We start from the raw sequence: 72,089 nt of genomic DNA on the forward strand, positions 1-72,089 counted from the left end.
AAAGTTTGTAAACCCAGTTTTGAATACCTTGAGGGGTGTACTTTCTTAGATGGAGTCACTTTTTTGAAATTTCTATTCTAGGGGTGCAACAGGGGGCTTCAAATGGGACATGGTATAAACAAAACCAGTCCTGCAAAATCTGCCTTCCAAAACCCATATGGTGTTCCCCTCCTTCTATGTGCTACCGTTCGGCCAAACAGTAGTTTACGACCACATATGGGGTGTTTTTGCAAACTACAGAATCAGGGCAACCCATTTTGAGTGTTGTTTGGCAGTTAACCCTTGTTTTACTCCTGGAAAAAATTGATTATATTGGAAAATTTTCCAAAAAATAGAAATTTCTAAATTGTTTCTCCATCTGCCATTAACTCTTGTGGAACACCTAAAGGGTTAACAAAGTTTGTAAACCCAGTTTTGAATACCTTGAGGGGTGTACTTTCTTAGATGGAGTCACTTTTTTGAAATTTCTATTCTAGGGGTGCAACAGGGGGCTTCAAATGGGACATGGTATAAACAAAACCAGTCCATGCAAAATCTGCCTTCCAAAACCCATATGGTGTTCCCCTCCTTCTATGTGCTCCCGTTCGGCCAAATAGTAGTTTACGACCACATATGGGGTGTTTCTGTAAACTACAGAATCAGGGCAACCCATTTTGAGTGTTGTTTGGCAGTTAACCCTTGTTTTACTCCTGGAAAAAATTGATTATATTGGAAAATTTTCCAAAAAATAGAAATTTCAAAATTGTTTCTCCATCTGCCATTAACTCTTGTGGAACACCTAAAGGGTTAACAAAGTTTGTAAACCCAGTTTTGAATACCTTGAGGGGTGTACTTTCTTAGATGGAGTCACTTTTTTGAAATTTCTATTCTAGGGGTGCAACAGGGGGCTTCAAATGGGACATGGTATAAACAAAACCAGTCCTGCAAAATCTGCCTTCCAAAACCCATATGGTGTTCCCCTCCTTCTATGTGCTACCAGTTCGGCCAAACAGTAGTTTACGACCACATATGGGGTGTTTCTGCAAACTACAGAATCAGGGCAACCCATTTTGAGTGTTGTTTGGCAGTTAACCCTTGTTTTACTCCTGGAAAAAATTGATTATATTGGAAAATTTTCCAAAAAATAGAAATTTCAAAATTGTTTCTCCATCTGCCATCAACTCTTGTGGAAGACCTAAAGGGTTAATAAAGTTTGAAAAAACAGTTTTGAATACCTTGAGGGGTGTAGTTTCTAGAATGGGGTCATTTTTGGGAGGTTTCTATTATCTAAGCCTCACAATATGACTTCAAACCTGAACTGGTCCATAAAAAGTGGGATTTTGAAGATTTCTCAAAAATTTCAAAATTTGCTTCTAAACTTCTAAGCCTTGTAACATCCCCAAAAAATAAAATATCATTCCCAAAATGCTACAAACATGAAGTAGACATATGGGGAATGTAAAGTCATCACAATTTTTGGGGGTATTACTATGTATTACAGAAGTAGAGAAACTGAAACTTTGAAATTTGCTAATTTTTCAAAATTTTTGGTAAAAAATGTATTTTTTTATGCAAAAAAATTAACTTTTTTGACCCAATTTTAGCAGTGTCATGAAGTACAATATGTGACGAAAAAACAATCTCAGAACGGCCTGGGTAAGTCGAAGCGTTTTAAAGTTATGAGCACTTAAAGTGACACTGGTCAGGTTTGCAAAAAATGGCCTGGTCCTGAAGGTGAAAATGAGCCTGGTCCTTAAGGGGTTAAAGGGAATCTGTACCAGGAGATTTGCTGTTGAACCAGGTACAATGCCTCGTCAGGCTAGCTCAAGTGAATGTAATTGTACCTTTCAGTTAGAGTTCTGTTGCTTTATTTTGGAGAAAAATTACATGCATATGAGCAGTTAATGGCACCAAGGGCAACCCTTGCTCCTCCTGCTTCCTCGGCTAACCCCTCCCTCTCTTTAATTGACAGGGCCAGGTTCCTACATAGTGATCTCTCTTCCTGGTCCTCGGCTGTGCAGTGGCTGTGCACAGCGTGAGGGCGCTCTGTGACCTCACACTGTGCGCGCCAGTTTTACAGCACAGCCGACGGAGGAGGAAGACAGAGCGCAGGCAGTGAGAAGTGGCAGCGTCCAGGAGCAGGAGAGGTAAGTGGTTTATTTATTTTGTGATCTGAGGCTGAGGGCTGCTGAAACATGGCTAGGGGCTGCTGAAACCTGGTTGGGGACTGCTGAAACATGGCTGGGGGCTGATTAAACATGGCTGGGGGCTGCTGAAACATGGCTGAGAACTGATCAAACATTGTTGTGGGCTGTTGAAACATGGTTGGGGGCTGCTGAAACATGGCTGGGGGCTGCTGAATCATGGTTGGGGGCTGATCAAACATGGCTGGGGGCTGATCAAACATGAATAGGGGCAAAGAAATATGGCTGGGGTTATGAGATATGGTAGGGGGTGATATGAGGCATGGGGTCTAATCTGAAGTCTGAATGGGGGGGTCTTATTAACATTGGAGTCTGATCTGAGGTCTGATTGAGGGTCTTAATAACATTGGGGGTCTGACTGGGGCCGTGAGCTGAAGTCTGATTAATATTGGGGGTCTGAATGCTGATCTGATGTCTAATGAAAAATGTTTTTTTTTCTTATTGTCCTCCTCTAAAACCTGGGGCAGTGTGTCTTATAGGGCGAAAAATACGGTAAGAAAAAGGTATCATTACATTCAGCTGCGCTAGCTCAACAAGAATTATGTCTGGTTTACCAGTACATTTCCCCCTTTAGGAGCAGGTTCACTTGTGATGATGCACCCGGCCTGCAGGATGTCAATCGGGCCAGGGGGGCGAACCTTGCCAGCATGACTTCTTTGACTTAGCAGCTATACTCCTGTGACTTTATACCAGCACTGGCATGCAACGATTAAAATCTGGTTTCTTCATGATGCAAAAAAAATACAAAGACATCATTGGGAACCTTTCATCACCATGGACTGCCTCCCTGTCATGAGATCACAGCATGCCAAAGTCGTAACCTCTTTATGACCCATAATAGTGCATCAGTGAGGTGCAGGAGGTAAATGGAGCAGGGTCATCAGCTTATTTCACTTCACGCGGGGGTGAGGCTGTAAAATACAGCTGGCACCTAGTTGCAATGACCAGGATCGAAGATAACTCTGATCCCGGTCATTTAACTCCTTGGATGCTGGGGGTATGGCCTGCACGCTGATGGCGCCGGCCGCATAACTTGCCAGCTCCGCTCCAGGCATCTGAAGCAGCTCACAGAAGGTACAAGTGTCTCCTGCTATGGGTAAGCTGCGTAAGAGACAAGCGCTGAAAAAACTCACAAGACCAGAGACTGGCAGCCCCGGCGGCTCTGACTCTGTGGCGCCGGCTCATCTACCTGCGGTCTCTCTCGCTTCATCTCCGGGGAATTTGTCGGGTACAGACCAGCTTATGTCCTCGGGATCTCCCTCCATCCCGCTGACTGAAGGCGCCATGCGCTCCATGATGGACTCCCTACGCTCCTCCCTCAAAGATGACATTATGGGTCTCCTGAGGGAATTTAGGCGTGAACTGCAGAGCCTAAGCAAACGTACCTCGCATATGGAAGGAAATATGGCGGAGTTTGACACATCTCACAACGCTATTATTGATGCTCATGAGGCACTTGAAGATCTGGCAGCTGTTAAAAGCAAGATGCAAGATATGGAAGACTGCCACAGGCGGAATAATGATATACCTCCCCCACTTAGTATGCTCTGCTTTCTGGAAGTGATACCCCACCGAGCAGACATCTTGTTGTACCCAACCATCTACCTTACACTATGTTGGTCCCTGATCGCTGCGTTTTTGTGCATCGTGATCATTTTGTCGACCCTGCTAGTTATGGTTTTTTCCTTTTTTATGTTCCACTTTTTCTGCAAGTGTTATTAGGCCTAAAAATTCAGAACATTTATCTGTCTACTGTATACGCATGCTTACATCAGTTTGTATACAAACCGGATTCCAAAAAAGTTGGGACACTATACAAATCGTGAATAAAAACCCAATGCAATGATGTGGAGGTGCCAACTTCTAATATTTTATTCAGAATAGAACATAAATCACGGAACAAAAGTTTAAACTGAGAAAATGTACCATTTTAAGGGAAAAATATGTTGAATCAGAATTTCATGGTGTCAACAAATCCCCAAAAAGTTGGGACAAGGCCATTTTCACCACTGTGTGGCATCTCCCCTTCTTCTTACAACACTCAACAGACGTCTGGGGACCGAGGAGACCAGTTTCTCAAGTTTAGAAATAGGAATGCTCTCCCATTCTTGTCTAATACAGGCCTCTAACTGTTCAATCGTCTTGGGCCTTCTTTGTTGCACCTTCCTCTTTATGATGCAGCCAAATGTTCTCTATAGGTGAAAGATCTGGACTGCAGACTGGCCATTTCAGTACCCGGATCCTTCTCCTACGCAGCCATGATGTTGTGATTGATGCAGAATGTGGTCTGGCATTATCTTGTTGAAAAATGCAGGGTCTTCCCTGAAAGAGATGACGTCTGGATGGGAGCATATGTTGTTCTAGAACCTGAATATATTTTTCTGCATTGATGGTGCCTTTCCAGACATGCAAGCTGCCCATGCCACACGCACTCATGCAACCCCATACCATCAGAGATGCAGGCTTCTGAACTGAGCGTTGATAACAACTTGGGTTGTCCTTGTCCTCTTTGGTCCGGATGACATGGCAGTCCCAGATTTCCAAAAAGAACTTCGAATCGTGACTCGTCTGACCACAGAACAGTCTTCCATTTTGCCACACTCCATTTTAAATGATCCCTGGCCCAGTGAAAACGCCTGAGCTTGTGGATCTTGCTTAGAAATGGCTTCTTCTTTGCACTGTAGAGTTTCAGCTGGCAACGGCGGATGGCACGGTGGATTGTGTTCACTGACAATGGTTTCTGGAAGTATTCCTGAGCCCATTCTGTGATTTCCTTTACAGTAGCATTCCTGTTTGTGGTGCAGTGTCGTTTAAGGGCCCGGAGATCACGGGCATCCAGTATGGTTTTACGGCCTTGACCCTTACGCACAGAGATTGTTCCAGATTCTCTGAATCTTCGGATGATGTTATGCACAGTTGATGATGATAGATGCAAAGTCTTTGCAATTTTTCGCTGGGTAACACCTTTCTGATATTGCTCCACTATCTTTCTGCGCAACATTGTGGGAATTGGTGATCCTCTACCCATCTTGGCTTCTGAGAGACACTGCCACTCTGAGAAGCTCTTTTTATACCCAATCATGTTGCCAATTGACCTAATTAGTGTTAATTGGTCTTCCAGCTCTTCGTTATGCTCAAATTTACTTTTTCCAGCCTCTTATTGCTACTTGTCCCAACTTTTTGGGGATTTGTTGACACCGTGAAAATTTGAATCAACGTATTTTTCCTTTAAAATGATACATTTACTCGGATTAAACGTTTGATCTGTCATCTATGTTCCATTACAAATAAAATATTGACATTTGCCATCTCCACATCATTGCATTCAGTTTTTATTCACAATTTGTATAGTGTCCCAACTTTTTTGGAATCCGGTTTGTATAATATGCTCTCTTTTCTCTCAATATGGGGTTAAAAATGTATTCCAATAATGTGACAGGTTTGAACTCGACGTTCAGACGGTCTCAGCTGTGGTCTGACTTGCTGAGGTCTAGATGCGATGCGGCCCTGATTCAGGAGTCCCACCTGTTAGAAACTGACCAGCATAGGTGTGCACACCACCGATTTCCATACATTTTCCACTCTCCAACTGTTAAAAAGCAGAAATCTGGGATGTTTATATGTGTTAGGTCCTCAGTAGCATTTACTCCTCAGCAATGTCTTACAGATTCTGCAGGACATTATGTTATCTTATTGTGCTTAATTGAGAGGGCTCAATATACTATTGTCTCACCCAATGTCCTCCACAAACTCTTTAGGAAAATTCAGAAGGTGAATAGTGGGTGGAGATTTCAATATCCCTGTTAATGCAGATTTAGATTGGCACGCAAGTGCAAACTCCCACCGTGAAGACTTACCTAACTCCTTACATGACATATTGAGATATCAACATGGCGGTGAACGAGATTATATGCCTATCTCATTATCCCATTTTTCACAATTCCGCATAGACTACTTTTTAGTCTCTAGGGAAATCTTGCATAAGGTGGTCAGGTCGGACATTGGGTGTGCAAGTTGGTCTGACCATGCGCATGTCTCACTTGAAATTGACAATGGTCTTCCTAAACAGTTGCCGTCACAGTGGAGGCTTAATCCATATCTGCTTAAGAGGGCAGAGAGTGGAGGAGTATTGTACCCGTCTACGTGAGTTTTTTTAGCTTTAATGACATCCCGAAGGTCTCTATCTCCACCTTGTGGCTCGCACAAGGCGTACATGAGAGGAATCCTGCTGAAATCAGCCGCATGCCTTAAGAAAAACAGGGAACAAGAATTGTCAAAGAATATCAGAAAACTTGAAGCAGCCAATACCATATACAAGTCTTGCCCAACCCCATCTCACTTAGCAGAACTTCAGCGGTTGCGACTACACTTAAAGTCCCTTCTTCTGTATAAACATGAAAGAGTGCTAAGTCGACTCAAGACATCCTTTTATCATATGGATGATAGAGCAGGAGCGCTACTTGCGCGCAGACTCAAGCGTAGGACAGCAGAATCCAGAATAGAGAAACTAAATTACAATGGTCTACTGATCACCCACCCACAAGAGATAGCAAACATGTTCGCCTCCTATTATGCTAGCTTAAATAATCTCTGTGATGATGTCACTACCCCCCAACCAACTCAAGAGGGCATTAGAGCTTTCCTGGACTCACTAACTCTCCCCTCCTTAACTAGTGAACAATTATCATTGTTGAAAGCCCCAATAACTGAAGGTGAGATCCTTTTAGCACTCAAAGCCACACTGTTAAGCAAAGCCCCAGGCCCAGACGGCTTCATTTCCAACTATTATAAAACCTTCCATATACAATTATAGCCCCTCATTTGGCTGCTCTGTATAACAGCTTTCTTACCTCAGGTATAATTCCCTTGGAAATGTTAATGGCCACTGTTATCACACTTCCAAAACCAGGTAAACCCCCTGTTGAACCTGCAAACTTTCGTTCTATATCACTACTGAATACGGATTTAAAACTATATGCCAAAATTCTGGCCTCTCGTATTAATGCTTTTCTACCCCTGTTAGTAGACCTTGACCAGGCTGGTTTTGTCCCTGGTAGACAGTGTAGAGATGGTACTAGGCGCATGGTCAACCTTATTCAATTAGCAGATAGATCCAGGAATCCCACAGTGTTCACTTCTCTAGATGCTGAAAAAGCATTTGACAAGGTGCACTGGGTTCTGGATCAGGTCCTTTGAAAGTTTGGCTTTTGTGGTCCCATATTTTAAGCTATTATGGGTTTATACACCAAACCCTCTGCTAGAGTGTTGGCCTCAGGCTATCTCTCAGACTCCTTCCAAATCACAAATAGCCCTCGGCAGGGCTGCCCACTGTCACCTCAGATTTTTGCACTGGTTATGGAGCTCTTAGCGGTAATGATTAGGAATTGTCCACAGATTACATGAATTTCAGCAGGGGATCTCTCTCATGTTGTTGGCCTCTATGCTGATGATGTAATCATTGTCCTGACTGACCCAGAGAAGTCTTTAGATGCCGTGATGTGCATTCTTAATACATATTCACACTGCTCATATTATAAGCTAAATGTTAGGAAGACCAAGGTCTTAGTATTCTATGTGTCAGACGATGCCAGAGGCCGAATACAACAGAAACACTCATTCCAATGGGCTGAATCTTCTATCACCTATCTAGGGGTATAACTAGCTCATTCTATAGAGGAGACCATATCTATAAACCTGAATAAGGCTGAATTAAAACGGGATTATGCTAAAATGTCTCAATTACATTTATCTTGGATAGGCCGCATTAATGCGGCTAAAATGTTATCCCTCCCCAAAATACTTTATTATTTTAGATGTCTCCCACTCCAATTATATAAAGGGTCGATTGCACGACTTCCGACTGATCTGTTGAGGTTTATATGGGGTGATAAATGCCCCAGAGTAGCAAAAACAGCTCTGCACCTCCCAATAAGACTTGGGGGACTTGGAGTTACTAATCTTTATAAATATTACTTAGCCAACCTAGCAGAACAGGAGCTGGAATGGTGGTCACCGACTACTCCACAGAGATGGCTTCAAATTGAGGAGACATACGTCAGAGGCCAGTCTCTGAAAACTGTGTTGGCAGCAAATAGCATAAAGCGCTTCCGGCACAACATGCTGTTACTCACCATGCAGGCTACAATGTTTATTTGGGCTTATTTTATAGATACAAAAAAAAAATCTCATATTCCCCGTAGCAATTTTCCTATCATTGCACTGGAATATCATATTCCTACCATATCTCTCGCAGCATGGGTAATCCAAGGCATTTGTTCCATCGGATGCCAATATAACAATTCTACTGTGGTAGATAATGAATTGTTGCATACTAGGTTCCTACTCCCAAATAAATTATCAATTTCTTCAGATCCGGCATCATTTGAACTCCCTGCCACCATCGCCTTTATGTCAAGTAACCTAACCACTCATTACCTTCCTTGTAGATGGCAAAGCCCCTCACCATAAGTTATCTACCTTTTACTCTATCATAATCTCATCTAACATGGAATGTAAACAGCCATTTATGCTAAAGTGGGAAAAGGAACTGGGGAAATCCTTCTCTGCCTCTCAATGGAGGAAGGCCTTCTTTTGGTCGTTTGAAAGTTCCAAATGTGTTAATCATATAGAGCAGGCAAGGAAGGTCCAGCTGCGTTGGTACCTGACCCCCAACAGACTAGCTTACCTAGTCCCCGACTATTCTCCCTTATGTTTGGAGGGGCTGTGGTGAAATAGGTTCCCCTCTCCATATGTGGTGGTCTTGCTCCTCAGTCAGCAAATATTGGTCTGATATTACTGAACTTATCAAAGATGTAGCCACAGATGATTTTATTCTCTCATCAGAACTAGAGATCTTGGGCATAGGGTTAATAGATGTACCTGCAAACCTCCGATGGTCGGTTGCCCACATTCTAAGTGCAGCGCGTAACATTATCGCTCGTCAATGGAAGTTGGCACAAAGTTCTTCAGTTGCTGAAGTTGTGCAATCGGTCAATTCACATATGCACTGTGAGTTGGCTTTTGCTCCCACTATGTCCTCCAGGGTTAAGGCTCACAACCAGTGGATCTCTTGGCTTTCCAGCCAATATACCATCGCTCTATCTCATTATATCCTGTAAAAAATGCCTTGTATATTTACAGTCATGGCCGTAAATGTACTTGGCACCCCTGAAATTTTTCAAGAAAATGAAGTATTTCTCACAGAAAAGTATTGCAATAACACATGTTTTGCAATACGTATATTTATTCCCTTTGTGTGTATTGGAACAAAACCAAAAAAGGCAGGAAAAAAAGCTAATTGGACATAATGTCCCACCAAACTCCAAAAATGGGCTGGACAAAATTATTTGCACCCTTTCAAAATTGTGGATAAATAAGATTGTTTCAAACATGTAATGCTCCTTTAAACTCACCTGGGGCAAGTAACATGTGTTGGCAATATAAAAGTCACACATGAAAGCAGATAAAAAGAAGAGAAGTTCACTTAGTCTTTGCATTGTGTGTCTGTGTGCGCCACACTAAGCATGGACAAAAGAAAGAGGAGATGAGAACTGTCTGAGGACTTGAGAACCAAAATTGTGGAAAAATATCAACAATCTGAAGGTTACAAGTCCATCTCCAGAGATCTAGATTTGCCTTTGTCCACATTGCGCAACATTATCAAGAAGTCTGCAACCCATGGCACTGTAGCTAATCTCCCTGGGTGTGGACGGAAGAGAAAAATGTATGAAAATTGTCAACTCAGGATAGTTCGGATGGTGGATAAGCAGCCCCAAACAAGTTCCAAAGATATTCAAGCTGTCCTGCAGGCTCAGGGAGCATCAGTGTCAGCGCAAATTATCCATCGACATTTAAATGAAGTGAAACGCTATGGCAGGAGACCCAGGAGGACCCCACTGCTGACACAGGGACATAAAAAAGCAAGACTACATTTTGCAAAAATGAACTTGAGTAAGCCAAAATCCTTCTGGGAAAATGTCTTGTGGACAGATGAGACCAAGATAAAGCTTTTTGGTAAAGCACATCATTCTACAGTTTACAGAAAACGGAATGAGGCCTACAAAGAAAAGAACACAGTACCTACAGTGAAATATGGTGGAGGTTCATTGAAGTTTTGGGGTTGTTTTCATGGGCGTAGGGATCACCATAGCAGCCATAGCAATGGCTATGGGGCCCTACGCCACTGGGGGCCCGGGACGCATGCTGAGGATTATTATTTTTTAATTCATGTGGTATAGCTACAGGGGTTCCAGGCCCCTCCAGGACAGACAGAGAAAGAGCTATCTGCAGGGCCTGTAGGCTGTGGGCAGTGCGATAGGGGGCGGCCGGAGGCAGAGAGGCGTACCTGCAGTGAGGAGAGTGGTCCCGCTCCCAGTCTGGGCGGCAGTCCTACTGGCCGGAAGTGGAAGAGGCGGCGCGTAAAGCGAAGCTGTGTGCTGCTGGGCCAGGCAGCGCTGCTGGAGTGTGGGCGCGCAGACGTTAAAGTGGCTGTGAGGTGAGGGCTGGTTGACTCTGGGACTGGTAAAATTTACTCTGGAGTCCTGGACCATTATATCTAGGGAGGAGGGGGGAGCAGGACCCTGAAGGTCTGGACCAGTACATTTAAGGAGAAGGGGGGAGCAGGACCCTGGAGGTCTGGACCAGTACATTTAAGGAGAAGGGGGGAGCAGGACCTGGAGGTATGGTCTGGACCATTATTTAGGGGGGAACAGGACACTGGACCATTATATCTGGGGAGGAGGGGGAGCAGGACCCTGGAGGTCTGGACCATTATATTTAGGGGGGAGCAGGACCCTGGAGGTCTGGACCAATTTATTGAGGGGGGAGCCGCAGGATCTCCAAGGTCTGGACCATTAAATTGAGGGGGGGGAGCAGGACAATTGATGTCTGGACCATTATATCTGGGGACTGGCGGTGGGAGATTTAGGATGGGTGTGGGGGTGGGAGGTCTAGGAGGGGTGTGGGGATGTTGGGGTGGGAGGTACTGGAGGGGTGTTTGGGTGGGAGCTCTGGAAGGGGTGGGAGGTCTGAGAGGTATGTGGGGGTGGGAGATCCGGGAGGGGGGCCCATAATTTTTTTTTTGCTATGGGGCCCAGTCATTTCTAGCTACGCCCCTGGTTGTTTTGCTGCCTCTGGCACTGGGTGCCTTGAATGTGTGCAAGTAAAAAAGAGGGTTAAGCAGCACTCCAGGTCCCAATATAGGGACAGTTGCCAATAGAAACCTGGATAGGTTGGTGCTCGCGGATCAGGATCCTGGCTAGGGGTCCCATAAGTGTACAAATAAAGAAAAAAATCCACAGCACTCCTCAGTTCTGGTGAATAAGCTGGTTACTTTATTGGTAACAGCAGCATTGGAATAGCAACGTTTCAACCATCTCTGGTCTTTATCAAGCTAGCTTGATAAAGACCAGAGATGGTTGAAACGTTGCTATTCCAATGCTGCTGTTACCAATAAAGTAACCAGCTTTTTCTTTATTTGAATGTGTGCAAGGCATCAGGAAATCTAAGGATTACCGACGGATTTTGGGTCGCACTGTAGAGCCCAGTGATTTTTTTTTATTTAAATCAATTTTTTTTTTATATATAAAATGCTTTTTGAGGAAAATTATATTACCATCCAAAGGTTATTCCATCATGAAATAAAGATTCGTTTTTTAATTATGTAGAATAAGCTGTATATGTTTAATTTTTTGGGTAAATAAATTCCATGAATCCATTCACAATGTCATGTCCTTCCAGAGGTTTTTGTAAGATTATTGGGCAGTTTCTCTGCCTACGAGATATTATCACAGATGCTTGGTTTACTTTTGCAGTTCTCAAAACTGAATTTGACTCCGCAGAGATCACATGCCTCTTCTTCACAGCAAAAATTTTATAACATGAACAGAGTTGAGAAACAGACCTTAATCCTAACTTCTACAAACCTATGAATACAGAATCAACCTAATCCAACTAATATGAAAAGTTGTTATTCTAAAAATCTTCATCTACTTGCATATTATAAGTTATACCAGCAAGAATTAATCTTTATGTAGAAAACTATGATTTAAATCAAGCATTACTGACTAGTGATTTAAATCGTGATTTAAATCAGTTTGATTTAAATCAAATCCACCCTGGTCAGAAAGCTGGGTTTGCGTCTGAGATCTTGGGTCTTCCAGCACAGCAATGACCCAAAAAATACGTCAAAAAGCACCCAGAAATGGATGGCAACAAAGCGCTGGAGAGTTCTGAAGTGGCCAGCAATGAGTCCAGACCTAAATCCCATTGAATATCTGTGGAGAGATCTTCAAATTGCTGTTGGGAAAAGGCGCCCTTCCAATAAGAGAGACCTGGCTGGAGCAGTTTGCTAAGGAAGAGTGGTCCTAAATTCCGGGTGAGAGGTGTCAGAAGTTTATTGATGGTTATAGGAAGCGACTGGGGGTGCAACCAAATATTAAGTTAAGGGTGCCAATAATTTTGTCCAGCCCATTTTTGGAGGTTGGTGTGACATTATGTCCAATTTGCTTTTTTTTCCTGCCTTTTTTGGTTTTGTTCCAATACACACAAAGGGAATAAACATGTGTATAGCAAAACATGTGTTACTGCAATACTTTTCTGTGAGAAATACTTCATTTTCTTGAAAAATTTCAGTGGTGCCAACATTTACGGCCATGACTGTATGTGCTTATCTGTAAGATGTTACACTTGTGATATATTCACATATCTTTGTATACCCGCCATAATCCACCTGCAGTTTATGGCATAACCACCTTGTTGTACTCATTGTATAATGTGCTGTACTGTATGCATTTATTTTTGCTCATGGACTTAGTACACCTGCTTTACTTTGTCTGTACTATTGAACACCAACTCCTCAGATGCTTACAGACAGAGAGCACCCTATGTCCTCTGTTGGGAGCCCTGCAATGAAGAGTGGTTTCTATGGCAGCCTGGGGCCTTTGAAGGCTCCCTGGCTAGCCATAGTAAGCTGCCTACTAAGGGTACTTTCACACTTGCGTTTTTCTTTTCCGGCATAGAGTTCCGTCACAGGGGCTCTATACCGGAAAAGAACTGATCAGGCATATCCCCATGCATTCTGAATGGAGAGTAATCCGTTCAGTTTGCATCAGGATGTCTTCAGTTCAGTCGTTTTGACTGATCAGGCAAAAGAGAAAACCGCAGCATGCTACGGTTTTCTCTCCGGCGAAAAAAACTGAAGACTTGCCAGAACGCCGGATCCGGCATTTTTTTCCCATAGGAATGTATTAGCGCCGGATCCGGCATTCAGAATACCGGAATGCCGGATCCGTCGTTCCGGCATGCGCAGATCAGTAAAAATGAGAAAAAATGTACAAGACGGATCTGTCAGTCCGCATGACAAGCGGAGAGACGGATCCGTCCTTGCAATGCATTTGTGAGACGGATCCGTCTCACAAATGCTTTCAGTCAGCGGCAGATCGGCGGCCAGTTCCGACGACGGAACTGCCCGCCCGATCACACTGCCGCAAGTGTGAAAGTAGCCTAAGAAGTGCCTGAAGCACAGCTTGGTAGACAACCAGTAAAAATACCATACACTGCAATAGTATTCTACTGAAGTCTGTGCTATAAGTGATCAGAGACTAGAACATTCAAGTCACCTAAGGGGACTACAAATTGCAGTGAAAAAAAAATCAAAAAAAACAAAAATATTAAAAATCAAATCAGCCACTTTACCAATTTTACATATAAAAAAAAAAAAAAAAAGATGAACAGTACTGATATCAATTTATGAACCAAAATGTTACCACATGGATATGTATATGGAGCTCCATGCATGCTCATTCTGTCCTCAAATCAATAAACTGATAAAAGTGCAACTCAGATCACCAGAGGACAACACCGTGTGATGGGTAAGCAGCACTATCTGTGCGGTAAAATATGTCCTCTTCAAATGACCCAGACTCCTATAGGTAAAACAATTAAGTTTTTGTCCTCAAATCCAAAGATGCCCCCCCCCCACCTAGAATTCCTGCTTGGGGAGTCCACAGAGGTATGCTATATTCACATCATTCCGTATGCACATATGAAGAGTACCTGTGACTGTATAAACTGTATGCCTATATACATTGTAGTTGACTCCCATAGTAAAACAAAATGTACAAATTCCCAGTACAGGTTACAATGTGTGATGTTTAATAAATTATGTGGCAAATTAATTAACACAGACTCCAAGCAAAACTGACTTCAAAAATTCTCCTCATAATAAATTGTAAAGATGAGTGAAAAATCCTATTTGGCAGTTTGACAAAAAATCTGATTTGTTAAAAATTAATTTGTGACAACTCGCTATGTTAAAACCCTATTCAGTCTATCAATGGGACCATTTTAACAGCCACGTAGACAGAAGTGCACCCGTCTAACAGGCGTTAAAAACGTTAATACGCTAGTGCAATATGGTCTTTTGGGTTAAGAAAAAAATAATTACTTACCTCATCCACTTGCTCGAGGCAGTCCGCTCCTCTCTTGAGTGGAAAAGACCTGCCAAAGGGCCTATGCGGAGCGTGATGACATCACCGCGTGTTCCTTCGGCAGGTCTTTTCCACTCAAGAGAGAAGTGGATTGCCTCTGCGCAAGTAAGTAGATGAGTATTTATATATTTTTTCTCGTTCTTTCTAAGGCTACTTTCAAACTTGCGGCAGAGTGATCCGGCAAGCAGTTCCATCGCTGGAACTGCCTGCCGGATCTGGCAAAACCTATGCCAACTGATGGCATTTGTAAGACTGATCAGGATCCTGATCAGTCTAAAAAATGCCTGATCAGTCAGAAAAATGTATTGAAATGTCGGATCCGTCTTTCCGCTGTCATGCGCACGCTGGCCATCAATGATAATACAATAGAGGGAGGGAGGGGGGACAGGTGGGGGCCGCACACTGGCCACCAATGATAATACAATAGAGGGAGGGAGGGAGGGGGGACCAGGGGGGGCCGCACACTGGCCACCAATGATAATACAATAGAGGGAGGGAGGGGGGCCGGGGGCGCACACTGGCCACCAATGATAATACAATAGAGGGAGGGAGGGGGGCACACACTGGCCACCAATGATATTCAAACTGGTGAGGGAGGGGGTCTGCCCCCTGTTGCCTGGCAGCCCCTGATCTATTACAGGGGGCTATGATACGCACAATTAACCCCTTCAGGTGCGGCACCTGAGGGGTTAATTGTGCTGATCACAGCCCCCTGTAAGAGATCAGGGGCTGCCAGGCAGCAGGGGGCAGTCATGTACACCCTTCTTAGTATATTCTAACTTGAAGCGTCTCCATCACCATGGGAACGCCTCTGTGTTAGAATATACTGTCGGATATGAGTTTTCACGATGTAACTCAAATCCGATGGTATAGTCTAACATAGAGGTGTTCCCATGGTGATGGAGACGCTTCAAGTTAAAATATACTATTGGATTGGAGAAAACTCTGATCCGATGGTATAATAGGAACTCCTGACTTTACATTGAAAGTCAATGGGGGACGGATCTGTTTGCAATTGCACCATGTTGTGTCAACGTCAAACGGATCCGTCCCTATTGACTTGCATTGTAAGTCAGGACGGATCCGCTTGGCTCCGCACGGCCAGGTAGACACCAAAACGACTTTTTCCTTCATGTCCGTGGATCCTCCAAAAATCAAGGAAGACCCACGGAAGGAAAAACGGACACGGATCACGGAACCCGTTTTTGCGGACCGCAAAAAAAAAAAACGGTTGTGTGCATGACGCCGAAGACAACTTTAGCCGCTGTTTTAGGAAAAATGATTCGTTACCATGAAGTGCAGAATTTTTCCTAAACCTCGGATTGAATTCCAGTTCGGATGCTTTGATTTGCTCAACACTATACATTGTTGAAATGTTATTTCATTAGTAATAAGTGGCTAGCGTGCAAGAACAGGTATAGCAGACAATGGCTGTTTTGTGTGGACTCGCGCATTTTGGGCCTATTAAAACATGTTGCGTTTTGAGGATCAGTGAGCGCCACACTTTCTACCATTACCATGGTTCTGTTCTTTGGGCCGCCCGCCACCTACGATATGGTCTTCCAGCCCCCCATGTGAAGGACTTGTGAGAGGGAGCTAGTACAGTATAAGGAAGTCACTGAACAAGTGTTTACCCTGTTTCATAATTCAGACCGATTGTCTGGGTAAGCTTACCTAGAAAAAAAATCTTTATAAGAATTGTCACCTACAAGCGTCACTACTGGCTTTTCAAAACGTTGGGATCTGATGATTTCTCTGCATCAGATGCCCACATCCATGTGTAAGCTGCCGTTCATACTCCTGCCACTACAAGCTTGCGTTATCAGAGCGACGTTTGCTCTAGTTCCCTGACTTCCGGCGTTACAGCGGTGGCTAGTGTAGTCACGTGACAGCGTGATCTCCCGGGAGCCCCTACACTCTTGCAATGGTTCGCGTACGGTAATTGTACTGCCCTGCAGTGTCTTTCAGCTTGTACTTTATCAGGGTAGGCTATCCGGCTGACTTGTCTGATGTATCTATTATATAGACGTAGATTTATCGTGAGAGTAATGGAGCTTCTTCCCCTTAGATACTATTGTGGTGCTCATAGCTTGTGCTAAATGACCTGTTCAGTAGAATAGTACATAGGACTCGTTCACACAGGGCTTTTTTTTGTCTGTGAAATGCAGTAAAGAGCGGATTGCGGTGACGTGCGGACATCCGCTATGACATTTCCCATGGTGATTTATATAGTAGGGCGGTTGTCATTGTCATGTGACTTCACTATGTAGACATGTAGGAAACGAGGAGGGCACAGCCCCAACAAAACCTGGCGCCCCAGCAACTTCCTTTTACACTTAGCCAGGTCTCTAACTCTGCCCCCAGGTGGTAGTTATGTCCCCTTACTGTCCTAACACTGTACAGTGCCCCCACACAGTAGTTATGTCCCCTTACTGTTCTATCACTGTACAGTGCCCCCACACGGTAGTTATGTCCCCTTACTGTCCTAACACTGTACAGTGCTCCCAGGTGGTAGTTATGTCCCCTTACTGTCCTAACACTGTACAGTGCCCCCACACGGTAGTTATGTCCCCTTACTGTCCTAACACTGTACAGTGCCCCCACACGGTAGTTATGTCCCCTTACTGTCCTAACACTGTACAGTGCTCCCAGGTGGTAGTTATGTCCCCTTACTGTCCTAACACTGTACAGTGCCCCCACACAGTAGTTATGTCCCCTTACTGTCCTAACACTGTACAGTGCCCCCACACGGTAGTTATGTCCCCTTACTGTCCTAACACTGTACAGTGCCCCCACACGGTAGTTATGTCCCCTTACTGTCCTAACACTGTACAGTGCTCCCAGGTGGTAGTTATGTCCCTTACTGTCCTAACACTGTACAGTGCTCCCAGGTGGTAGTTATGTCCCTTACTGTCCTAACACTGTACAGTGCCCCCACACGGTAGTTATGTCCCCTTACTGTCCTAACACTGTACAGTGCTCCCAGGTGGTAGTTATGTCCCTTACTGTCCTAACACTGTACAGTGCCCCCACACTGTAGTTATGTCCCCTTACTGTCCTAACACTGTACAGTGCTCCCAGGTGGTAGTTATGTCCCTTACTGTCCTAACACTGTACAGTGCTCCCAGGTGGTAGTTATGTCCCTTACTGTCCTAACACTGTACAGTGCCCCCACACGGTAGTTATGTCCCCTTACTGTCCTAACACTGTACAGTGCTCCCAGGTGGTAGTTATGTCCCTTACTGTCCTAACACTGTACAGTGCCCCCACACTGTAGTTATGTCCCCTTACTGTCCTAACACTGTACAGTGCTCCCAGGTGGTAGTTATGTCCCTTACTGTCCTAACACTGTACAGTGCCCCCACACGGTAGTTATGTCCCCTTACTGTCCTAACACTGTACAGTGCTCCCAGGTGGTAGTTATGTCCCTTACTGTCCTAACACTGTACAGTGCTCCCAGGTGGTAGTTATGTCCCTTACTGTCCTAACACTGTACAGTGCCCCCACATGGTAGTTATGTCCCCTTACAGTGCTAACACTGTACAGTGCCCCAACATGGTAGTTATGTTCTCTTACAGTGCTAACGCTCTACAGTGCCCCCACACAGTAGTTATGTCCCCTTACAGTGCTAAAACTGTGTAAATTATGTGTTTTATTTCGATTTTACACATATTTCTTTTTTTACATAAATGAACATCGGATTACTGTACAGTGCTAAAACTGTACTGTGCCTTCACACAGTAGTTATGGCCCCTTACTGTCCTAACACTGTACAGTGCTCCCAAATGGTAGTTATGTCCCATTACAGTGTTAAAACTGTACAGTGCCTCCACACAGTAGTTAAGTCCCCTTACTGTCCTAACACTGTACAGTGCTCCCAACGGTACTTATGTCCCCTTACTGTCCTAACACTGTACAGTGCCTCCACACAGTAGTTAAGTCCCCTTACTGTCCTAACACTGTACAGTGCTCCCAACGGTACTTATGTCCCCTTACTGTCCTAACACTGTACAGTGCCTCCACACAGTAGTTAAGTCCCCTTACTGTCCTAACACTGTACAGTGCTCCCAACGGTACTTATGTCCCCTTACTGTCCTAACACTGTACAGTGGCCCCACACGGTAGTTATGTCCCCTTACTGTCCTAACACTGTACAGTGCCCCAACACGGTAGTTATGTCCTCTTACAGTGCTAACACTGTACAATGCCCCCACACGGTAGTTATGTCCCCTTACTGTGCTAACACTGTGTAAATTATGTGTTTTATTTCGATTTTACAAATATTTCTTTTTTTACATAAATGAACATCGGATTAAAGGTAGAATATTTACAATTGTGCCTGCGCTGTCGCTTTTAGGTTTTCTCTAAGTGCACTAAGGCAGATAGAGCCGCTGCTGGGTACCTAATTGGATGACGGCTGCTCCGGTCCAAGGTGGTATAGACAGTAATGGGAGTGAACAAACTAATGTTCGGTACCAGCGCTGGAATTTAAATTTAGTTTAGTGATTTACCTTGTACCTATGTGGGGTTTTGATCCGTGGTTGTCTAGCGACTGTCGGGTATGGTGACAGGATACGGTAGCTTGCGCAGCGCTTCTTCAAAGGATTTCTTCCTGCTCAACCTCAGAGCGTGTACGCCGCCCCGGCCGGTAGCTGGCGCGCACGCGAGGGAGCTGTGATGGTGCAGGGTTCCGGGACGAGCGGCGTGACGTCACGACTGTCCTACGGGGTAAGCCAGAGACCAAAAGATCCTACGCGTTTCGAAACCTACGGGTTTCTTCGTCAGGGATGGTTGTTCTAACTATGCTCTGGGTTTATGTAGGTGCCCGGTCCCTATGGCAGCTGCTCAAAGTTAATTAATCAAATCACCATGATTAGGTATTGTATAAGATCCCCTATGGATAGAATATGGCCTTTATCTACTCAAAATAAACATCAATTGGATGGGTTTTAAAATGTAGATGTCTAGAATGCAAATAATTCCATCTCTTGGTTCAGACCGTTAGGTGCCAAAGAGTTCAATCTGAACATCCATTTACTTTCACATCTGGACAGTTGTTTGATAACGTCTCCACCTCTCGGATTTAATTTTATTTTTTCAATACCCCCAAAAAAAGAACCGAAAAAACTGCCTGCGTGGTATTGGGTATAGTGACGGGACAGGGGGTGACCGTCATATTTTTTCTTTATGTTATTAAGATGTTCCCCCATCCTAGTTTTCAGTTCACGTTTGGTTCGACCCACATATATTTTTAAACATGGGCATTTAATGAAATAGACCACGCACCGAGTATTACATGTAATATATTGATTAATTTTGTATTTGTGATGATTATCCCCTATTTCTGTTATGGGAAATTTGGTTATGCCTGGTTTAATTTTTTTACAGTTATTACATAGTTTACATGGGAAGAAACCTTTATGTGTCAGGTGATTTATTTTCTTGGTTTGGGGCAATCTCACGGTGGGCGCTACCATGGTACACAAGCTTAGTGCTTTTCTGAAAATAAATGTGGGATTTTTTGGGATCCTATCACCTATTAGTTTGTCTTGTCGCAACATTTCCCAATGTTTCTTAACGATTCTTTTAAGGATTGTTGCCCCTTCATTATAACCAGTAATTATGGGGATCTTTATGGGGGCATCAGTACATTGGTTTGTAATAAGTTGTTTTGGGTCCTGTGCTTTGTTCTTCAATAGTGGTTGCGATCTATCCCTCTGATTTGTTTAATGGTAGGTTCCAAGTCATCCATTTTGTATCCTTTTTCCATAAATTTGATATTGAGATCTCTAGTTTCCTTGTCAAAATGGCCAATGTTTGTGCAATTCCTGCGTAACCTGATATATTGGCTACGAGGAATATTCGTAAGCCACATGGGTAGATGGCAACTTTTAAGGGGAATGTAACTATTGCAGTCCGTGGGCTTACAATAAGTTTTTGTATGAATCTGCCCTTCCTCAATAATATAGTAAGGTCTAAGAAGTTCACCTGTTCTTTACTATACATTGGTAAAAATTCCAAATAAAATTCATTTTTATTTAAATTAATTAAAAAATGGTTCAGATCCGATTCCTCACCCTTCCAAATAAAAACAATATCATCGATAAAACGTCTCCATAGGACCAGATTCGCACCGAGTCTGCCTTCTGGGAAGATGGCGGTATCCTCCCAGTGGCCCATATATAAATTAGCGAAACTCGGCGCGAATCTGGTCCCCATCGCGGTACCCCACGTCTGCAAATAAAAATCCTGGTTGAATTTAAAATAATTATGTGTGAGGATAAAACTGATACAATCGCCAGTAAATTCTATTTGTTGCTTCGGCATATTCCCATCTTTCTCTAAAAAATATTCAGTCGCTGTCCTTCCTTTTGTGTTTTCGATCACAGTGTATAGGGAGGTGACATCCAGGGTCCCCAAGATATAGTCATCCTCCCATTTAATATCTTCCAGAAGTTGTAGAATATGTTTGGTGTCTTTTAAATATGCCGGAAGTTTCTGAACATGGTCCTGTAATAGGGTGTCCACATATTTGGAAAGATTGGCCGTCAAACTATCTATCCCTGAGATGATCGGTCGACCAGGAGGGTTAATTAAATTTTTATGTATTTTCGGCAAATAATAAAATATGGGGATTTTGGGAAATTGGTTGTTAATAAATTGTGCCTCCTCATCTGTTAAAATACCTTTTAGTTTGCCTTTTTTGATAAGGGATTCAAGTTTGTGTTTGTATGTGTTGGTAGGATCAAAGCTCAATTTTTTATAAGTCTTTGTATCACTAAGGAGTCGTTTTGATTCACTGAGATAGGAATCCTCATCTAAAATGACAATGCCTCCCCCTTTGTCTGCGGGCCTAATCACAATTTGATTGTTAGTTTGTAGTGTCCTAATAGCCTTTTTCTCCCATGGGGACAAATTTTGAGGGCCCGTCCGTTTGTTATTGGGATTGATTTTACGTAAATCTCTCAGTACCAAGGCTTGAAATGCCTTAAACGCGTCAGAATATTCACCTAGGGGGTTAAAATGAGATTTCGGTCTCAGCGTAGTGTGTAAGGGAGTCCTCCTTAAAATGCCTCTATTGGCAACAGTTTGTTGTCCCATATCTGTATGAAGATTATTGTTGGATCCTATAAATGGTGTTACGTCAGCTTTTGGTGTCCTTTTATCGATATTGGAATGCATGTTGGTACTCATTTTTAAAAAATATTTCTTTAAGGCTAAATTTCTCAAAAATTTTTTAATACCTACAAATGCATAAAAGGGGCAAAATTTTGAGGTGGGAGCAAATTTGAGACCTTTATCCAACAGCGCCAGCTCATTATCCTTCAGGGTATAACGACTGAGATTATATATACCCTGCCCTCTCTTACGTTTAATTTCAAGTTTCTTGGTTAGTCCTTTCCCTCTCGTACCTCTTTTTGTTTTTTTCTTTGTGAAAGTCTTGCCTGGAAAAAATCCCTTTTTACTGTCTTTCTTTTTGTTTTTATTATGTTGTCTATTTTTAGGGATTTATCTTTAATTCGTCTATTGGTGTTCCTTTTTAATATTGAGCTATAACTGTGTGGCATTAAATGGTGTGTGTCATTGGTTATTTCTTCCTGGTAAGATAGGACGCCTTTGTTTGCCTGTTCTCCTATGGTGTTGGAATCATCATTACTACAATCTTCATCCAGTGGTTCCAATATATCATACCGGTTACTGGTTTGGATAGAACCATTCGTTGTGGTGGCCCTTATCATTACATTCGGGATTAGGGGCTGTTGTTCAGATATAGTCTCGCTGATGGATATATTGTCCATATTAGACTTAGTTAGAGATTGTCTGTCTGTTGGGTCTTATTGACCCTATACTGGTTGAACAGTCATTTGTATCGTCATCATAAACAGAAAAATCACTGAAATCGGAATTGTGATCCTCACACAAAGTCTTCTCCATTGGTTTATTTACGCTATGTTCTGTATTAATTGCAGTCCCGTCTTTAATTACTATTGATGTTACTAGGTCCCTATCAAATTTTTTGATTTTCATATTCATGATTTCATTCTCTTTCGTTCTTATCCGTGTTTTAATTGATCTGGACATTTTGATTATTTCAATGTGATTTTTATATGGTTTGACGGTTTGAAATAACTCCTTTATTTCTTGATTTATTTTAGTTAAGCCTGCTCTTCTTTTTTCTATAATAAACAGTACGGTTTTTCTTGAGAATTCATGGAATAATGAATTCCATTCGCTAATAATCTCTGGGCCATCTAAGTCGCTGGTTAGCGCTTTATGGATCTGGAGTCCTTTAGGTATTATATCATGTTCCAAGAAATAAAGGAGTTATTTCAAACCGTCAAACCATATAAAAATCACATTGAAATAATCAAAATGTCCAGATCAATTAAAACACGGATAAGAACGAAAGAGAATGAAATCATGAATATGAAAATCAAAAAATTTGATAGGGACCTAGTAACATCAATAGTAATTAAAGACGGGACTGCAATTAATACAGAACATAGCGTAAATAAACCAATGGAGAAGACTTTGTGTGAGGATCACAATTCCGATTTCAGTGATTTTTCTGTTTATGATGACGATACAAATGACTGTTCAACCAGTATAGGGTCAATAAGACCCAACAGACAGACAATCTCTAACTAAGTCTAATATGGACAATATATCCATCAGCGAGACTATATCTGAACAACAGCCCCTAATCCCGAATGTAATGATAAGGGCCACCACAACGAATGGTTCTATCCAAACCAGTAACCGGTATGATATATTGGAACCACTGGATGAAGATTGTAGTAATGATGATTCCAACACCATAGGAGAACAGGCAAACAAAGGCGTCCTATCTTACCAGGAAGAAATAACCAATGACACACACCATTTAATGCCACACAGTTATAGCTCAATATTAAAAAGGAACACCAATAGACGAATTAAAGATAAATCCCTAAAAATAGACAACATAATAAAAACAAAAAGAAAGACAGTAAAAAGGGATTTTTTCCAGGCAAGACTTTCACAAAGAAAAAAACAAAAAGAGGTACGAGAGGGAAAGGACTAACCAAGAAACTTGAAATTAAACGTAAGAGAGGGCAGGGTATATATAATCTCAGTCGTTATACCCTGAAGGATAATGAGCTGGCGCTGTTGGATAAAGGTCTCAAATTTGCTCCCACCTCAAAATTTTGCCCCTTTTATGCATTTGTAGGTATTAAAAATTTTTTGAGAAATTTAGCCTTAAAGAAATATTTTTTAAAAATGAGTACCAACATGCATTCCAATATCGATAAAAGGACACCAAAAGCTGATGTAACACCATTTATAGGATCCAACAATAATCTTCATACAGATATGGGACAACAAACTGTTGCCAATAGAGGCATTTTAAGGAGGACTCCCTTACACACTACGCTGAGACCGAAATCTCATTTTAACCCCCTAGGTGAATATTCTGACGCGTTTAAGGCATTTCAAGCCTTGGTACTGAGAGATTTACGTAAAATCAATCCCAATAACAAACGGACGGGCCCTCAAAATTTGTCCCCATGGGAGAAAAAGGCTATTAGGACACTACAAACTAACAATCAAATTGTGATTAGGCCCGCAGACAAAGGGGGAGGCATTGTCATTTTAGATGAGGATTCCTATCTCAGTGAATCAAAACGACTCCTTAGTGATACAAAGACTTATAAAAAATTGAGCTTTGATCCTACCAACACATACAAACACAAACTTGAATCCCTTATCAAAAAAGGCAAACTAAAAGGTATTTTAACAGATGAGGAGGCACAATTTATTAACAACCAATTTCCCAAAATCCCCATATTTTATTATTTGCCGAAAATACATAAAAATTTAATTAACCCTCCTGGTCGACCGATCATCTCAGGGATAGATAGTTTGACGGCCAATCTTTCCAAATATGTGGACACCCTATTACAGGACCATGTTCAGAAACTTCCGGCATATTTAAAAGACACCAAACATATTCTACAACTTCTGGAAGATATTAAATGGGAGGATGACTATATCTTGGGGACCCTGGATGTCACCTCCCTATACACTGTGATCGAAAACACAAAAGGAAGGACAGCGACTGAATATTTTTTAGAGAAAGATGGGAATATGCCGAAGCAACAAATAGAATTTACTGGCGATTGTATCAGTTTTATCCTCACACATAATTATTTTAAATTCAACCAGGATTTTTATTTGCAGACGTGGGGTACCGCGATGGGGACCAGATTCGCGCCGAGTTTCGCTAATTTATATATGGGCCACTGGGAGGATACCGCCATCTTCCCAGAAGGCAGACTCGGTGCGAATCTGGTCCTATGGAGACGTTTTATCGATGATATTGTTTTTATTTGGAAGGGTGAGGAATCGGATCTGAACCATTTTTTAATTAATTTAAATAAAAATGAATTTTATTTGGAATTTTTACCAATGTATAGTAAAGAACAGGTGAACTTCTTAGACCTTACTATATTTATTGAGGAAGGGCAGATTCATACAAAAACTTATTGTAAGCCCACGGACTGCAATAGTTACATTCCCCTTAAAAGTTGCCATCTACCCATGTGGCTTACGAATATTCCTCGTAGCCAATATATCAGGTTACGCAGGAATTGCACAAACATTGGCCATTTTGACAAGGAAACTAGAGATCTCAATATCAAATTTATGGAAAAAGGATACAAAATGGATGACTTGGAACCTACCATTAAACAAATCAGAGGGATAGATCGCAACGCACTATTGAAGAACAAAGCACAGGACCCAAAACAACTTATTACAAACCAATGTACTGATGCCCCCATAAAGATCCCCATAATTACTGGTTATAATGAAGGGGCAACAATCCTTAAAAGAATCGTTAAGAAACATTGGGAAATGTTGCGACAAGACAAACTAATAGGTGATAGGATCCCAAAAAATCCCACATTTATTTTCAGAAAAGCACTAAGCTTGTGTACCATGGTAGCGCCCACCGTGAGATTGCCCCAAACCAAGAAAATAAATCACCTGACACATAAAGGTTTCTTCCCATGTAAACTATGTAATAACTGTAAAAAAATTAAACCAGGCATAACCAAATTTCCCATAACAGAAATAGGGGATAATCATCACAAATACAAAATTAATCAATATATTACATGTAATACTCGGTGCGTGGTCTATTTCATTAAATGCCCATGTTTAAAAATATATGTGGGTCGAACCAAACGTGAACTGAAAACTAGGATGGGGGAACATCTTAATAACATAAAGAAAAAATATGACGGTCACCCCCTGTCCCGTCACTATACCCAATACCACGCAGGCAGTTTTTTCGGTTCTTTTTTTGGGGGTATTGAAAAAATAAAATTAAATCCGAGAGGTGGAGACGTTATCAAACAACTGTCCAGATGTGAAAGTAAATGGATGTTCAGATTGAACTCTTTGGCACCTAACGGTCTGAACCAAGAGATGGAATTATTTGCATTCTAGACATCTACATTTTAAAACCCATCCAATTGATGTTTATTTTGAGTAGATAAAGGCCATATTCTATCCATAGGGGATCTTATACAATACCTAATCATGGTGATTTGATTAATTAACTTTGAGCAGCTGCCATAGGGACCGGGCACCTACATAAACCCAGAGCATAGTTAGAACAACCATCCCTGACGAAGAAACCCGTAGGTTTCGAAACGCGTAGGATCTTTTGGTCTCTGGCTTACCCCGTAGGACAGTCGTGACGTCACGCCGCTCGTCCCGGAACCCTGCACCATCACAGCTCCCTCGCGTGCGCGCCAGCTACCGGCCGGGGCGGCGTACACGCTCTGAGGTTGAGCAGGAAGAAATCCTTTGAAGAAGCGCTGCGCAAGCTACCGTATCCTGTCACCATACCCGACAGTCGCTAGACAACCACGGATCAAAACCCCACATAGGTACAAGGTAAATCACTAAACTAAATTTAAATTCCAGCGCTGGTACCGAACATTAGTTTGTTCACTCCCATTACTGAACATCGGATTACTGTACAGTGCTAAAACTGTACTGTGCCTTCACACAGTAGTTATGGCCCCTTACTGTCCTAACACTGTACAGTGCCCCAACACGGTAGTTATGTCCTCTTATTCTCCTAAGGCCGAATGCACACGGCCGTGAGCGGTCCTTGGTAACACGGGCTGGATTCCTGCTGAGATAGAAGGTGTGTCCAAGATCATACCAGTGTACTACTGTACTGCGGCGGCAGCAGGAAGCGCACAGCGTCATAGCACCCAATGACGCCGTGCGCTCCTGCTCTGAACAGGAATCCAGCCCGTGTTACCACGGACCGCTCTCGGCCGCGGAATACGGCCGTGTGCATTCGGCCTAACACTGTACAGTGCCTCCACACAGTAGTTATGTCCCCTTACTGTTCTATCACTGTACAGTGCCCCCACACGGTAGTTATGTCCCCTTACTGTCCTAACACTGTACATTCCCCCCACATGGTAGTTATGTCCCCTTACAGTCCTAAAATGATACAGTGCCCTCACACGATAATTATGTCCCCTTAGTGCCCCCCTCACAGTAAGAATTCCCTCTTAGTGCCCATATAGTTATGTCCCTATCAGGGGCGGACTGGGAACTTAAAGTGGCCCTGGAAAACAATACTAAGTGGCCCCATTTTGTAGTCGGATCCAAATTGATGGAAGGCAGAGCCAGCAATACCATATTGTGGCACATTATACCACCCCAACAGATCCAAATACCACAACCCATCACAAAATATTAGAAGCAGCACAAAATACATCCCCAAAAACTATCACTGGCCGTCCACGAGGAGGGCTCAGGCAGCCCCATGGGAAATTTCCCTGTGAGGTCTATGGCCAATTCGCCCCTGGCCCCCCAGATGTTAATAAAATTAAAAAGTATGAATGGAGAACATTTTGCTCCCCCCAACAACAGACATGATGCAGTGACGTCATCATGTCTGCTGAGCAAGGGAGGCCAATCCCTAGCTTATGCTATTTCTAGTCTCATTCACTAAATATATAAACACACACGTATATTGTAAATTCAATCTTTATTATTTAAAAATATATATAAATATATAATTGTGGACAGATTACATTCATGGCAGTGATTACAAGACAATACTGCGACAACATGAAAGGTTCCCCCCTTACATCACTCCTGCTGGCGACAGTACAAGATTTGCCAAATCTATGCACAATATCAGTAATACTGTTGTACCGTCACTAATAACCGGTGAATTCCGGATTAACATTAGTTAACTGTGCTGGTCAAGGTCAATTGATTATCCCCCTTTTATATTGTCAGAGCTGAACTTATAATCCATTACCTGGAGCTACCTAGGCATACTTCCATGCATTTTATCACACGACAGCTCAATACATAATGACAATACATGGCCTCTGTATTCTAATATCAACAGTGAATTCACATTATCCAATCACAAGTATCAGAAAGGTGTAATAAATATACAATATATGTATGCGCTGTATAGAGCACAAAACATAACATTAAACACCCCCGCTTGTCATATGTTGCTATGAAGGTAAAACTCTATCACAGTCTCCCAGAAGAGGATACTTAGATATCCAAAATCGTAGTATAACATCCATACATACTTAAATGGCAGAAAGGAGCAAATAAGTCATGGTTTAAAAGAAGTGTGACACTTACATAGCACAGAATAGTATATACCAGGAGTGAGGGGAGGGTTCCAACCCGGACACGTGTTTCGCCTTTGCTTCCTCTTGGGGGCGCACTATAACCAACACACCTTATATACCCACAATAATTAAATCTATTTAGACAATTAGAACAGCGCACCTGTAGCCTCTTGGCTGGATTAACATTTGCTCCGTCCTCACCCAGGAACATGCACGCCCGCATCTCGCGGGACTTCGCATGATCTCATCAGACTCCCGATCACGTGTATCCGCCACGTGACACCGCAGCGTCGGCTGGCAGAACTCGTCCTGGCGCTGGGGAGTCACATGGGAGACCACACGAAGGGGGAGAGAAACCACTCCCATCTTGGCTGAGGACTATTCTGCCCTCATTTCAAATATATTAGGCCGCCACATAGGGAGATGGAAAATGACCATATACACTGGGAGATCGTAGTCTGTCAATCATAGAGCATCCAGAACTCCCCCCATGGGTCAGTATAAATATCGATGATCACCCTTACTTATACACTTCTTAACCCCTACTTCTATCTAAATACATAGTGATAAAAGATATATATATATATATATATATATCGTATTTATCGGCGTATAACACGCACTTTTTCCCCCTGAAAATGGGGGACAAATGATGTATGCGTGTTATACGCCGATATAATGTTAAGAAGCCATGTTTTTACAGTATTAACAAGTACCGTATGCACCATATACACCGCCAATATAATGTACATACCGCACAGCAGCGAGTGGAGCAACAAAACATGTATTACCCATGATATGCTGGAATAATGGGTAATACATATTTTGTTGTTTTGCTCAGTTAGTTGTTACATTTCTTTTTATATCTCTATTACCACCTGCACTTGGCACACTTGCCTCTGTCTGTATTGTACAGTTCAATGGCTATGTGCATACCTTATGCGGCCATCCCAGGTTTTTGGGTGGGCTAGTTTGCCTTGTGCTATTTGTACATTTTTTCATTTATCTTTCTGTGCATGCAACATACATACCAGTACACTGAGTTACTTTGAGTGAACCTACAGTTCTCACAATTTTCATGTTGATGTATACCTAGGGCTGTGACACCTGAAATGGTCTTCCAACAGTCTTGAAGGAGTTCCCACAGATGCTTAGCACTTGTTGGCCCTTTTGCCTTCACTCTGCAGTCCATCTCACCCCAAACCATCTCGATTGGGTTGAGGTCATCTGGCGCAGCACCCCATCACTCTCCTTCGTGGTCAAATAGCCCTTACACAGCCTGGAGGTGTGTTTGGGGTCATTGTCCTGTTGAAAAATAAATGATGGTCCAACTAAACGCAAACCGGATGGAATAGCATGCCGCTGCAAGATGCTGTGGTAGCCATGCTGGTTCAGTATGCCTTCAATTTTGAATAAATCCCCAACAGTGTCACCAGCAAAGCACCCCCACACCATCACACCTCCTCCTCCGTGCTTCCATCCGTTGACCTTTTCTGCATCACACAAAGACACGGTGGCTGGAACCAAAGATCTCAAATTTGGACTCCTCACAGGGCTCCAGACTAAAAAAATATCAAGGAGCCATTGGCTCCTAACCTGAAAAATTTAGGAGCCAAATTGAAATTGCATATAATTATGGTATAATAAAAATAAAAAAAACACACATGTCTTACCTAGGGTTGCGCCACCAATGATTCTAATTTATAATACTGTAGATGGGTACACTACAAGGGGCATACTATAGGCAGCACATTGGATGCGCCTGAGCTCTGGGTATACGTGTGCATCAAAATCAGAAGTGGCCACTGGCGCTGACCAACACGGGTCTTGGTGTACACTGACAGGACAGAGCTTGGGCATCACGTGGGTGACAGCCTATGTACTTTTCCACACTGGCACAGAAGCAGATGGCGGTATAGATTAACCTTATGTGTTCTGGGTCATGTGTAGAGACAGTATAGTACCAATGGATAGTGCATGGCGGAGAACCGCATATAAACATTGACGTACAAAGACACCTGCACACAGACAGGGCACACGCATGCAGCATCCTGCTGTACACTGCAAGCCCCGGAATAGCTGGTACTTATTACTGTGGCTGAATGAAATGCCAGTAAATACCAGAACCTAAACAGTTTGGCAGCTGGGATGAATTGTGGAGGAGCCATCCTCGCTCTCCTCTGCCAGCACACGCGTGGTTAATGTATTTTTCATGAGGCCACACACATATTGTGTACAGTAGACATAACTGCATACCCTGCAACGGCGTACGTATGCCAAATGTGACACATCCACCTCGTATCGTCGGCGCCGACGCTCATCCTCCTCATTGTCTGTGCATGCAACATCGGCGATAGGGAAATATACAGTAAGCGTCCCCGCAGTTGGAGAAGGAGGCGGTCCCTCCCCCCTGTACTGCTGCTGCCACCAATGGGCTGATAGCAGGGAGGGGCTAATGCCACTGCACCACCAATGAATATCGTTTATGCTTACAATACAAACGCAGGCTGCCATGCGGGTGCCGGACACATCCCATACCCGGCACCCAGCCTCTATGACTGCGCGCTGCGATCCGCCGCTATTAACCTCCCAGGTGCAGCACCTGAGGGGGTTAATAGCGGCAGATCGCAGCGCGCAGTCATAGAGGCTGGGTGCCGGGTATGGGATGTGTCCGGCAGCCGCATGGCAGCCTGCGTTTGTATTGTAAGCATAAACGATATTCATTGGTGGTGCAGTGGCATTAGCCCCTCCCTGCTATCAGCCCATTGGTGGCAGCAGCAGTACAGGGGGGAGGGACAGCCTCCTTCTCCCCCATCACTGTGTTGTTGAGAACATGGCCTTGCTGAGAGCAGCGCGTGCCATGTCAGTTTGTGAAAGCGGCAGAGCAGCGGCGGTTCTAGGCGCAAATGGCGACAAGACTACAAAGTCTTGTCGCCATTTAGCAATTCTAGGTCGCATTTGCGACCATTTTGGTCGCCATCTGGAGCCCTGCCTCAGACCAAAGCACAGATTTCCACTAGTCTAATGTCCATTCCTTGTGTTCTTTAGCCCAAACAAGTCTCTTCTGCTTGTTGCCTGTCCTTAGCAGTGGTTTCCTAGCAGATATTCTACCATGAAGGCCTGATTCACACAGTCTCCTCTTAACAGTTGTTCTAGAGATGTGTCTGCTGCTAGAACTCTGTGTGGCATTGACCTGGTCTCTAATCTGAGCTGCTGTTAACCTGCGATTTCTGAGGCTGGTGACTCGGATGAACTTATCCTCCGCAGCAGAGGTGACTCTTGGTCTTCCTTTCCTGGAGCGGTCCGCATGTGAGCCAGTTTCTTTGTAGCGCTTGATGGTTTTTGTGACTGCACTTGGGGACACTTTCAAAGTTTTCCCAATTTTTCGGACTGACTGACCTTCTTTTCTTAAAGTAATGATGGCCACTTGTTTTTCTTTACTTAGCTGCTTTTTTCTTGCCATAATACAAATTCTAACAGTCTATTCAGTAGGACTATCAGCTGTGTATCCATCTGACTTCTCTACAACGCAACTGATGGTCCCAACCCCATTTATAAGGCAAGAAATCCCACTTATTAAACCTGACAGGGCACACCTGTGAAGTGAAAACAGGTGACTACCTCTTGAAGCTCATCAAGAGAATGCCAAGAGTGTGCAAAGCAGTAATCAAAGCAAAAGGTGGCTACTTTGAAGAACCTAGAATATGACATATTTTCAGTTGTTTCACACTTTTTTGTTATGTATATAATTCCACATGTGTTAATTCATAGTTTTGATGCCTTTAGTGTGAATCTAGAATTTTCATAGTTAGAAATATAAAGAAAACTCTTTGAATAAGAAGGTGTGTCCAAACTTTTGGTCTGTACTGTATATATATTAATAAATATCTAAAATACACATGGGGTATAAAAATTATACTTGTGCAAAACAATTAATCATAATAAGATGCGCATATTTCATTAAGAATAATTATATAACAAAACACCATTTTTAGATATAAGTGGGAAAACCACATTCAATTGGTGAAAAGTGAAAAATGAAAATAATAAAAATAAAGTTAAAAATAAAATAAAAGGTGCCAAGTGCAAAATGACATGGTGTGAACCGACATAGGAGGGGCAGAGATAAGAGTATATACAAATGCATATACATGCATACTTAAACCATATGGCTAAAAACATCATCATTATCGATAGCCCCTCGTGGCGCTGAAAACGGAGCCCACAGAAATCCAAATGGCAGATCGAGATTCAATTATAAAAAATTCCCTAAAGGGGGAAACCCCCCTATGATCACTCATTATTCATAACTGAAGGATTGAAGATATATAAAGTCCTTTCATCTTGACGTATCAGGGCATATTGGGACCGAAATACTGTGGGTATCTGGTGGTGTTGGCTGGAAAGATGCATAAATGAAAACAGTTAAAAACAAGATCATATATACAGTCGTGGACAAAAGTTTTGAGAATTACATAAATATTGGAAATTGGAAAAGTTGCTGCTTAAGTTTTTATAATAGCAATTTGCATATACTCCAGAATGTAATGAAGAGTGATCAGATGAATTGCATAGTCCTTCTTTGCCATGAAAATTAACTTAATCCCCAAAAAAACTTTCCACTGCATTTCATTGCTGTCATTAAAGGACCTGCTGAGATCATCTCAGTAATCCTCTTGTTAACTCAGGTGAGAATGTTGACGAGCACAAGGCTGGAGATAATTATGTCAGGCTGATTGGGTTAAAATGGCAGACTTGACCTGTTAAAAGGAGGGTGATGCTTGAAATCATTGTTCTTCCATTGTTAACCATGGTGACCTGCAAAGAAACGCGTGCAGCCATCATTGTGTTGCATAAAAATGGTTTCACAGGCAAGGATATGATATTGTGGCTACTAAGATTGCACCTCAATCAACAATTTATAGGGTCATCAAGAACTTCAAGGAAAGAGGTTCAATTCTTGTTAAGAAGGCTTCAGGGCGTCCAAGAAATACCAGCAAGCACCAGGATCGTTTCCTAAAGAGGATTCAGCTGCGGGATCGGAGTGCCTCCTGTGCAGAGCTTGCTCAGGAAAGGCAGCAGGCAGGTGTGAGCGCATCTGCACGCACAGTGAGGCGAAGACTTTTGGAATATGGCCTGGTGTCAAGAAGGGCAGCAAAGAAGCCACTTCTCTCCAAAAACAAAACAGGGACAGATTGATCTTCTGCAGAAAATATGGTGAATGGACTGCTGAGGACTGGGGCAAAGTCATATTCTCCGATGAAGCCTCTTTCCGATTGTTTGGGGCATCAGGAAAAAGGCTTGTCCGAAGAAGAAAAGGTGAGCGCAACCATCAGTACTGTGTCATGCCAACAGTAAAGCATCCTGAGACCATTCATGTGTGGGGTTGCTTCTCATCCAAGGGAGTGGGCTCACTCACAATTTTGCCCAAAAACACAGCCATGAATAAAGAATGGTACCAAAACACCCTCCAACAGCAACTTCTTCCAACAATCCAACAACAGTTTGGTGAAGAACAATGCATTTTTCAGCATGATGGAGCACCGTGCCATAATGCAAAAGTGATAACTAAGTGGCTCGGGGACCAAAACGTTGACATTTTGGGTCCATGGCCTGGAAACTCCCCAGATCTTAATCCCATTGAGAACTTGTGGTCAATCCTCAAGAGGCGGGTGGACAAACAAAAACCCACTAATTCTGACAAACTCCAAGAAGTGATTATGAAAGAATGGGTTGCTATTAGTCAGGAATTGGCCCAGAAGTTGATTGAGAGCATGCCCAGTCGAATTGCAGAGGTCCTGAAAAAGAAGGGCCAACACTGCAAATACTGACTCTTTGCATAAATGTCATGTAATTGTTGATAAACGCCTTTGAAACGTATGAAGTGCGTGTAATTATATTTCACTACATCACAGAAACAACTGAAACAAAGATCTAAAAGCAGTTTAGCAGCAAACTTTGTGAAAACTAATATTTGTGTCATTCTCAAAACTTTTGGCCACGACTGTACACCAAGATTAAAAGATACACAAAATGTTAAAATGCCGGGCCATGACCCAGGCAGGGAGATCACCACAAGAGTCAAGCACGGTCATATGAAAAAGAGGTAGGGGTACCCAATATCAATGGCTTACAAAAATGGGGCAAAACTGTTACCCTCGTTGAGTCCAAATGGAGTGACTGTATTAAGAACACAAATCCACTTTGCTTCTTCTTGACTCAAGATTTTTTTCCAATCTCCGCCTCACCCGATCAATTCCCCTAAAGCGCAGGAGGGATCCGTCGAAGTATGTTTCTCTTTAATGTTTCTGGCTACTGTCTGCAGCTGTGTAGGATCCTCCTTATCCTTTGCTGCTTCTATTGAGAGTACATGTTCTCTGATCCTTCTTCTAAACTGTCTTGCTGTCAAGCCAACATAGATAAGGCTACATGGACAAATTGCCCAATAAATCACCCCAATTGTGGTACAAGTGATTGGGTGCGTGATTTTTAATTCTCTATCGTGAGTAGAGTTACTAAAATTTGTAGCCCTCTCTATATTGGCACAGGCCACACATTTACCACACTCCTTGTTTCCCCAGGGAATTTCCTTGGTACGAAAGAGGCCAGGCTCTTTCCAAACATAGTGGCTCTGGACTAAATGGTCATGGAGGTTCTTGGTTTGCCGATATGTAATAGCCTGAGCAGGGCATGACAACCATGCTATCTATGTGCGGATCTCTGCCAGGTTAGCAGCACATGTGTAGCCTTTTTGTTTTTGTTTTAGAATTGAGCTATATCCGCCTCCCTTCAGGTGCACTGGGTGGGGTCGTTGGTTTGAGTTTAAATTACGCCCACTCCCAGTGTCCTGTGCGGGTTATAGCTTCTGTCTGCCTCAGAGGAAGGAAGGAAGGAAGGATTTGCTCGTCCTGCTCAGTAAAGATGAGTCTGTTTTTGTTTTCTTGTGGTTGTCTGTCTAGGCTGTTAGAGAGACGCCTACCCCCTCCAGGTTCTGAGGGAGCAGGCTGCCTCTTTCCCCCTTTCACCATCTTGGGGATTCTAGGGAAGCTTCAGCCTAGGCACGAGGACCTGTTTATTCCCACCTTCAGGGTCTGAACGTGGGCATAGAAGTCTAGGGAGAGCTGTTAGGGATTTGTCAGGAGGTGACCTCTATCCCCAGCTTGTTGCCTAGACACTTGTTTGTTTATATCCTGTGTATCTTGTATCCTGTAGGAACTGTTGCCACTGTGGGTCGATCGTAAGAATCTCCCAGTATTTGTTAATAGCAGTATGTACCTCCTTCCACTTTTTATTGAATCCGGTAATGAGCCGTATGTCATCCATGTCTTGCCTTCTTTTTCTTATGGAGGAGATCAGATCTTTTAGAGGATTGGGCTCTCTGGTAGGCTCGTTCTATACATCGTACGCCATATCCCATCTGCTGGAACCTATCACGAAGGTCCTCAGCCTGAAATTCAAAAGATTCATCAGTGGAGAAAATTCTTCTAGCTCTTAGGAACTGTCCCACAGGTATATTCTTAATCAGATTACCTGGGTGCAGACTGTGCATGTAATAATGCATTTACTAAAGTCTGCTTTCTATATAAATCAGTCCCAATTCGTCCTTGAGAATCCACCCGGAAGACCATATCCAGAAACTCCATGTCAGTTCGACCCCCGCAAACAGAAAAAAGTTGTGAGTGAGGACATACTCTAGTAGGGACAAAATAAATTTGCATCTTCCCTTACCCATGTTGGTGGTATGTAGAAAAAATTCCGCCGCCTTCAAACCATCTTGATGTCTTATGGAGGTGTAGAGTGACTCTACATCGCAAGTGGCAATGATCATGTCTGGTTCTAACTGTATATCCTCCACCTTCTTAAATATATCTGTGGTGTCTTGCAAATATAAAGGTAGTTCTTCCACCAATGGGTGTAGGAAATGTTTCACATATCTACAGATAGAACCGTTCAAACTGTTCATTCCTGATATTGGTCTTACGGGTGGGTTCATCATGTCCTTGTGCACCGTGGGAAGAAAGTACAGAGTAGGGCTCACTGGGTGTGCATACACGAGGTGCGAACGCTGTTTGTCAGATATCTTTCCTTCTTCCACTCCTTGGTGGAGTATCCCTTCCAATTCTTGTTTAAATTTCATTAAGGGATTATAGGTCAGTTTTCTATAACACTCACTATGATGCAATTGGCTATAGGCCTCTCTTTCATACATATTGGTTGGCCATATAACAACATTCCCACCCTTGTCGGCAGATTTTATCACTATATGCAAACTGTTGTAATTCCTACGCCGTTCACCTTATTTGGATCTAAATACCCTCAAATTAACGCTGACAGTCTGCAGTTAAGGCAAATCTTGTTCCTTTCATTTCAAATCCATTGTGGTGGTGTATAGAGCCAAAAAGTGTCAATGTTCCAATATTTATGGACCTGACTGTACATGTAGGTGAAAAAGATAGTCCCCTCCCTAGTATCTTAATCTGATCTTGGGTCAGGGCAGGACTGGAAGGTTTAATTACCTGCAGTTGTTTATTCCCCTCTGGGTGTCTCTTCCCTAAGGGCTGTTGGGCATCCCCCCAATCTTGCGCTTTGTAAATCTCTTACGGTATCTGCGCATTCCCTATCCAGAGAGACCTCCATCTTCAGACAATGACGCTGCTGATGAAATTGTTGTGGAGTGTATACTTTATTATTCTCCATATCTTGGAGGTCACGCTGGAATTTCTTCCTCTTGATGTTTTTTATCTGTTTCTCCAGATAGCCCTCAGCCAACATGGCGAGTATGCGACTCCTAGCCACTCCCCTTCCCGCATTCGCAGGTGTGAGGCTGGGAGTGGTTTCTCTTCCCCTTTGTATGGTCTCCCATGTGACTCCCCAGCGCCAGGACGATTTCTACCGGCCGACACTGGGGAGTCACGTGGCGGATACACGTGATCGGGAGTCTGATGAGATCAAGCGAAGTCCCGCGAGATGCGGGCGTCCATGTTCCTGGGTGAGGACGAAGCAAATGTTAATCCAGCCAAGAGGCTACAGGTGCGCTGTTCTAATTGTCTAAATAGATTTAATTATTGTGGGTATATAAGGTGTGTTGGTTATAGTGCGCCCCCAAGAGGAAGCAAAGGCGAAACACGTGTCCGGGTTGGAACCCTCCCCTCACTCCTGGTATATACTATTCTGTGCTATGTAAGTGTCACACTTCTTTTAAACCATGACTTATTTGCTCCTTTCTGCCATTTAAGTATGTATGGATGTTATACTACGATTTTGGATATCTAAGTATCCTCTTCTGGGAGACTGTGATAGAGTTTTACCTTCATAGCAACATATGACAAGCGGGGGTGTTTAATGTTATGTTTTGTGCTCTATACAGCGCATACATATATTGTATATTTATTACACCTTTCTGATACTTGTGATTGGATAATGTGAATTCACTGTTGATATTAGAATACAGAGGCCATGTATTGTCATTATGTATTGAGCTGTCGTGTGATAAAATGCATGGAAGTATGCCTAGGTAGCTCCAGGTAATGGATTATAAGTTCAGCTCTGACAATATAAAAGGGGGATAATCAATTGACCTTGACCAGCACAGTTAACTAATGTTAATCCGGAATTCACCGGTTATTAGTGACGGTACAACAGTATTACTGATATTGTGCATAGATTTGGCAAATCTTGTACTGTCGCCAGCAGGAGTGATGTAAGGGGGAACCTTTCATGTTGTCGCAGTATTGTCTTGTAATCACTGCCATGAATGTAATCTGTCCACAATTATATATTTATATATATTTTTAAATAATAAAGATGGAATTTACAATATATGTGTGTGTTTATATATTTGGTGAATCATTATATGCTGACCTACATATAAAGGGAACCTGTCACCAGGATTTTGTGTATAGAGCTGAGGACATGGGCTGCTAGATGGCCGCTAGCACATCCACAATACCCAGTCCCTATAGCTCTGTGTGCTTTTATTGTGGTAAAAAAACGATCTGATCCATATGCAAATTACCCTTAGATGTGTTCTGTATGTTAGATGAGTCCAGCGTGAAGGAGCCTAGCACCGCCCCGCATCCTCAGAATCTCCTCCTTTCTCCCCGATGTCAGAAAGCCAGAGAGCCGTAATCTTGCGATGTGCGAGCTAGCGCATGCGCACCGTCGTCATAGTGTTCCTTCCCTGTGCTGGCATCAGCCTCAGGGAAGGAACTGCGCATGCGCTAGCTCGTGAATCGCGAGATTATGGCGCTCTGGATTTGTGACATCGGGGAGCAAGGAGGAGATTCTGAGGATGCGGGGCGGTGCTAGGCTCCTTCACGCTGGACTCATCTAACGTACAGAACACATCTCGGGGTAATTTGCATATGGATCAGATCGTTTTTTTTACCAAAATAAAAGCACACAGAGCTATGGGGACTGGGTATTGCGAATGTGCTAGCAGCCATCTAGCAACCCATGTCCTCAGCTCTATACATCAAATCCTGGTGACAGGTTCCTTTTAAATCCTGTCTTGCTCACTAATGGAGTATTGCAGTTTGAAAAAGGCTCAGGGTTCAGCCGAAACTAGTCACTGATGATGCTATTATGCCTTGAATAAAAGTCTCTTCATATCATCAGAAAAGTGAGTGCCGGTCCTTCTTCGCTGTAAATCTTGGAACTTGCGGCATTGCAGTGTGATGACAAGTACTTGTAGTTACACTACGCCACCACTCCACAGGAGACGACGCAGCGCTCACATGGAGCACCACCTCCTCTTCAGACAATACATCAGTGAAGGTGCTGGGAGGATAGGTCATCAATATAAAAAAGCAGGCAACCCCTTTAAAGGGAACCTGTCACCCAGATTCTGTGTATAGAGCTGAGGACATGGGCTGCTAGATGGCCGCTAGCACATCCACAATACCCAGTCCCCATAGCTCTGTGTGCTTTCACTGTGTAAAAAAAAACCCGAATTGCTACATATGCAAATTAACCTGAGATGAGTCCTGTCCCTGACTCGTCTCATGTACAGGACTCATTTCAGCTTAATTTGCATATGTATCAAATCGTTTTTTTTTTAAACAATAAAAGCACACAGAGCTATGGGAACTGGGTATTGCAGATGTGCTAGCGGCCATCTAGCAACCCATGTCCTCAGCTCTATACACAAAATCCTGGTGACAGGTGTTTCTTCTTTCCAGTCTGAGCTGCGTACAGCAGGGGCGATTATCTCACTGCATCATGGCTGCTGCTGGGCAGAGCACCAACAGGGGAAGGGTGGAGTAGAGAGCTGATGGTTCTCTGCATCACCATTGTAGTCAATATTCAACTGTATCTGCGTCCTGAGGATTCAGATACAGTTGAAATGGGAATATACCTTAGCTGCCGAAATTTGGGATTGTCCCTTCGGATCCTGAACGGTATGAGGTAGGGAAACAGTTTTCTCATATTTTTCATGTACTATGAGGCATTTTTTATTAATTCAGTATTTCCCTCAAATGAATCCCCCAATACTCCCATGTATGTGTACAGTCGTGGCCAAAAGTTTTGAGAATAACAAATATTAGTTTTCAAAACGTTTTCTGCTAAACTGCTTTTAGATCTTTGTTTCAGTTGTTTCTGTGATGTAGAGAAATATAATTACACGCACTTCATACGTTTCAAAGGCTTTTATCAACAATTACATGACATTTATGCAAAGAGTCAGTATTTGCAGTGTTGGCCCTTCTTTTTCAGGACCTCTGCAATTCGACTGGGCATGCTCTCAATCAACTTCTGGGCCAATTCCTGACTAATAGCAACCCATTCTTTCATAATCACTTCTTGGAGTTTGTCAGAATTAGTGGGTTTTTGTTTGTCCACCCGCCTCTTGAGGATTGACCACAAGTTCTCAATGGGATTAAGATCTGGGGAGTTTCCAGGCCATAGACCCAAAATGTCAACGTTTTGGTCCCCAAACCACTTAGTTATCACTTTTGCCTTATGGCACGGTGCTCCATCGTGCTGGAAAATGCATTGTTCTTCACCAAACTGTTGTTGGATTGTTGGAAGAAGTTGCTGTTGGAGGGTGTTTTGGTACCATTCTTTATTCATGGCTGCGTTTTTGGGCAAAATTGTGAGTGAGCCCACTCCCTTGGATGAGAAGCAACCCCACACATGAATGGTCTCAGGATGCTTTACTGTTGGCATGACACAGGACTGATGGTAGCGCTCACCTTTTTTTCTCCGGACAAGCCTTTTTCCTGATACCCCAAACAATCGGAAAGAGGCTTCATCGGAGAATATGACTTTGCCCCAGTCCTCAGCAGTCCATTCACCATATTTTCTGCAGAAGATCAATCTGTCCCTGATGTTTTTTTTGGAGAGAAGTGGCTTATTTGCTGCCCTTCTTGACACCAGGCCATCTTCCAAAAGTCTTCGCCTCACTGTGCGTGCAGATGCACTCACACCTGCCTTCTGCCATTGCTGAGCAAGCTCTGCCCTGGTGGCACGCCGATCCCGCAGCTGAATCCTCTTTAGGAGACTATCCTGGCGCTTGCTGGACTTTCTTGGATGCCCTGAAGCCTTCTTAACAAGAATTGAACCTCTTTCCTTGAAGTTCTTGATGATCCTATAAATTATTGATTGAGGTGCAATCTTAGAAGCCACAATATCCTTGACTGTGAAGCCATTTTTATGCAACGCAATGATGGCTGCACGCGTTTATTTCAAGCATCACCCTCCTTTTAATAGGTCAAGTCTGCCATTTTCACCCAATCAGCCTGACATAATGATCTCCAGCCTTGTGCTCGTCAACATTCTCACCTGAGTTAACAAGACGATTAATGAAATGATCTCAGCAGGTCCTTTAATGACAGCAATGAAATGCAGTGGAAAGATTTTTTTGGGATTAAGTTAATTTTCATGGCAAAGAAGGACTATGCAATTCATCTGATCATCTTCATAACATTCTGGAGTATATGCAAATTGCTATTATAAAAACTTAAGCAGCAACTTTTCCAATTTCCAATATTTATGTAATTCTCAAAACTTTTGGCCACGACTGTACACTGATATACGACCACACTGTATCACCAATGACCTCAGTATAGTTTTCCATGTCCCTGTCTTGCTGAGTTTACACTCTGCAGCCTATCACATGCATTCAGATCCACCACTCACGCACAATGGGTCTGCAACAGTCATTTTTTCCGATAGATCTGTGGCAGCTGCATGTGGTCAGAACAGAGGGGTTCTGGGCACACGTGTAAAGCCACCTGTAGCCTCAGGGCTCATGCAAACGGCCAAATTACAGCTCTTAGAGGTCCATGAGGCTGACTACTATGGGAGGAATGTACCAGGGTTGCCAACTAGAATATTTATTTTTTCTGGACAACTTGTTCCCAAAATCAGAGACCGCAAATATTTTTTTACAGAAAAATTGGAAAACCATAATGAATGATAAAGATTATAAGTAATCCATGTCTATAGCGCAATCTACTGATAAGAACTTATTATTACCAGCATTTAGGCTACTTTCACACTTGCAGCAGAGTGATCCGGCAAACAGTTCCGTCGCCGTAAAAACATAAGATCCGGCAAAACCTATGCCAACTGATGACATTTGTAAGACTGATCAGGATCCTGATCAGTCTTAAAAGTGCCTGATCAGTCAGAAAAATGCATTGAAATGCCGGATCCGTCTTGCCGCTGCCATCCGGCAAAACCGATCCGGCATTTAATTTCTCTTAACCTTTTTTTCGGTCTGCGCATGCGCAGACCGGAAGTACGGGTCCAGCTTTCCGGTATTTTGAATGCCAGATCCAGCACTAATACATTCCTATTATGCCGGATCCAGCATTCAGACAAGTCTTCAGTTTTTTGGGCCGGAGATAAAACCATAGCATGCTGCGGTTTTATCTTTTGCCTGGTCGATCAGTGAAAATTACTGAACTGAAGACTGAATGCTCTCCATTCAGAATGCATGGGGATACAACTGATCAGTTATTTTCCGGAATTGAGCCCTTTTGACAGAACTCTATGCTGGAAAAGAAAAACGCTAGTGTGAAAGTACCCTAAAGCTCAATTCAATAGCGGACAAGAATAGGCATATTCTATTAATGCCGGCAATGTGCGGTCCGCAAAATGCGGAACGTACATTGCCGGTTTCCGTGTTTTGCGGATCCGCAAAACACACACGGATGTGTGAATGGACCCTTACTGTGAGCTGTAAAATGATGATAATTAACACCAAAAATTACCTTATATTCAGGCCATGAACAAGGTCCGTGACGGACCGAAACATTGGCCTTGATTTCTATGTGTGCATTTTAAGGATGGAATAAATACTACTATTTCTGAAATCTCCATTCCTATTAACAAAAAATTGAAGGACACTTTTTTTTTTCATGGACACAAGGAAAAAGTCGCCTATTTTTATGGACTGTCCAGACATCTCTGGACAGTTGGCAACCCTGTCCAGCTCCAAAAAGTTGCAAAATAGGGGCTTTGTTACTTCTTGGGCTAAGGCCTCGTTCACATCTTCTGCTTTGGTGGGTTCTGTATTTCACCTGCAGATCCCCATTGACTATAATGAAGTCCAGCAATAATCCAACTGCCTTCCGGCATAAATGCCAGGATTTCTGCTGGACAAAAACCGTTGTATGCAATAGTTTTATGTCTAGTCGACAGCTGGCATTTGCACTGGATCTCCTTAACGGAGATATGAACTTAGCCTTACTTCTTCAAAGAATTCATTACTTTTTGCATCTTTATGCCACTGCTTCAGTTTTGAAAAGTGGGCGTGGTTCGCTATGTTAATTAGCTTCGCTTCAGATTTATCACTGCAACTTTTTAAAAAAATCTGAAAAAGTCGCTAAATCACTACAGTAGGGAGGTGGTTTATAAAAGCTGGAGTAGCATTTTTAGACAAAGTGTTAGGTTTAAAGATGTTCCAAATTGATCAAACCATGTGTGACATTTGATAGATTTGGCACAAAGTAGTCCATCGCAAACTCAAAGAAAACTGACTTCAGAGGTTACCCTCATGATGAATTCTCACCGTGGAGTCCATGCACTTGGCCCTGCTTTGTGCTTGTGCTTTTAGATGCATCTTTATGCTTTGTCAGTTTCTCCATATTCATACAGTCCTGATCAAAAGTTTAAGACCACTTGAAAAATGGCAAAAAATCATATTTTACATTGTTGGATCTTAACAAGATTCCAAGTAGAGCTCCAACATGCAACAAGAAGAAATGAGAGTAAGACAAAACGTTTTTTGAGCATTCAATTAATTGAAAATAACGAATAAACTGAAACAGGCTGTTTTTCAGCTGATCCAAAGTTTAGGACCACATGCCTTTTAAAAGGCAAAATCTGTGCAAAAATGTGGATTCATTGTCATTTTCTGTCAGGTAGTCACACGTTGTGATGGCAAAGGCAAAAAAAACGTTCCCTTTTTGAACGTGGTCGGGTTGTTGAACTGCATAAGCAGGGTCTCTCACAGCGCACCATTACTGCTGAGGTGGGACGCAGTAAGACAGTCATTTGGAACTGAGCCAGAGGATCCAATTGGCTGTCCATCAAGACACTGGACGATCCTTGACCCAATGTAACCTTGATGGTTTCCAACGTTACTGGCATGACAAGCAGATCCCACCTGAGATGTTTTCTACGCACCACAGTGGAGGGGGTGCCATAATGGTCTGGGGTTCTTTTTCCTTCAGTGGAACAATGGAGCTTCAGGAAGTGCAGGGGCATCAAACCTCTGCAGAGAGCATTCCTCATGACTGAGGGCCCTCGTCTGTGTGGTAACGACTGGGTTTTTCAACAGGACAATGCTGCAGGACAAGGGACTTCTTCCAGGAGAATGACATCACTCTTTTCCCATCCTGCGTGTTCCCCTGATCTAAATCCAATTAAGAACCTTTGGGGATAGATGGCAAGGGAAGTTTACAAAAATGGACAACAGTTCCAGACAGTAGATGGCCTTCGTGCGGCCGTCTTCACCACTTGGAGAAATGTTCCCACTCACCTCATGGAAACACTTGCATCAAGCATGCCGAAACGAATTTTGGAAGTGATAAACAATAACGGCGGAGCTACTCATTACTGAGTTCATGTTTGGAAGTTGGATTTCTGTTTTGGGGGGGTTTAGTTTTTTTTGGAGGTGTGGTCCTAAACTTTTGATCAGATGAAAAACAGCCTGTTTCAGTTTATTCGTTGTTTTAATTAAATTCAATGCTCAAAAAATGTTTTGTCTCACTCCCATTTCTACTTGTTGCATGTTGAAGCTCTACTTGGAACCTTGTTAAGATCCAGCCATGCTATATATGATATTTTTTTGCCATTTTTCAAGTGGTCTTAAACTTTTGATCAGGACTGTATTTATCAGAAAACCCGTCAATAACAATATATCAGTATGTGGAAGTGTTATTGGGTGTAGAACACTGTGCATAAAGTATCTGAAGGGAAAAAAAGCACCTTTTCTCAGTTCTGGGGCTCCCTGCCATCCTCCACCCCTGGTAGCAGCTAGAACCGGAAGTACTGGTTCAGCACACCTTGGTTTTTGCTGGAGTTTCCACACAGAGGGGGGAATTTATCATTAGGAGAATATTTGAAGTCAGTTCTGCTTCAGTCTGTGTTGGAGTACTTTGTGCCACATTTATCAAACATCTCATGTTGTTGATAAATTTGGCTTGTCCTTAAATCTAACCCTTCTGTCTAGAGAAGCTTTTCCAGTTTTCCTACTCCACCCTCCTCCTGGAGTGAGATTACTTTTTTGCGACTTTAAAAAAAGTCTTAATCATAAATCTGGAGTGAAACTCATTAACATAGCTAACAACACCCACTTTCCCACCCATATTACAAAACTGTAGTGAGTGAAAAATTGCGCAAGGGAGTGCAAAAAAGTCGCAAAAGTCCTATTTTGCGACTTTTTGATGCCAGAATTCTAGAGTGAAGGAATTATAAATCAGGGCCACTGTTTTTAGAAAATGCTTCTGAGGAAACACCTAAGGGTGTATTTCACACCGCTTTTTCGTGACTGCTATGATTGGAATCTTAACTAAGAATTTAGTTAATGAGGTTATATCAGTAAGTGTCATCTAGTCATCTTACATACATATTGTTCTAAATTCTTAGTTAAGATTCCAATCATAGCAGTGATGAAAAAGCGGTTTGAAATACACTCATAGGTTTTTCCTCAGAAGCATTTTCTAAAAATAGTGTGTTGTAAATCAGTACTTCTGGTCCTAGCTGCTACCAGGGGTGGAGGACGGCAGGGAGCCCTAGAACTGAGAAAAATACAATATTTTTTTTTTTTCTGATACTTTAGTGTTGTACAACCAATAACACTTCCACATACTGTGATTTATTTATTTTTTGTGCTAAGCATAAAAGATGGCTTATGCAAGTTATTAAGGCTGTTTCACATGAGCAGATGCCGTGCGTGACATCCGCTCCGTGAATGACAGCCAAGACCCGATGCGGACAGCAGAGGCACGGAGCAATAGCATGACTGATAATACTCTTTGCTTCTCTGTGACCTCTTTACTATGAAATCACAGTGACAACTTTATCTCACTGTGATTTCGTAGTAAAGAGGTCACAGAGAGGCACGGAGCATTATCAGTCATGTTACTGCTCCGTGCCTCTGCAGTCTGCATCGGGTCTTGGCTGTCATTCACGGAGCGGATGTCACGCACGGCATCCGCTCGTGTGAAACAGCCCTTAGACTTTTTACTGGAATATTCCTGGTATTCATTTCCCAGTTCTGTAGTTTGTTGTCTTGTATATTGTGCTTTTGTTCCAGTAATTGATTCTCCCTGATTTGTAATATTTTTTTTTTCATATTTTATTGGTTCTACAATCAGACTCCAAGTTAATATTCCAGAAGTAACCAGTGGCTGCTAACTTTCCATCCGTGAAGATGTCTTCATCACCATCCTCTGAACCTCCTGGTATTAAAGGTGACACCCCCAAAGAGAAGGACTTTCGGACACCTGGATTTAGAGGGGTGAAGACAACCAGCCTGTTCCGAGCTGTGAACCCTGAGTTGTTTATCAAACCCGTAAGGAATATTTTCTAGTTAGCAGTATTAACCTTGTCAGGCATGGTAATAGTAAATCATACCTCTGAGCCGAAGATCTTTTTTTTTTTTTTTCTATTTCTTTTAGTTTTCACACTGTTGGAAGGATTTACCAATGTAAATATGTACCTATTGCCCATAGGACCCCATTGGGGTGGGAGAATATATTTATACTACATGGTATACTTTTACTGAATACTGCCGCATGGAGTAGCGCTGTTCCATACAGCAGGGAGGGAAAAAAGTTCTACCAACCCAGGTGAATGGGGGCCTATGGGTACGTTTGACTTGTGCTCTGGGAACTTTCCCCGCACAAACCACAAAAGGACGCCACACAACTTAGTATGAAAGCAGCTTCAGATTTTGTTGCTAAAAATTGCTGCAACAGAAAATCCATTCCATTAAGGCTACTTTCACACTTGCGTTCAGAGCGGATCCGTCTGAGACGGATCCGCTCCTATAATGCAGACGATGGGATCCGTTCAGAACGGATCCGTCTGCATTATATTTCAGAAAAAAATCTAAGTCTAAAAGTTAGTCAGTGGGGAATGGATCCGTTTGAAATTGAGCCATATTGTGTCAACTTCAAACGGATCCTTCCCTATTGACTTACATTGTAAGTCTGGACGGATCCGTTTGGCTCCGCACGGCGAGGCGGAACCTAAATGTTGCAAGCGGCGTTCGGGTGTCCGCCTGCTGAGCAGACCGGAGGCCAAACGGTGCCAGACTGATGCATTCTGAGCGGATCCGCATCCACTCAGAATGCATTGGGGCCGTACGGATGCGTTCGGGGCCGCTTGTGAGAGCCTTCAAACGGAACTCATAAGCGGAACCCCGAACGCAAGTGTAAAAGTAGCCTTATCTGAATGGAGCTGTCAAAAATCCATGTGCTTACTGCCAAAAACATTCAGATGAGTGGAACTGATTTTCACTCACAGAACTTTTATGCTGAAAAAGCGCAGAGTAGTGAAGTACCAGCAAAGTCTAGTCTCATGTACACTTTCCTTTTTTTCTTAGGTGTGGATATAGATATGGATTTTGAAATCTGCAGCACGTCAAATTTTTTAATTTTTATTTTTGCGAATTTCACTCTTTTCAATGGAAGGGCGAGATGTGAGGAAAATCCACATCATCATTTCCGCAGCAAAAACCACATAAACACACATCAAAAACGCAATAAATAGTGCGAATATGTGCGCTTTTTGGTGCAGTTTTGCTGCAGATTTCTTGCTGATTTTCTGCACACAAATCTGCACCGTGGATTTTGAAAACTTCCCATTCATTTCACTGTGAGAATCAGCACGGATTCCGCTCCAAGGTAGAGCATGCTGCTTCTTTTTTCCACGCAGTTTTTTTCAACATGGAGAAAAAAGAAAGTTCTGCCTCTCATTGAAATGAATGGAAGGCTTTTTAGAGGCGTTTTGTGGCGTGGAAAACGTGTGAAAAACAGCGCCAAAAAAGTTGTGTTAATGGGCCTTAAGGGTGCTGCCAAACGTTCAGGTCTTTTGATGCAGCCGTTACACGCATCATCGCTCCTGGAAAGTACAGTAGTTTATATAGTTGATAAACTGATCTTGACAGACACACTGCTCCTGTAATTATTAAAAACTTCTCTTTTTTTTCCTGTTTGCAGAACAAACCTGTCATGGCATTTGGGCTCTTCTCGATCACAGTGTGCGTTGCTTATATTGCTTATTTACATGCAACAGAAGAAAATAAGAGAGAGGTCTATGAAGCCGTTGACAGTGAAGGAAACAGATACACAAGAAGAAAAACATCAAAGTGGGATTGAGTTACCGGAACTAAGATTCCCTTTGACTTCCTTTGGACAATATGTGGAGTTTGTCATCAGTAGCAAAAATATTGTTATAAAACAAGTGAAATAATATTTACAGAGTAAATTCCAGATGTCTAATAAAGAGTGACACCTCAGATAAAATAATGCTCCCACTTCTCCGGAAAGGAACTCCTCCTTTATTTATTTTTTAAATAAAGTTAAATACAAGACCTAAAAATCTGGTCATGTGACTTCAGCCTCCAAGAGTTGGCATGTGTGACTTGTATCTATACTGAGTGCAATAGTTGTTACTCTATCACATTGTGCCCCTACAGTATTATTTCAAACAGGACTTATTTTGCACAAGTCATATTCATATTCACACCTCCATAAACAGCATGTTAATGTGGTACAATTTGTTGGTAGTACACTGGAACTAAAATTGTGTTTTTCTACATGTGAAACGTGTCTGGTATTAGATGAAATCCAAAACTTGAAAAAAAAATCATGTAAGTCCTCATCCCCATGGAGTTTTTTTTGTCTACAGAATTGTCCTAGGGTTTCTGCTGCCATTTTCAGTTTGCTTGTAACAGATCCTCTTGGCTTTATACCCATTTAATGAGGCTAGTCCACAAGCAGATACCCACCACAGTTTCCATCAGTATCCACATGGAATCTGTGCAAACTTGGCGAGGTCTGGAAAAACTGTACAGAAATGAACTGCAGCCTCGTGAACGCCAGACTGCCACACCAAATTCCACGGACAAAGAACTCTGTGTGGTCGAAGCCTACAGTGATGCTTGAAAGTTTGGGAAACCATAAAAATATTGTATATTTTTCATAAATTTGACCTATAACTACATTTTCACACAAGTCCTAAAAGTAGGTAAAGATGAACTAATCAAAAAATGTGTCAAAAATATTAAACTTGGTAATTTATTTATAGAGGAAGATGATCCAATATGACATGAGTGGCAAAAAGTTTATGAACCTTTATGATTACCAGATAATAGGATATTCGATCATTTTCTCAAAAACTAAATGACCAGGTCTAATATTTTTGACTCACTTATTTGATTTGGTTATCTTTATCTACATTTAATACTTTTGTAAAAAATCTGATGTAGTTTTAGGTCAAATTTATGCAGGAATAGAAAATTCTGAAGGGTTCACAAACTTTCAAACACCACTGTGCTGCATGAAGTTTTTTTGTTGCCATTTTTTGTCTAAACAATGGTAAGTCACTTTTTCTGGTGTTTTTTTTCCCTATAGAAAGGATGTTGGAACGTCAAAAAAACAGTAGCAAAAAAAGGATGTCGTTTCATATTTAACTTCAGAATAACGGCAACACAATGGTACTTTCACTCAGTGGATATAGTCTCCTTATCCTGCCATAGCGTCTAACAATGTTTTGACTCATCTGAGTCTTTATCAAGCCAGACAAAGACTCAGACGAGTCAAAATGTCGCTTTGTGTGGTCTTTTGAATAAAACAATCACTGTATATAATGGAGTGCTGCTGTTTATTGACATTTTACACTATGTTTCATATTTCTCATAGATTTTCAGCTAACATCTGGGTGTTACTGCAAAAACACCACAAAAAAACTGATGTTGCTTTGGGAAAAAGACCTAACATTTCTGCCCGAGTTGGGGGTGGGGCGGATAATTGCTTTAAGCCTTTATATCTTGGGCTGTGTAGCAGCTAGAGATATGGAGGCTAGTGATCTAAGCTTTAAAACAAGGCAAGAATCACAGCATTATCTCTTTTACATCAGGAGATATAGCCTTTAGAAATTGGGTCAGGATTGATGCATATTTCAGCTGCTTTCACTCCCAACCCAATCCTGGTCTTGTTTTAAGCTTAGATTGTCAAGGACAAGATTCATATATCTAGCTGCCACTCAGCCCCGAGATATGAACGGTTAAAGGAGACCACCACTTTGGGTGGCTAAGATCTCAGCCTGGAGGAGGAGAAGAGGGGAGGTTGCCTCAAGGAGAGATAAAACATCCAGGGGGAAGGTAACATGGACTTGCATGCACGCTACTTATCCCTTTCTCCTCCATCAATCAGAAAGAATACTTACTTGCTCTCTGATTGTCACATATTGGGATTTTTAGTTATCCATGTTTCTTTTCTCCTAAAAAAAAAAAGTTATTTAATATACTACCTATACCACGTGCCGTGCGCATCTGTATTCGGCGCAGGCGCAGTGACTGTCTGAACACTCCCTGCGCCGGCATCTCCACTGCGCCATCTGTTCCTCGGAGCACTCTGACGTAATCGGCGCAGGCGCAGTGGAGATGTCTGTGCAGGGAGCAGTCAGACATTCACTGCGCCTGCGCCGAATACAGACGCGCAGGCGCAAGAATTTGTCCGCTGGCTCAGAGGGAGGATCGCATTCCAGAGGAGATGGGTGGGCTGGAGGGACGCGCTGGGCGGCATTTTGTGTAAGTAGACCGAGCCTCTAGGTGCTGAAAAGACGCCCCCATAGCACCTAGAGGCTCATTAGCATATCAATAAAAGTTCTTTTTTTTAGGCAAACGGCTGCACACAAAGGTAATATAATAGCATTGTTTGGTAGAGCAGACACTAGCGGATCGCTAGTGTCTGATAGCTAATTATGTCAAAACGAGGTGATAGGTACCCTTTAAAACTCAGTTCTCCGTACACCGCTGGCATCTCCACACTGTACGGAGTACACATTTTATCATTGGGTGCGCAGCAGCGCTGTGAGTACGGACAGGATTGCATATTGCTGCTTCTGCCAGTGCTCCCTGGACGATTACGAACTCCCGGCATAGCACATACAGTGCCTTGCAAAAGTATTAACCCCTCCTTGACTTTTTTTGTATTTTGGTGCCTCACAACCTGGAATTAGCATGGATTGTTTGAGGATTTGCATCATTTAATTTACAGAACATGCCCACAACTTTGAAGATGTTTGTTTTGTTTTTTATTGTGAAGCAAACAACAAATAGGACAAAATAACAGAAAAAGTGCATAACTATTCACCCCCCCCCCAAAGTCAATACTTTGTAGAGCCACCTTTTGTGGCAATCACAGCTCCAAGTCGCTTTGGATAGGTCTGTATGAGCTTGCCACATCTTACCACTAGGATTTTTGCCCATTCCTCCTTCCAAAACTGCTCCAGCTCCTTCAGGTTGGATGGGTTGAGCTTGTGAACAGCAATCTTTAAGTCTGACCACAGATTTTCTATTGGATTGAGATCTGGGCTTTGACTAGGCCATTCCAACACATTTACATGTTTTCCCTTAAACCCGTCAAGTGTGTTTGGGGTCATTGTCCTGCTGGAAGGTGAACCTCCGTCCTAACCTCAGATCACGCAGAGTGGTACAGGTTTTGATAAAGAATATCCATGTATTTAGCACCATCCATCTTTCTCTCAACTCTGATCAGTTTCCCAGTCCCAGCTGCTGGAAAACATCCCACAGCATGATACTGCCACCACCATGTTTCATTGTGGGGATGGTGTTCTTTGGGCGATGCGATGTGTTGGGTTTGCTCCAGACATAGCATTTTCTTTGATGGCTGAAAAGTTCAATTTTAGTCTTATCAGACCAGAGCACCTTCCTCCATACATTTTGGGAGTCTCTCACATGCCTTTCCGCAAACTCACAATGTGCCTTTATGTTTTTAGCTGAAAGCAATGGCTTTCTTCTGACCACTCTGCCATAAAGCCCAACTCTATAGAGGGTATCGCTTATTGTCTTATGTACAGATACTCCAGTCTCTGCTGTGGAACTCTGCATCTCCTCCAGGGTTACCTTAGGTCTCTGTGCTGCTTCTCTGATTAATGCCCTCCTTGTCCGATCCATGAGTTTTAGTGGGCGGCCGTCTTTTGGCAGGTTTGCTGTTGTGCCATGTTCTTTCCATTTCGTTATGATAGATTTGATGGTGCTCCTGGGCATCATCAAAGATTTGAATATTTTTTAATAACCTAACCCTGACTTGTACTTCTCAACAACATTGTCCCTTACTTGTTTGGAGAGTTCCTTGGTCTTCATGGCAGTGTTTGGTTAGTGATGCCTCTTACTTAGGTGTTGCAGCCTTTGGGGCCTTTCACAAAAGGTGTATATATGTAATGACAGATCATGTGACACTTAGATTGCACACAGGTGACATAATTTGTGAATTTATTCTGAAGATAACTGGTTGCACCAGAGCTTTTTATGGTCTTCCTAACAAAGTTGGTGAATACATATGCACATGCCAATTTTATGTTTTCTATTTCTAAACAATAGTTTTATTTATATATTTTTCTTATTTCACTTCACTAACTTAGACTATTGTGTTCTGATCCATCACCTAAAATTCTGATTAAAAAAACATTGAACTTAAGGCTGTAATGTAACAAAATATGAAAAAAGTCAAGGGGTGTGAATACTTTTGCAGGGCACTATAGGTACCCTGTACCCATGTACTATTCCAGGATTAGCTGAGCAGAGCGGGCTCCTTTTGCCTGCTCTGCTAAGCTAAGAGAACTGCATGCCAACTCTTAGCTTAGCAGAGCTCCACTCAGCTAATCCTGGCATAGTACATGGGTACAGGATACCTATGTGCTATGCCAGGAGTTTGTAATCGTCCAGGGAGCATGGGCAGAAGCAGCAATATGTGCTCCTGCCTGTACTCAGTGCTGCTGCCCCCCATTGATAATATGTGTACTTCGTACACTGCTGAGCTGCCAGCGGTGTACGGAGAACTGAGTTTTAAGCGCACAGTGAATGGTATGCTTTAGGGAGGAAAAAGTATAATAAAAATAAAAAATTAATTAATAAAGTATATTACAAAAAGTTTTATTAGGGCATAAGGGACGGTATATAAAAATTTTACACAAAGGTTTAGTTACTTAAAAAAAAAACTATAACTAATCTCACAAAATTCAAGGTCTTATATAGCAAAAATTAAGAAAAAAAATATATATATGCAGCGGTCTGCTTCACTGATGAGCAGTCAATCTCTGGGGAGGAACGATTCCCTCCTGACAACTGTCTGCTCAATTGAGCAGTGTAAGGCTGGGTTCACACCTGAGCGTATTCGATAAGTGCTTTTTACAGGCGTTTTTGAGGCGTATTTTGGGGCGTTTTTGTATTTTGGAAACGCACATACTTTGTGTGATTAACCACAGAGGCATTCAAACAAAAACTGCGACAATGCGCCCCAAAGAAGCTCCTGTACTTCTTGGGGCGTAGGGCGTTTTACAGCGCACTCGTACGCGATGTAAAACGCTCAGGTGAGAACCATGCCCATAGGGAAACATAGTTTTTTGCCTGTTGAGCGTTTTACAGCGCGTAGGAACGCGCTGTAAAACGCTCAGGTGTGAACCCAGCGTCAAAGGGCCTCAAGAAGTGTGGTGCACACTGATATCTTCGGGAGATTGGCTTCATCTTGTAAAGAATTAGTTTCATCTATAGATACTTCCCTGTAGATTATCAACACTTATGCTACATGCAAACGACCGTTGTGTGTTTTGCAGTCTGCAAATTGCGGATCCGCAAAACACGGATGGCTTCCGTGTGCGTTCCGCAATTTTGCGGAATGGCACGGACAGCCATTGATATAACTGCCTATTGATGTCCACAAAACGGACAAGAATAGGACAGGTTATATTTTTTTTTTTGCGGGCCACAGAACGGAGCAACGGATGCGGACAGCATCTTTTACGGACCCATTGAAGCGAATGGGTCCGCATCCGAGCCGCCAAACTGCGGCTTGGATGCGGACCAAAACAATGGCCGTGTGCATGAGGCCTTACCCTGAAGAAAATAATTTAGCCGTTCTTCAATTTCCTATTACTGACCAGTATTTCCTCATATAAGATAATGGAAAGAGACCTGTCTTGGTTTCGCAATTCTGGCTCCAAACAACAAAGCAAAATACATTTCAAAGTTTTGTTTATTATCTATCAGTAAAATACAGTGGGGGAGATGAAAAGTGGTGCAAAGGAAAAAGCGCAATCAGAGTGCTTCTTTTATTTTCAAAACAATCAGAGCCATAATCTGATTTGTTGACATGGGCGGCTGCTCCACTTTTCACTAGTTTGGATACTTTTCCCACAATGTCCTTATAAACAAATGGCCTGTGATGCTGCGGAGAAGGGAGGTAGAAACGGTGCACCATATGTACATTGCACCAGTGACAAAGCCCCCCAATGGCAGATACCTGGAAGAATACACACCAAAAAGTGTCGCTCATAGTAGCCCATTACATTTTAGTTGCTACTCTCTAAGGCTGGGTTCACACCTGAGCGTTTTACAGCGCGTTCCTACGCGCTGTAAAACGCTCAACAAGGAGAAACCAATGATTCCCTATGGGAATGGTTCACACTTGGGCGTTTTACAGCGCGTACGATCGCGCTGTAAAACGCCCGACGCTCCAAAAAGTACATGAGCGACTTTTGGGGCGTTTGTGGCCATAGGACACTGTAGTGAATCACACAAACGCGCGTCAAACGCGCGTTTACTATTACAAAAACGCGCATAAAAATGCGCGTAAAACGCGCGTTTGCGCAACGCTCAAGTGTGAACCCAGCCTCAGGCCTGATTTTATGTCCATGTGCTATCTATCCGGGCACGTAGCAGACTGCACATGGGCAGGACACAAACCCATTAAAGTCAATGGGGGTCATTTAGCATGCTCATCTGTTTTTTAGAGTGCAATTAGACCGGTGTATTGGATTAGCCAGTCACGATTTTGCTTAGTATTTATAAAGAGTCGCACAGCATTTGATGAATTAGGCCATGCGTCTTTGCATTCGTCAGGGCGCAGATGTGCAATTAGACTACTACATTGCTCAACTCACAAATTAGATGCAAAAGTGCAGCAAAAAAGTTGCATATTAGATAAAAACTAGCATTTTAGATAAAAAGTCACATATATAAAAAGTTGTATATTAGGTAAAAAGTCGCCAGCCATGAAGAAGCATAGACATTAGATCAAATTTGTGACTTATTCCAGCAGAAAAAAGGCACATTTACATAAATCAGTCAACTAAACCACCCCCCAAAATCAGTCTAAATAAAAAAACAGTCCAAAGAGGAAAAAGAGATTAAAAAACAGGCACAAAACAAGGTTGCTGACCCCTACAAAATCAGTCCCAGTGCATCCATTAGAACAGGGGTAAGCAGCCTCTGGCACTCCAGCTGTTGTGAAACTACAATTCCCAGCATGCTGAGAGTTAAAGTGTCCCAACAGCTGGAATACCAGAGTACAAGGCCTGTATTTTAGTGGCCCTGCTGGTGCCGGTAATTTTTTTCTATATTATTCTATAATTTTTTATATTTTTTTATTAATTCATTAACATAATATTCTATATTACTCCATTTACACGTCCGCAAGTGTGCGGAACGGGTGCGGACCAATTCATTCTCTATGGGGACAGAATGGATGCGGAGCACTATGTCCGCAGCTCCCGAAAAAAAAAAATAGAAGATGTCCTATTCTTGGCCGCAATTGCAGACAAGTTCTATGGGGGTGCCGGTGCCGGCCGGGCGTATTGCGGATCCGCAATACACTACGGACGTGTGAATGGACCCTTAGACTGAGTTTGGAGGTGTGGTTTAGTTGGCTGTTTCAGTCTAAAACAATAAACAGCCCAAATAGGAAAAACCAGGCATAAAACAAAGAGTGAATGCAACTAAAAAAATAAGGCTCCTTTCACACGGGTGCAATGCGTGAGGTGAACACATTCCACCTGCACTGAATCCGGACCCATTCATTTCTATGGGGCTGTGCACATGAGCGGTGATTTTCACGCATCACTTGTGCGGTGCGTGAAAATCGCAGCAAGCTCTATATTGTGCGTTTCTCACGTATCGCAGGCCCCATAGAAGTGAATGAGGTTGCGTGAAAAAATAGCAAGCATCCGCAAGCAAGTGCGGTGCGATTTTCACGCACGGTTGCTAGGAGATGATCGGTATGGGGACCCGATCTTTATTATTTTCCCTTATAACATGGTTATAAGGGAAAATAATAGCATTCTTAATACAGAATGGTAAGTAAATTAGGGATGGAGGGGTTAAAAAATTAAAATGAAACTCACCTCATCCACTTGTTCGCGCAGCCCGGCTTGTCTTCTTTCTTCTTCTTTGAGGACCTGGGAGAAAAAGGACCTTTGGTGACGTCACTGTGCTCATCACATTGTCCATCACCATGGGCTGTGCGAACAAGTGGATGAGGTGAGTTTATTTATTTTAACCCCTCTGTTAGCGGTTTTTCTCGGCAGGTTTGTGGTTGTTATATTATGAGGCTTCAGACCTCATACCCGTGACTATTTCCCGGTGCAACGAATATCCCATTTGCTTCTGATCAGAGAGATAAGACAGCCCTGACTCAACATAGGTTGTCAATATCTGAAATCTTTATTTTCCAGCACATAGTTATAGTGTTTCTTGGGGGTGGGAACATTGTGTCCTTCCAGATTCAATTGCACCAATCCTCAGAACTCAGCAGGCATTGGGAAACATGTGTTTGTGAATATACAGTTGAAACTTTGCTAAACAATGCTGACATCTGCTATATACAATACATGAAAGGGTTATTTTACATTGAACAGGTTTTTTCTCTCCATGCTAACAAGTTAAATAGGAAATCACAGGTTCCTGTAAATGTATGTGAGGTGAGGTGAGGTGTTAAATAGCCTTTTGGTCAGGAAGGCAGCTATTGTGTCCAGGACTAGCAGAGGGTGTAAGATATGTTAATGCGAGGTACTGTATTTCCATAAGAGATGAGGCTTGTATAATATATGTGTCTAATCTGTAATGTATCAAAAGTAAGATTATGAAAATCCCTTTCAATCCAACCATTGATCCCAACTTTTATATATATATATATAAAAACGGGATCACTGTATGTTTTCCTCCATCTAAGGCTGTGTGTGTGTATATGTATATATATATATATATATATATATATATATATAATATATATATATGTGTGTGTGTGTGTGTGTGTGTGACCCATGAAGACACTAAAGACTATGAAGGAGATGAAAAAAAACCTTCTGTGTAATTCGGCGCACAGTAGGAAAAAATCTCCTGCATAGTGAAAAGAGAGAAGAAAGAAAAGTAAGAAAAAAAAACATAAGGCATGCAAGTTCTACACATAGATAGGATATTCAGGTTAGACCTTTTACTGGGCTAACCCCGCCCTCTATGGCACATGGCTGCCCAGTAAAGTTGCAGATATGCAGGTACATTCCACCTTATGCCTTGACCAATAGAAATTCCCTTTAGACCTGGAAGGTACACATTCGCACATTTCCTGAGAGTGCCGGTGGGTGGCGCTCAAACACTCACCATCCACCACCACACCCAGAACATGCGCCAATGCTCCCAAATGAATCAGCCCTTTTTTTAAACAAATGTGGCCCTAATCGGACAGCATCTATTTAATCTGGTACAAAGATGCTACTAACCCACAGTGAATCTCTGTTAGACATGGTTCCAAAAGGGGGGATCAGTCCCTGAGGAAGGTCTTTTAAAACAGGGTCGACCAAGAAAGGTGATATAGCATTAACATGGACACCAGTCTCACCAACCAATGTTTCATGTTGGGGCGCCCATGGTTCAGTGAGACTGGCATCAGTGTGCCATACCCCACCGTTGCTGATGAGGACCCGCTGGTAGCTTTCACTAAGAACATTGCTCTCAGAGCCAGCAGCCATTAGACCCCTCTCAAACCAACGGTGGCGGCTTTCACATGGGTAGCAGGAACCAGAGTGCTGATCCATAGACCTACATACCATTCCTAAGCCAAAAAGAAAGTCTACTATAGTCATCCTATGCTTAATAAAACTTTCCACGACAGTTCCCTCCTCTCTATAATATGTCCCCTGTGTTCTTTGAGTCTCTTGCTGAATCTTCGGTTTCCTCAGCTTGCCCTCGTCGATTGTGATGCTTTTTGGGTGTTATTGCCTCCATGATGATGCTTCATCCTTCGGTTCGATTCTTCAGGGAGTTGACTCTGAGCCCTGATGTGGTAAGGTGTGACGTGGCGATGAACGTTTAGTTGGACATCGATTCCATCAAAGACATAGGTTGATCCGTGGTGTATCTGGGAGCTGCGATGAGGATGTGATTATCTGCACGTGACTGGGCGATCCGATCGATCAAACAGTAGGAGCATCTCACCAGGATATATATGATAAAGAGAAAAACAACAACATGAGGATATATACTCCTATTTCCTTCAACCAGTTACCTATGGAAAACAGGAAATCTCCAAAACCACCCAAAGCTGTGAAAGGGTTCTATCTCTCATTAATAATAGCCCTATCTATGCCCTGAACTACAGTGACCTTATCTATATGGGCCTGGACTTTATCCCTGGTATCTGCAGTCCTCTCCTATAAACTCACAGAAACCCCCCCTTAGAAGCTAAAAGATAATCCAGTGCCATCTTTTCCTCTAAGACGAGGGTTGGGTTGGTGCACCTGTTGGCAAGGGAAACAAAAGCGAAATATCATCATAATCAATGTTTTTATTTTTTCAATCAGTTTGGTCATATATTCCTCTTGTATCTGCTGCAAGTATCTAGGCATCAGAATTAATGGACTCATTGTCCATGGGGCTGGGAAAGGTCTGCCCATACTACTCCTCCCTTTGAGCATAGACCATTTAGTGTCTTTGCTCATCCCTTGAATCTTTGATGCCCTTGCATATATTGTTCTATTGGGCTGTGCAGACTGTACAATAGGCTGATTAGCATGCCCAGACAAAACTTGTTCCTCAGGTTCTGTAAAGCCAGGAACCTGTGGTAGAGTCAAGTGTGCGCACATCTCATCATCTGATTCTGTTGTTAATTTTGTTGCTACGGGATACAATGGCACGTATGGGGGTGGGGCAGGAGTTGGATTCACAAAGGGGATTCTACTTTGTTGTTTTGTATTTGAACTGCACAAGTCAGTCCAAAATTTCTGCACAGATAGCCATGCTTGGCCACAAGTATTCATATACATTTTATTCCAATGAGGGTCTCCTTTGTACCATGGAAAAGTGTCTATGTCATTCAGACATAGGCCCTTGATCATGGCCATATGAAAGTCTGAAAAAGACCCTTCTTTTGGGAACGGGTCAGTACATTTCATTCCTTCTGTCCATTTACACATATTATCAACCCAAGGATCAGTATAAAATGGACCTAAACACCTCTGGACAAACATTTTTTTAGACTTTCCCCCAATTCATTTTTAGGAGACAGTTTCACCATAGAGATTTGCAGCAGACTCAGGGTACATGATTTTCAGTTCCAAATTTTAAAATTGTTTCTTTATGGGATCCTTCTTACCATAAGAATTGCCCATTTTTTACTTAGCTAAAATATACAGTGAGATCAGCTGAATTTGAAGGTTTATCTAAGGATAATTATGTTTGTGTTCAGTGCGAAAATACTTACTGATAAACCTTATGCTTATCAGTTTATGTGTTTTTTTTTTGTTTTTTTTTCCTATTTCTTCTAATTCAGGTTCATAACTACTCCTGAATTTATGGCAGATTTTATACTATTCTGGATGGTATTACTTCTAATTCAGGCTCATATTACTCCTGAATCTATGGCAGATTTTAAACTATTGATGGCCAATTTTATACCTTCAATTTCAGCATGAACTCGCATACAATCTATACATAATCTATACACTAAATTCAACCTTATACATATATATAACGACTAAAAATGCTTAAGCAACTATACAGCTATATACAGGTTTAGCCAAGGATATTCGTTGCACACAATACTGTTTTTTCAAATTAGGGAATACAGACCCCATTTTTTCCTTCAGGAATATCAGATTCCTGCGGGACTTCAGATCCCTCTATTACTTTAGGAATATCAGATTCCTCTGGGATTTCAGATCCCTCTATTACTTTAGGAATATCAGATTCCTGGGAGACGCTTATCAGAAGCGCTTACCGGGTTCAAATAATCCACTCTTACAGTATAGGGCAGTAATAATATATATCTTAAATATAGAATCACTTACCCGATACTGCTTTGGCGGATCCCACTGCTGACACCAAACTGTTAGCTATTTTTCTTAGGCAGGTTTATGATGGTTATATTATGAGGCTTCAGACCTCCAACCCGTGAATATTTTCCCTGTGCAACGAATATCCCCTTTGCTTCTGATCAGAGAGATAAGACAGCCCTGACTCAACATAGGTTGTCAATATCTGAAATCTTTATTTTCCAGCACATAGTTATAGTGTTTCTTGGGGGTGGGAACATTGTGTCCTTCCAGATTCAATTGCACCAATCCTCAGAACTCAGCAGGCATTGGGAAACATGTGTTTGTGAATATACAGTTGAAACTTTGCTAAACAATGCTGACATCTGCTATATACAATACATGAAAGGGTTATTTTACATTGAACAGGTTTTTTCTCTCCATGCTAACAAGTTAAATAGGAAATCACAGGTTCCTGTAAATGTATGTGAGGTGAGGTGAGGTGTTAAATAGCCTTTTGGTCAGGAAGGCAGCTATTGTGTCCAGGACTAGCAGAGGGTGTAAGATATGTTAATGCGAGGTACTGTATTTCCATAAGAGATGAGGCTTGTATAATATATGTGTCTAATCTGTAATGTATCAAAAGTAAGATTATGAAAATCCCTTTCACCCTCCATCCCTAATTTACTTAGCATTCTGTATGATTTATGTCATAAGGGAAAATATTAAAATCTACAGAATACCTAACCCAAACCCGAACTTCAGTGAAGAAGTACAGGTTTGGGTCTGGGTACCACATTCAGTTTTTCCTCATGAGTGTGCAAAATGCATTGCACTCGTGTGGAAAAAACTGAAGACCGCAATCGCATACAAAACTCACCCTACTCGCAGGCAAAAGCGCACGATTTTCCCGCGACACACCCGCATCCTATCCGGCCCTCACACGCAACGCCCGTGTGAAAGAGGCCTAAAGGGGCACATTTACTAAGACCGGCTTTTTACGACGATCTTCGTTTTCCCCTGACGTAAAACGGAGGTAGTGCATGCACAACTTTTTTGCGGTGTGGACCGTCAGATGCAGATCACGGACCCTATTCAAGTGAATGCTTCCGCGTCCGCATGCGGCGTCCCTACAGTTGGTGCATGAGCTCTTAGACCAAAAAGGCATAAACAGCGATAATACATGACCCTCATTGCCTCTTGAATAATGAGAAATTTACATTGCAGTGTTCACTTGTAGTTACTCCTGATTTCTTGTGCCCAGTGCATCCATTAGAACAGGGGTCAGCAACCTCTGGCACTCCAGCTGTTGTGAAACTACAACGCCCAGCATGCTCCACTCACTCCTATAGGAGTTCGGAGAACATCTGAGCAGGTGCCTATGCTGGGAGTTGCAGTTTCACAGCTGGAGTGCCTGAGGTTGCTGACCCCTGCATTAGAAGAAAAAAATACTAACAGCAGTAATGTTGGATTCTTATGTTCCAGGAAGAAAGAACAAATATTCATGGCCCCCAACAGCTCAACAATGCCCGTGCAAAATATTGTCGTACAGGTGTTAAAATAGTTGCTAAAATGCCGTTTGCGACTATTTTTACACCAGGCAAGCATTAATAAATGACCCCAATGAATGTGGCAAGGATGAAGCAAACACTCCTGTGCGGCTAAATATTGTTCTGCGGGCATTCAAAATAGTCTTGTGACTATTTTGATGCCAAAAGCTGGCGTATAAATATTCGCAAATGATCCCACCTGAGTGTAGAAGGGATCTTTTACACCTAAAACTGGCGTAAATGTAAGTACATATATCGGAACTAATGGCATAATATGTGGCATAAAAATGCTGTGTGCAACAAAATATTGTCAAACAAGTGTTAGTAAATGACCCCCTATGACGTTTTGAGACACTTGAAAACTGGTTCATTGGGCTTGATAAATTCCCCCAATAAAGTTCCATGCTGTCACTCAATAGTTAACATCAGACATCTCACTGCATGGAGTCTGTGTTGTCCGACTGCAGCCACCTGGGTGGTATTAATGATCTGTGATTGCAGGTACAAAGCCATCAGTAGTGGGCCTCTGGACTGGAAGAGAGGAACACAGAGGTGCTCTAAAGAGGTGAAGGCCTTTGCTTGCATAGTGTGTATCATTACAGATTTGAATGTTCTAGTTGTATTTTCCTAAAGGAGTTGTCTCACTTCACCAAATAACATTTATCATGTAGAGAAGGTTAATACACGCCACTTACTAATGTGTTGTGATTGTCCATATTGCTTCCTCTGCTGGCTTGATTCATATTTTTTCCTGTAACGGTGGTTGTGCTTGTACACTAAAGGGTGCTAGCCTCTCTGGCGGCCTGCACCATAGGAGCGCACATGGGCATGCATGTGCAGCATCTTCTGCCCTGTAGCAGTGGCTGTAACCCTGGATATGGGCAGTGTATAATGTGATGGAAAAATGAATAAAGCCACTGAAGGAGGCAATATTGACAATCGCAATGCATTAGGAAGTTCCTTGTAGTAACATGAAAAGTGCCATTTGCACTGAATCCTGACCCATTCTTTCAGTGGGTCTGTGTGCATGAGCATTGTATTTCACGTATCATTTCTGTGTTGTGTGAGAATTGCAATATGTTCTATATTCCGCATTTTTCATGCTGCCCATGCCCCATAGAAGCATCCTGACCGAATCCGTATCTGACATCCCGTTCTGCAAAATGCGGAACACACTGCCAGTATCTGAGTTCTGTGGATCCACAATTTGTAGATTGGAACTGGTTGTGTGCACGATCCCTTAGACGGTGGTGGCGGTGCTGTGTGTTTTTCACATTTACCATTGAACTTGCGCCTGTTTTGGAGGCTTTTGTGACTCGTCGAACTATCTTTTTTAGTGTAGATGGTGACAGGCATCACTGTACTAGTGATCTACATTAACACTGGAATTTGTATCCTCTGTTTAGGTGGGTATGGAACACATAATAAAGTATTTCGTAAAGAAGATCGGCTTGTCATCAAACCAGCTTCTAAAGGTAATATTCCTTCATCCTTTCTTCAGGTGCATCTACACAATGCTGGCAGTGTCTTCTCACTATACCTCTGGCATATGTACATGGCAGGCTGCAATCCGCACCCCATGATTCTGTTGTGCAGGGTGCCAATGGTGACAGAGAGCCCCTGTCTCTAATCATTTTAAATGCTGAACTCGCTGTCAAGTGTGGCATCTGAGGAGAGGGGGGGTGTTATACATTCAGAATTGGCATTTTGTCTAGACCTGGCAGTTAGTCATGATTGAGCTCTCAGACAAGGCCCAGCAGCCGCTCCGCCTGTTTCTTACATTTGCACTGTATATCAGGGGTGCACAACCTGCGGCCCTAGATACCATTCTGTGCGGTGCCCCCCCAACCATCTGGCAACAGACATGTATGTCTGTCTTGTGGCTACTCGCCTGTCTTTCATGTATTCTCCAATTAGATGGGAGTACTAGAAGTGTAACTAGACACTAATGATATATACTTTGTTCAATATGCCATAAATCTTGTATTTTAGTTGGTAATACTCTTTTACGTTCTATTTTCGGCCCTTGGCATTGGTTCAGGTTGACACTCTGGCCCCCAACCAGAAAAGGTTGTGCACCCCTGCTGTATATAATGTCATTGTATAATACTGTTGAGGGGGCCCTGATTAGAGATGAGCGAACTTCTGTTTTAAGTTCGGCGTCTAAAGTTCGGGGGCGGGTTAGCGGAGAATCCCGATATGGATCCGGATATGGATTCCGACTTCCGTTGTGGTCCGTGGTAGCGGAATCAATAATCAGCCATTATTGATTCCGCTACCACGGACCACAACGGAAGTCGGAATCCATATCGGGATTCTCCGCTAACCCGCCCCCGAACTTTAGACGCCGAACTTAAAACAGAAGTTCGCTCATCTCTAGCCCTGATAATAAAATCTGCTAGGGCTCTTTCACATGAGCAGATGCTGTGCGGGTAATCCGCTGCGTGAAAGAGCCAAGCCGCGCTTTGGACAGCAGAGACACTGAGCATTAACATGATTGATAATGCTCCATTCCTGTGCCTCTCTGATCCTATTTACTACAAAATCACAGTGACTTCTTTATCTCGCTGTGATTTTGTAGTAAAAAGGTCACAGAGGCAAAGAGCATTATCAATCATGTTACTGCTCCGTGTCTCTGCTGTCCAGAGCACGGCTTGGCTTGCACGCAGCAGATTACCCGCAGGGCATCCGCTCATGTGAAAGAGCCCTTAGTCTTCCTCTTGAGGGGGTTCCTTGTGGGTCAGGGGCCCCAAGGTAGCCGCTTCCACTATATGGCCTTTCTTGTGGCACTGGTCCTGCGGGTACATTGGCAGTATCTACAAGATCACTATAAGGGCTCATGCACGCGACTGTGCGGCCGGGCCCGTGCTACATTCCGCAATGCACGGGCACTGACTGTGGGGCCGCCACTTGAATGGGTTTGCATCTGACTGTCTGCACCGCAAAATAGTGCATGCACTACTTCTTTGCAGTGCAGAGGCACGGACAGAAAACCCATGGAAGCACTCCGTAGTGCTTCTGATCCGTGACTCCGTTCCGCTTCCGTGATGTGGGGTGCACGCGGCAGGTCGCAATATGGCCACGGCCGTGTGTATGAGCCCTAAAGCAAATGCACAACACCAAGTGGGAACTAGCACCCAACCTTGACCTACTTTGGTCATGGGGTATGAAGGGGTTAAATGTTACCTCCTGTTTAGAATTAACGTAAACTGCATCATTGACTTGTTCACCGCAATAAAAAGTACTTGTGTGGCCTGCATTTTGTATTTCGCATAGACCTTCAACCTTCAGCAGTTTGTTTTTTTTTGTTGCAAAAATAAGTGACGGGGCAGAAAAAGGCAGCACCCTAAAAAAACATGTGGTAGTTCTCTCTCTCCCCCCCCCCCCCCCCCCCCAAAAAAAAAATAAAAAATAAAAATCCAGTACAAAGTCATAGGGCCCTTATATCCCTTGTGGATTCAGAACGCTTGCAAAAAAGTCTGTAGAGCTCAGATGGTCATTCCCAGAAATATTTACAAACCTCCATTTTATATGAACTACTGACATGTATCTATTTTTTTCCTGATAGTGTGTCCTACTGCATACTTCAATTGAGCTCTTCAGTTACATTGATGCTTCAGCATATTCCAGTTCAGGTTACCTGTACCATGATTGGGTAAGATTGAAGAGGAGAAACTGTAGTTTTTATGTTGGTCTACTATTTTAGTATTCCAGGACTTCCCAGATGTTATGATACTGTGGCCACAAAGGCCTTATTTTGTTGGTGCAAAGTTTAATTTTTTATTTTATTTTTTTGGACACCATATAATTAAAGGAATTGTTTAGGATCAGAAAAAACATGGCTGATTTCTTCTTGGAGAAAAAACACCCTCACAATTCCACCAAGGTGTTCTTATTTACTTTGTGTTTACAGTTCTAACTGACATGCCAGTCTTGGGCTACATTCACATGACCGTATAAATGAGTCTGCATCCGTTCCGCAATTTTGCGGAACGGGCGCAGACCCATTCATTTCTATGGGGCCGCAAAAGATGTGGACAGCCCACCGTATGCTGTCTGCATCCGTCGCTCAGTGCCGCGGCCCCGTAAAAAAATAAAATAAAAATAGAACATGTCCTATTCTTGTCCGCAATTGCGGACAAGAATGGCCATTTTTTTTTAAATGATGGCCGCGGCATGTGTGGTCCGCAAATAATTGCGGAGTGCACGTGCGCTGGTATCTGTGTTCTGCTGATCCGCAAAACACAATGTTTGTGTGAATGTAGCCTTATTCTGTAGGTAGGTACTATTATGGGGATACCAAATATGTGTACTTTCTAGTATGTTTTAATGCCATTAAAAACCCATGTGGCTAAGTACCCTAAAAAAAAGTGTGTGTGGTTCTGCAGGGATGGTGCCCGTGCACTGGGGATCGCAAATTGTGGTCCCCAATGGCTGGCACACGTTCGTGTATATTGTCATATATCTTCTATATAAAAAAAATCTTCATATAAGAGATTTTTAGGACCATAATTAATAATTCTTAATTGAATTATTACCCCCTGACAATATGAGCCCTGAGGAACTCTGAAAGGCTGTCTGAGAAGCCGTGCCTCAGACTCTGCTTAGCAGGCAGGTGGTCATACCAACTGATCAGAGCCCCATGATGTCACTGCAGGGGCTTTGAGCTGTGTACACAGTGGACTGCTGTGGTCACTGCAAGGATGGCAACTAAAATGGCAATCGCAACTTGGCCATGTGACCACTTCTCCATTTGCATCCTCCTTTTTCCACTAGTGCTGATCACTTTCAGCTCTGCAGAGGCTGTCGCGTGGGTATATTTAGATGACTGCTTCCATCTTGTGTGATTTGGACAAGGCAACTGCCAAAGTTCTCTGTTTACAGACACCATGGACAGTGGGGCCTGGAACTGGCGAGCTGTAGTAGAAAATAAAGTGTGGTGTATACTTGCATGTAAAACCCCCTATTTTCGCCCCACGGTCCATTGCGTATGTAAACGGTGGAATGTGGTGGTCTTTACATCCATCACTCAAGATGGCAGCCGTCCCATAATTCACCAACCAGACTGCCTTCCCAACTGTGACTGTGCTGAAAGTGTTTGCACATGTGCAGGAACAACAAATTCTTCTGTGTCTGTGTGGAATGCCTTCAGCACTAGCGCGGGGAAGGTGGTAAGTCATGCCCACCAATTCCTGTAGAGCTGCAGTCTATTTTTACACGGACAACACTGTTGGTGGGGCCTGGAACTGGGCAGCTGTGTCGGGAGACAAAAGGATACTTTTTGGATCCATTGTCAATTGGGATGAGCAAATCAACTTCGGAGACATCCGTACAGTAATGAAACAAAGTTTTATGCGAATTGACTTCAGATGTTTTATCTAAAGTTGATTTGCTCATTCCTACTAGTCAACGACTAAGCCTCTAGTATCATGTTTTCCCCGACGTATACTTCTGACTTGTTCATGGGCCCTACGCAGCCAGACTGTCCTCTTGGAATATGCTGGGAAGGTAAGTATACAGTAGTCTGGTATGCTCCTCTCTGCCAGGGGACATGGCAAAAATGTGTATAGATTTTATCGGTGTAAGCCAATGGCTTGCATATACCTATAGTGAGAAGTATGACAAAGTGTAACTGATGTAGCCAAAAACAAGATGTAGACACAGCCTAATGTGTTCTTCCAGTATTCTGCAGCTACAGTAGGCTACAAAATCTTTTCAAAGCTTTCCAGAAGACTTGGGCTACATGCAAAAGACAGTTGTTTTTCTCTGCGTCCGATTCATATTTTTTATTTTTTGGCTGATCGGATGGTTACCCATGCATTTCTATGGAGCCGTTAAAATTGCAGTGTACTTAACCTATTGTCCACAATAAACGTTTTGCGGACCCATTGAAGTAAATGGGTCTGCAAAAAAATGGCGATGACCAACAAAAGCCATCCGTATGTGGTTTTTTGTTTGAATTTATTATTTTTTTTGCGGCTGGTTGCTGGGAAACCTGTATATATTAAATTTCAAGAATTGCATCCTTTTTGTTTTTTTGCGGACTGCAAAAAACTGTTGTGTGCATGTAGCCTTAAAGTTCTCGGTGGTGAAGAGAACGCCAAGCAAATAGAATGATCAGGCGTCTGTATTTAACTTTTTTTTTTTTAGCACTTTGCACAGGCACGATGTTTAAAATTCAATTCCCTACAATGTAACATCCACAAACCAAAATGTACCCATAGGCCACAGGTGCCAGGCCTGCTTTTGGAAACCATTTGGCTGAAAAAAATCTGCACAAGGAATGTGCAGCAAAACTGTACATTAAATTCCACCCCCTTTCCCCTGGTAAAGGTCCTTACTGCTTACCTTTGCTCATATTCGCCTCTTGATGTGTAGGGGTTGGATTCACTATGGGCATGGAAGATTTCATTTTGCATATTCTTTGTTTAGGGTTTGGAGGACTTTGACCACTTGTACAGTATTCTTCCTAATGAAGAAAATTTCTTGGAAAGTGACATTCAGCTCCAGTCCTTGCCTTCAGATCGGTAGGTCTGGACAAATTCTGTATTATAAACCTAGAATCAGAAGAGCAGATTTTTAGGTTTGACATCCCTGGTCTTGACCTACGTCCCTCCACCTGTTGTATAACTACAACTCTCAGCATGCCCTGATAGCTGTTGGCTGGCCAGACATGATGGAAGTTATAGTTTTGCAACAGCTGGGGGGCTGCAAGCTTGACCTCCCTGGTTTAGACGGAAGCATTAAAAGTGAATAGGTAGCTTCCTAACGTATTGTGTTGTCTCTGACTTCCATTTAATGCCATGTCGTGCTGAAGAAACGTGTACTTAAACCTAAAGTTCAATTGGGGGTTGTGATGTCACATCACGCAGGTCGGGGTGGCAGGGGAGAGGGTCTGCCAGAAAGGTTAACCCTTTTAAGAAATCCTCCACACCTAGCTGGGCAAAGATGGTCAAGTTGGTATAAAGTTAGAATTGGTAACACTTGTCTATCATCCAGGCAAACAGTGTATATTAAAGGGGTTGTCTTCAGTAAATGGCATTTATCATGTAGAGAAAGTTAATACAAGACACTTACTAATGTATAGTTATTATTGCTTCCTTTGCCGGCTGGATTCATCTTTCCATCACATTATACACTGCTTGTTTCCATGGTTACAACCACCCTGCAATCCAGCGGTAGTGGCCATGTTTGCATACTATAGGAAAAAGTGCAAGCATGACCACTGCTGCTGGATTACAGGGTGGTCATAACTAGGGATGAGAAAATCTACTTTGGATAAAACATCCAAAGTCGATTCATGTAAAATTTCATTAGAATACTGTACGGAGCGAGCACTCCATACAGTATTAGAATGTATTGGCTCCACTTGGAACCGAAACAGGGCTTGCTAAAAGGTTTTTAACAGTAGAAATTAATTCACAGGGAGTGAGAGAAAAGAACGCAACCGCCACTGCTACATGCACCCATGCAGTCACTGGAGCACGTAAAACACTTGGATCCCGAACCTTCACGGTGGTGCTCTGTCGGTGGTATAGTAGTTATGATGATAGCAGAAGAAAAAAGCACTGCGACACTCACCACTGGTCACAAAGTTGCTGTTTGCAGTTTTATTTTTCAAATACACACGTGGACGCAGACAGGACACAGGTGAATGGACAGGCTACAGCTGTTTCGCGCTGTGTTGCGCTTTGTCAAGCCTCCTGTGACGTGAAGGAGGAGGGGGCTAGAAATACCCCCATCTCATGCACGTCACTGGTTACAATCAAGTGGTATAAAAAACATGTGTGTGCTAAAACCATTCTTGTCATTTAACCCTAGAGGGCCCATGGCTTGTGTTTTGATTATCCATGCAGCTTCTCTCTGCAGGAGAATGCGTTTTCTGTCCCCCCCTCTCATGGGGGTGTGAACCACTTCTATACCTGCACATTTCAAAATGTCACTGTTCCCTGCATGTTCATTATGTATATGCTCAATTAATCTAGTTGCTCCATTTCTGGTGATAATAGATTTTTTGTGTTCCCTGAAACGTACATATAGGCACCTGTGTGTCTTTCCAATGTAAAATCTCCCGCATGGGCACAAAATTGCATACACAACATATTGGGTCTTGCAGTGTCTGACCGAACCCCTGTCCCAATATTTGGATTGGATGTTGCGCCCAGTGTTAAAGGGGGTCCCTTCCTATTTGGAAGATACCACAGATTTTTTGGAGGCTCTGAAGGATGTACAATGGCATTACGGCTTTTATTTAGCCGCGGTAGATGTGGAGAGTTTATACACCAGGATTCCACAGGAACTGGGGATAGAGACGATTAGGGAAATATGTTTACACATATATTACACATATGTTTTTTTATACCACTTAATTGTAACCAGTGACATGCATGAGATGGGGGTATTTCTAGCCCTCTCCTCCTTCATGTCACAGGAGGCTTGACAAAGCGCAACACAGCGCGAAACAGCTGTAGCCTGTCCATTCACCTGTGTCCTGTCTGCGTCCACGATGTGTATCTGAAAAATAAAACTGCAAACAGCAACTCTGTGACCAGTGGTGAGTGTCGCGGTGCTTTTTTCTTCTGCTATCAGTAGAAATTAATTTCTGAAGTGATTACCCAAAGTCTCGCAAGACTTCATGAAGTGATATCTTCGGTTCATCGAAGCTCGCTCTGTACAGTATTCTAAGGAAGTTTTATGCAAATCGACTCTGGATGTTTCATCCGAAGTCGATTCGCTCGTCCCTAGTCGTAACCATGGAAATGACATGTTTAATGTGATGGAAAAATGAATCCAGCCAGTAAAGGAAGCAATATGGACAATCGGAATACATTAGTAAATACTTTGTATTAACTGTCTCTACATGATAAACCCCTTTAAGGATTTTACCTTTTTCAAAGATTTATTTCAGCTCTGGACACTGAAGGATAGGATATGTCCTAAATGTCTGAGTGAGGGTTCCACCTATGTTGAAGGAGGGGGGGGGGGGGGGAGAAGAGAGAATCAAAAATAGTTGAGTGCTTACTCCACCTGCCATTTTCAGAACTCTCCTAGAAGTGAATGGATAGGGCTGTGCCTGTGCAGCCACCTCTCCATTCACAGTAATTTAATATGACTTCGCTATTTGTTTCAGGATCATTGATTTCAACCAACCTCCATCAGTAGTTGCAGATGCGTCCAACATAACTTCAGGGGATGAGCTAGAGACCATGTATTTGCCAATACCAGAGAACTTGTGTGTGGAAGACAGACAAGAAAAGAAGTTAGATTCTAAAGACTTGGACAAATTTGAATCCTTCTATTATCTGGTTGGCCCCATAAACTTGTTAGAGTTTCCACTGGCCCAAGATTCGCAGGTAACACAAGATCCACCAAGTGCTGCTACAAATTCTGCAGAAGATGACCTCCTATGGTGCTTTGGAAAAGAACGTTCCTTTCTAAATACCAGGCCAGAGCTAAGCGGTACAAGTGAGAAGCAAGAGGTAGTCCTGAATAGTTGTGGGGTCCAAACTACTGGAGAACAACTACTTGCGCACAGTTTCTCAGAGTCCTTTAACCATGAAGCTGAAGTTCTAGAGAGTATACTTTGGGACAGCTATGATTTACATTCATCTAGAAGCCCTATGGAGGGCACACATGATATGTGAGTATTCCCAGCCACTTCAGAATTACAGAAGCCACAGGTTAATTGTGGTTTTTGCTGCAATAGGGGTAACTTAAAGTCCACCTTCACACTGTCAGTATTTGTAAGCCAAAATAGGGTTACAAATCTGTCCATTACACTTGCTGTTGGTTCCACTCCTGGTTTTGGCTTACAAATACTGGTGCAAAGAAGTGTGAAAGTGGCCACAATATTTTTTTTTTTTTTTTTTTTAAGGATAGCGTAGCTTTAAAGCTGTGCCTACTAGGGTTGGGCGATATCAAAAATATTCCCATGATATGAAATTTTATTGCGATAACGATATACAGGTCCTTCTCAAAAAATTAGCATATTGTGATAAAGTTCATTATTTTCTGTAATGTACTGATAAACATTAGACTTTCATCTATTTTAGATTTATTACACACCAACTGAAGTAGTTCAAGCCTTTTATTGTTTTAATATTGATGATTTTGGCATACAGCTCATGAAAACCCAAATTTCCTATCTAAAAAAATTAGCATATTTCATCCGACCAATAAAAGAAAAGTGTTTTTAATACAAAAAAAGTCAACCTTCAAATAATTATGTTCAGTTATGCACTCAATACTTGGTCGGGAATCTTTTTGCAGAAATGACTGCTTCAATGCGGCGTGGCATGGAAGCAATCAGCCTGTGGCACTGCTGAGGTGTTATGGAGGCCCAGGATGCTTCGATAGCGGCCTTAAGCTCATCCAGAGTGTTGGGTCTTGTGTCTCTCAACTTTC

The 72,089-nt window shown here is 42.7% G+C and overlaps 1 protein-coding gene across 1 annotated transcript; it reads left to right on the plus strand.

Annotated features, from left to right (window-relative positions):
- Positions 1–16,538: 16,538 nt before the first annotated feature.
- Positions 16,539–48,426, plus strand: SMIM8 (small integral membrane protein 8). The gene is made up of 3 exons (XM_044291407.1): positions 16,539–16,655; positions 46,179–46,375; positions 48,027–48,426. Exons 2-3 carry the CDS (start codon positions 46,235–46,237, stop codon positions 48,183–48,185), a joined length of 300 nt encoding a protein of 99 aa, XP_044147342.1. The 5' UTR covers positions 16,539–16,655; positions 46,179–46,234; the 3' UTR covers positions 48,186–48,426.
- The last annotated feature ends 23,663 nt before the right edge of the window (positions 48,427–72,089 follow it).

Source organism: Bufo gargarizans, chromosome 4, assembly GCF_014858855.1.
Source record: "Bufo gargarizans isolate SCDJY-AF-19 chromosome 4, ASM1485885v1, whole genome shotgun sequence".
Lineage (NCBI taxonomy): Eukaryota > Metazoa > Chordata > Amphibia > Anura > Bufonidae > Bufo > Bufo gargarizans.

What these genes read in the sequence shown, in the direction of transcription:
- SMIM8 (XM_044291407.1), top strand. Translation starts at nt 46,235, where the DNA reads ATGTCTTCATCACCATCCTCTGAACCTCCTGGTATTAAAGGTGACACC. An exon ending in CTGAGTTGTTTATCAAACCC is followed by an intron (nt 46,376 to 48,026) that starts GTAAGGAATATT and finishes TCCTGTTTGCAG; the next exon opens with AACAAACCTGTCATGGCATT.